This window comes from Falco rusticolus, chromosome 6 (genome assembly GCF_015220075.1).
Source record: "Falco rusticolus isolate bFalRus1 chromosome 6, bFalRus1.pri, whole genome shotgun sequence".
In the NCBI taxonomy this organism is placed as follows: domain Eukaryota; kingdom Metazoa; phylum Chordata; class Aves; order Falconiformes; family Falconidae; genus Falco; species Falco rusticolus.
The window spans coordinates 31,344,652-31,416,740 of NC_051192.1; positions in this window are offsets into that span (position 1 = coordinate 31,344,652).

Here is a 72,089-nt window from a genome sequence, read left to right on the forward strand (position 1 = left end):
TTTTTTTAATAGACTGATATTACCAAAGATTACTGCAATATCTAGGATATTTTTCTTGGACGTGATCACATTTCTTATATGTACATATCAAAGACAGCTTGAACCTCCCTGATTTAAGTTTCATACCAAAGTAACTCTTCTTGAACAGCAAAGTTATTTTCTACTATGGAACATATGAACTGTCTGTCCATTTTGGTAAAGAATTTGGCTGTTCCTGTTTCTGAGTCTTCCAGAAGTGCTTTTGGTCATTTGCTTAATTACATCCTCTAGAAAATACTCTGACTCGTACTTTCCGACATCCTTAATCAAATGTTCACAGCTTTCCCTCAGTTACAAACCCTTTGATGTACACAGATTTATTAACAACCAAAGAGTGAATTCTGAGCTTAGGACTGAAAAATCGTACAAACTTCAATTTACACTGCAGAATCCTACAACAGCAAAAGCTACTCCTAGAAAAAGTCAGAAATAACTTTTAACATTATTAAAACTGTCTGCTGTGCTCCCTTAACCATCTTCCCAGAATTGGCAAAACGAGTTTCCTAAGTTTCCAAAGAAATTTAGCCTGAAATGAAGAGCAAGCATGGAAAATTCCAGTTTCCATGATTATAGTGAGATTGTAAGCAACTAAATTCAGGCATTCAGAATATACTAACCTACCTTAGTTATAGCTATCATTACACTTAAAAAGTTTAGGAGGAGTGACAGAAATCCTTACCTCAAGTGCTATGTAAGCATGCAGGTATATCTGAGTAATGCAGGATTTGTAAATAAGGAACTTAATCACCATGAACACTCATGCTATCCCGCTGTAAAGGTTGTCCGATACACCGGGCTTGTGGGTCAGCGACCAAAGCTGTGTTCTCAATAAGATCTTCAACTTTCATTGTTATTCAAGCCAAACACATTCTTTTAAGGCGATTTTTAAAAAATCAAAGATATTTTAAAAAGTGTAGATACTATGGGTGGGTGGCATTTGTTTATAACAATTATAAAGGGGGTGGGGGGTGGGGTGTTAATCCAGAATCTATTAACGTTTACATAAAAGAAAACCCTGTTAATTTTGACAGGATTTAGTTCAGCCACTTCGAGTAAACTAGCAGGGTGTAATATTAGCTTATTCTGACACATCCTTGGAGCTACAACTGTACAAATAATAATTCATTCATTTCCCTGACACACAAAAACCACTTTGTGTCATTCTCCAGTACCAGACAAAGTGACGTTTAACAGTCCGTTTAAGTATAAGAATTCCATGGGGACACACAGCTAAAGAAACACAAGTATTAAACTAAACCAGTGGCTTTCTTAACACTTAAATCCATTTATATTTACTCTGGTGCAAGCGGATTCAAGACAACCATCAATTAATCAAAGTGTTAAGGGCCAATTTTAGGATCTTTAAATGTTTTGTACATTATAATGCCGTGACTGAGAGTTTAGAATTGTTCCAGATGCTGAAAGCATCATTTTATTAAAATGAAAAGAAGTTCAGAACTCTACTGTATCCCACTGGCCTTTATTCAGGCCAGCTTTTCTAGCACTGACTCTAAAAATCACTGATGTTTGGAGACATGCCAGGAAAACAAAGCAGTACCCTGTACTCTCCTCGTCTATACAAAATTAGATATTTACAACTCCAGAGTCTTCACGAATGACATCAAGGCACCATTTATAAACTGAAAAAGCAAAATAACTTTCAAATGAGCATTCAGGATCCAGATGAAGAGAATATATTAAAATAAATGTAAATTTAAAAAATATATGTGCATATGAATAAATGCATACACACACACACACACACACACATATATATATATATAAAAGAGACAGAAGCAGCTGAATCTAGTGGGCTACTGGGCCCAGGTGGATCCTTCCTGTCCCAGCCCCAAGAACACAAGACTGCTGCAGTCCCATGTCCCCAGGCGCAGGCAGGTTGGTTGCCCCTGTTCTCGCGATGGACACACCCCTGTGTGCACACCCCTGCACACAACACGTGCGCACACGGCCATGCCACCCAGCACAGAGTGCAGTGCCCTTGCTGGCCCCCGCAGAAACCCCAACAGCGCTCCCATAAACATGAACAGCGCAGACAGCTCCAGCTCACTCCACCTCTCCAGCTGCTCAGCCTGGAGGTCCACTGGTAGGTCCTACACACAGAGAGTGTGGGTCACACCATCAGCTGTCCCAGGGCTCTCAGAATCCAGGAGCTGCTCCTGGGCCCTAGTCTGCCACCTTTGCTGCTCCATACGCCTCTGGGCCCCTCAGTGGGCGTCCAGCTCCAGGGCTGGTGGTCAGATCGCCCACCCTGCTCATTGGCCATTCTGGCTTGCGCTTCATTAACAGTTAAGCATGTGTAAATGTAATACGGGACCGCAGTAGCTGGCCTGAGACTCGCAGCCTCTCCTGTTGCTGACCCCCAAACCTAAGGCCCCCTAAGACCCATGGTCCCCTTCTCTCTCCAGCTGCTGGTACTCAGACTTCTCGTCTGACCCACCACCCCATCCAATTTGACATTTGTTAGTCATTGTACAACACATAGAGAATATTTCTCAGACCAAAAAGCACACCCAAGCAAAATACAGTTAGAAATAGGACTTGAATAAAAAGATAGGCTAGATTGTTTCTCTAGATCCATTCTGATCCCTCTGTTTCCTTTGGTTCTTGCCCTAAACATCCCTTTTTGCACCTTCCCACAGTCCCATTGAAAGGTCTAATAGCAAGTTTTACCCAGTCCCACAATTCTCTGCCTCCTACACCCCACAATAAGCCACATGCCCCTGAAGGCAGTAACCCTCACCAGTTTGTACAGTCTTTTCGCTGACTCCCATCCGTGTGTTTCCTCCAGGAAACCATGGTCTGATCCTTTTTCAATAACCATGGGAGTGGCCAGGTCATGGCACTCTGTTTGCATTGAATGGGTTAAGGGGCTTCCTCCACCAATCGTTGTTTCTCTTATCTCCAACAGGTCTTTTCTTAATATGATTAGCCTTCAGTATCATAACCTAACATACAGGGCTTCCATATTTTTAATTTATTTGGTTCATTCTCTCCCAACATGCCTTTCTCTCTCTTTTCCACCTATGCTGTACTTACATCAGTGCTCTGCAGAAAAAGAAACAAAACAAACAAACAAAAAAGGTGTATTACAAAGATGAACTACATACATCTTGTATTAATAATGATCCAGCTGTGGCAGCATGGTATCCAGCACAAGGTAATTCATCTCCTTGTGGTAGGTTGCACACATTCCAGCAGGCTTTGACCTGTTCCTACTAAATGCACTGAAACAGCTCCATATTCTTCAGCTTTGAAAAACATTGTTTCTAGGTTTTTTCCCTTCTTCCACTGCACTTTCATCCTTCATTCAAATCAACTGACCACATGTTTTTAAGTGTCTGTCCTTTATGTGGTTATCCCTTCAGACAAACATCTGCATATTTCTCTTTTACATCCTCTGAGACACCTAATCTGAAATACAGTGCTGCAAAAACCAAACTCCTTGCCAAACGGTCTCCCCCTGTTTCATGGCAATGAATGCCAGCCTCCTCCCCTAGTCCTGGTCAGTTTAAAATTTTGGTGACATTTTTATATTCTGTCCCTGTTTCCTTTCCTCAGCATGTCTTTCCGCTTTGCACTTGTCCATGTCCATGTATTCCTCCTCCCTGCTTAAGCTCATGCTGGCTCTTATTATCTCTTTCTTTTAGCTGCAACAACCTCTTCTCCAGCAGCCTCCCAAGGATTTTGTTTCATTACTTGTACAACCTCCCCACTGCCTGAAAAATCATTCAAGTTTTCCAGAGTCACCCAATATCCGTGGCTTCCTTTGTCTTGCGCACAAAGCTGCATTTCTTTTAGCAACTACATAAGAAGTCAGTCACCATCAACGTCTGATGTAATTCATAGGACATTTATTAAGTCTCACCCTTTTGTGTGCTGCTCCAGTCTTACCCAGCTCCTATTTAAATATTTTCATTGGATCCTTCTCAGCCAAAAGTCAGGAGTTTTCTCATCTCTGAGATGAAAGGCAAACTTACATCCCTATTGAAAGCAAAAGCAAAAGTCTCATCAACAAGTTCCTGGGTCAAGAAATCACTCATGTCTTTGCTACTGAATAGTTTTGGCTTCACTCTCTTTTCATCTTCATTTATTCTTTCCCAGCCTTTCTGGTGCATCAAGATTACTTCAGCATCTATTCTCCTCTTTCTTCCATTTCTGCCTCTCTGCCTGTTATTGGGTTTACCCTGTCTCTTTGGGATATCCTAACCTTGCCAATAACCTAATCATCCCTGTATCCTTCTCCCCTTTAAGTAACACTTCTGCCCTGATGTTCATAAACCTAGCCATTCCTACAAAGACTTTAAAACCTTCCCAAAAATATCCTTCAAACTAGAAGCAAAAGTTGGTTTATAAATAGTGTAAGCACTTTTCCATCACTCCCCATTTTTTTTCAGCCCGTCCTCTCTCTGTAGGCACAGTCCTGACCATACCTACACCTCCTACCACACTGTCTCTCCACTTACAGCAAGGCAGAATTCAGGCAGGAACCTGCTGTCCTGTGGCAGGGCAAGAGATTAGACAAATGTGGACGGCAGTCAATTTTTAAATTTTCTTTTGAAAATTCTTTTCCTTGTGACTAGCTGTACCAGTGGAGAAGTCAGAAGGCAATGAGAATAGTATTAAGGCCATGAGAATAGTATTAATTCAGCGTTTTGCAAAAGATACTGGGACTCAAAGCATATGTGGGATGGAATATGCCCCATGTTAGCTGACGCATTCTGATACCTCTTAGCAAACGTTCACAGCCCACTGTGTGGTTTGTCCTCTGCTGATCTTTGGCAAAAAGCACATGTAGAGACTAAGATTCATAACTGGACTTGGCAGCTTTCTGTAGCTGAATGGATTAAGCCAGTGCGGTGAAGGAGGAGGTGGGCAAGCTGAAATTATTTCCATATGAGAGAAGAATTTCGATTTCCTAAGGGGATATTAAGCCTGGAGGCTAAGCCTTCAAAGCTTTCCAAAAGTATAAATGCACCTTTGCCCAAAAGTCCGAGAGTTATGGCTGGAGCCCCCTCAGAAGCCTGAAAACCAGTACAGTGCTGGCATCGTATATCTCTAGCTGTGCAATAACTGAGGTGATAAATCTAAAAAAGAATAATTAAGTATTTTAAAAAATGGTTTCATAAAGGGAGGGAGTAGCTAATGTTTTTTAGTCAATACTCTCTCTAATTAGTCAATACACTTTCAAACAATTAAATATAGCATACAGACTTCACAGTCAAATTGTGGTGGTCACAGATCAGTGCAGCTTTACTTTATCCCTTCTAAAACCTGGAAAGATTGGTTTTCCAGGCATGAACCCAGTGTTACAAGCTTACTTGTGTAAGAAGGCACGTCCTCAACTCTGTGTGGGGGGTGTTAGTAACAGGCGAATCTTCACATGGAAGAAAATGTGGAATCATTCTGTCATATTCAGCTCCAGCTGAGTCCTGAAAAGCTGAAAATCTAGCAGACAAGCAGTTTTAGAAATGGGGAATAATAGCATACAATGCTATTTTTTATAATAATAGCCACTCACCCAGATGTATTTGTAGCATTTGGGATCACTGTAATTCACACTGCAATTACACACCTTTTTATGTATGCTGAACATTTCAGCTTGTAGACAATGAATGCTTCTAAATCTTGATGATATAATTTAATGATGCTGATAGCTTTATCTTTCCTTCATCAGACTGAATATGTTTGTATATTCAGTCTTTGATTGTGAAAGCTTTACCACCTGCATTGTTTGATGTCAAAAGCTATTATTTCAATAGAAAATAAGGAAGAAAAATCCTGACTTCTGGACAAGTAAAAAGGTGCTTGAAAAATTCTGAAGGGAAAGAACAGTTTTGTCTGAAAAGTGTAAGTGTTTTATTTAAAGGTTTATTTTGCTTCACTTTTTCTTGTTTTACTTTGTCTTGCTTTGCTTTGGTTTCTGGGGAAAAGGGAGAAAGAAAGAAAATGAGGCTGCCTATCTCTTTTTATTGATAAAATACTAATGCAGAATGGGAGAACAATTTGTAATTATTGCCTCCTGAGTAAAATTCATTTCAAGCTGTTGAAAGAAGACAGAAATTGCAGAGGAAAATTTCAAGACAAAACCTGACAAATATGTAATTTAGCCTAGCAGTTATTTGTATAGAGTATCTTCTTGTCGATTTAATCTAGACTGACTGGGGTTACTTACTTTTCTGTGGACTCTGCTATATAGCCTTGCATATCTAGTGCTAATGATAGGTATATCTCTTACCATTCCTTTGGATATTAATTCCCTTTTATTTTTAGGATATTATCACTTCTGTTATCTCCATCAATCCATCAAGAGTGTTCAGCCTGCATCCGCTAGAGCTGTATACCATAGGGAAATGGTAGGTACGTAATGGGAAATCTGAAAAATATTCCCAGAATGACTCTAGTCCCTCATAGTTATATAGTGATTTTTGTGTTCTGCCAGTAAAGCTGAAACAGTCAGGTATATCACTGACTGCTTATTCTGATCATGTGGGAAGTGATTTAAATTAATTTGAACAAGCGAAAACACATGATGCAAGCTAGCTCTTGCTGTGGGCAAATGTACTGTTTGCACTTACCTTCCTATATTTGAAGCAAAGATAAGTTCATTATAGCCTAGATATGGAGCAGATGAAAATTTTCACATTACTCAAGGACTGGCAGAGACAGAATCCATACATTTCTAGCCAAACCGAAGACACCCTTTCATGTTTCTTACTGCATGTATATATCAAAACTACTCAGGGAAAGAACTGCATTCTATGAGCTGGAATGTAAATTCTGACCTATAGGATTGCCTTGGCTCACAGTAAATGTCCCACAGATGTGACTGAGATATTTGGATTGAGTAAAAGCAGACTGCATGACTTAAATGGCAGTTATTTATGATTTGTGCAACATCAGAGTTTCATAGTCACCACCTTACAATGGGGGACACAGTGTGCTGGAGTACAAGCAGTTTGCCTGGAGCATGCCTCTGTCTCCCTCTCCTCTTACCCTTATTCTGTTCTTTTCCCTGTTTTTCCTCCCTTTTTCCTCTGTGTCTTTTTCTTCCCTATCTTCCTTCTATGTTCTCCTCTATATCCAGTGCTGAAACTGGTTTCACATAAAAAAAGCTGTGACATTTAAAGCATTGCATACTAAGTGGTTGATATGGGACCAAGATTATCAAATCACTGTTTCAGGCTGATGAAGACTACTGCATTTTTTTAAGGTTTAATTTATGTATATGTTGTAGCTATGGAGTCTAGGAAAGCATTTTTTAAACTAAAAAAAAGGACATGAAAATGCAGAGTCTGAAAAATCTTTGTAGGTGAGATACAAAAAAACATTTTGTTAAACTGGGCAGTACACAGGATGCAGCTTGAATGCTTGATATCTGTGGGTTAGAACAGAAGGCAGTCTGGGAAGGTAGTCTTCAAACCACAGAAACTGCATCTCTCTGTATATCACATGCTGAGATCTAAATATATTTCCTTAGTCACCAAAATTTTCAAGTCTCATAGAGTCCAGCACTACTAAAGGATAGATTCCTAACATTTAGCAAATTCTAGCATATCTTTCTCCAGGAACTGATGTTATTACATTTAGTTAGTAACCTCGGGAGGATTCTTCGTTCATTCTCAGAAAAAAGGTTTATAAATAAATAAAATAATTTTTTTAAAATAAATTTTAAAAAAATAAAAAAGGTGCACTTACTAGCAAGGCCAGAGAATGACAAAAGAAGAGGAATAGTTTCAAGTAAGCTGAATCTACTAAAAAATGAAGAAAAGACTATTTCTCAGAAAAACCTATGTTACTTCAAGGGAAGTTAAGCCTTACCAGGATAAACTTTGTATGCTGCGTATTTCCCATGACCAAGATGGCACGAAGTGTACAGAACCCTTGGCAGCAGAGTTTCAAATACCAAGGCACCCTTCTTAGACCAGATAAACACTACCAATGCAAGCCTCCAATCAAAGCTGTTGGTGTCACCTGAGGAGACTTTGATAAGACTGACTTCCCCAGGTGCAAGCACACTGTTCACATATAAACCAAGGAAGTATTCTAAATGGAAGAGAACATAACATCTGCTTGAAAAATATAGCAGGAATATACTCATTAGCTTATCTCTCCATCTAGATTTTGGTTGAATTTATTCCTTTGTCCTACCAAGTTCACCAAAAGACATATACATAAAAATTACAAGTTCATGAAAATCTCTTATGGGTGACTAAGTGCACAACCTTAAATAGGCTTTTATTTGCTCTCTGACACGTTTTTTATGGCACTAGATGACATTTTATGATACTTCATCAGTTTTATGGTCACTGCCAGATTTTTTAATCTGTTATACATTTAAAGGTCAATAAACTCTCTCTGTTTGGGTCTTAGCAAGATTATAGAACAGGACAATTTGCAGTGGCTTTATCCATTGCGAAGCTCATATGTCAGAAAGAAGTGCCTATAAATCCTGTGGGTAAGTGCCAGAATAGCTGTGAGTTTTCTGTACGAGAAATGACACTGGCATTTCAGCAGCTCACAGTATCTGTGTGACAGAATACCAATCTTTGTTTACAAACACAAGCTTAACAATTATAAAAATAGCTTAGACTTCCCTTTCATGCCAGAAAGCTGCTTCTGAATAAACAGTGTTGATTTCCATGCCAAAAAACCACTTGAAGGTCAGTACAAACAGGTGCCAATTTTTTGTCAAAAATTCATAAAGTCCAGAGCTGTGGCCCACTACAAGACTAATATTGAGTGTTATGGCCAATCACTGAATATACACTGTTCCTGAGCCACATTAAGACCTAAATATTCAAATGCCATCACTGTTGTCATGAGGTAGGTGAGGTAGGTGAACCAAACAGGTGACTTACTGACGGGCACTGCTTATCATTAGTGCTGTCATAAGGCAATCCAGAAAACCATGTAGTTGCTGCCTCTCTTTTTTTCATTCTTCATTTAAAAAGGAAGATTTCAAGCAGATGTCTGAAAACTCTTTATGTCTTTGGTCTTTTACGCTTTGAAATAGATGAAGATAAAGAAGTGTTAAGAGTTTTCTGCCATGTGTGACCTTCCTAGACATCCCCTAAGCAGACAACAGAGCAACAGATGGAAAACCAGGCTTACTGTTATTACCTCATAGAAAATGTTTCCTAGAATCATGCTATGATAGCCTAAAAACCAAATATTATATTTAATTTCAATAAAATACATTAAATTTGAACTTAACTGTGAAATATTAAATGGATGAAACTACTTCCTGAAGTTGTACAGACCAGTCATTAAAAGGAACTTTGAGGAAGAAGTTAATTACATTTATTGTCACACTAAACATTATTATTCTAGAAAGAAATATCTTTTGAGTGTCATTGACTTCACTGTGCTAAGCCTCCAGATAGAGTTTCATTTAGCACATGTAATATGCATAAAATTAGTTAGGAAAGTGTTTCTGAGTACTGATTCTTTATGTCCCCATATACTCCTTCTGAGTCTTTGTAAAGAACTAACCCAGTTCCCACCCTGTCAGTGATGTGCAGCACTTGTTATCTATAGCTCTAGAAAAGACAGAAGAGAAAAGCTTGGCTCTGAATACTGTTTTAAGATATGAAAAATGCTAATGCAACTATAGAGTGAAGAAGTTTGTTAACATTAATCTCCAAGGAATTGGTAAAACTGCATGGCTGTGGCCAGCCATGCTCAACATAATAGAGGTCAGACATGATTCATAAAAGGCTCCTGGGATGCTCTGAAAGTTGGAGAGCCCATCTATGAAAAGACTCCAGACAAATTGTTCTTAGCCTAACAAAACAAGGTCAGAAAATGTCATCTTCTTGTCTATATTTATGCTCACATTGAGAAGAGTGTGAACATTAGGAAGACAAGAAAGTTGTTCATAATAACAGCCAGTAGTTAATTGAGCTGAAAAGGTTTTTTTTCTTTCAAAGTAAAAAAATGATTTTTTTTTGGAGCTGGAAATTAATTCAGGTTCATCAGAATAACTTAAGCCTACATTCTCTTTCATTATATGAGCCACCAGGAACACAGAATAATCTCTAGGATACATTTAGAAAAATCTAGGTAGTTTTAAATGGGTCTTAGGCAATTTAGGAACTGAATTCTTTCTGATAGCAGCTTCAGCTGGATGTACTGCCATTAGGGGAGCAACTCAGTTGCCCTACCATAGGGACCAAGCGCCATTGTAAACATGCTAGGCTATCTGACACATCTTTGTGAGACTAGCATACAAGACATACGACCTGCATGAAATCTTTTGGGATGGCAGGCAGAGACCAGGAAGGATGCTTAAGATGTCCAGGATAGCCTAAGACACCTCTGTCTAAGCACATAAACTGATCCCAAGAGATTCCCTCCAGTCTTGTGTTCCTGTTGAATGAATGTCCTGGACTAGATCTGGCTCTGCCTTCCCTCAGTGCTAGAAAATATAAAGATAAGTCAAGCATAGGTGTTTCCTCCAACTGTATTCCCCCCCATGCGTCAACCTTGACCAGGCTGCTTCACAACTGGCTAAATCAGCAGGCTAAGCATTCCTCTGGTCTGGGAATGGGAACAAAAAGTAATTTTATGTTTATGTTAACATAATTCTTACTGGATTACCACAGTCTAAATTTACATCAATATGATACCTAGACTCTTTTTTAAAATTATTGTAGTCAGTTATTTTATTGCTTTGTGGTATTTCACCATTTACAAAGCATTTGGCTCATGTAAGCACTTATTTAGGGCAGGACATTGTTTCTGTGAAAAGGGAAAAATGAAGAAAAAAAAGACCTGAGAAGGTTTTTTGTGGACAAAAACACACACAATTTACTGCAGGATGAAGATTCTGTCTCTTGTTCAACAATCCCTCCATGGGTTCATGATCTCAGAGAATTCAAGTTCATTGTTGCTAGTGATAATTTTACCTTATTTCTGTTTTAAATCCAAGTAAGGAAAAAATAAGTAAGGTCCCAGTAAGCAGGTTGAGGGTTAACAGAGAATGCATTGCTTTCCCAAAGCTGCCTTTGGAAGAATGCCGCATTATAAATACCACCTTGACTTCATACTTCACAGGTACAAAAAGTGCAAATCTTCATAGCAACAGAAAAAAAATATCTCTATTTTCTGCACATAATTGTCAAGATTACCACCACGTCTGACAAGAGAAGTCACACCAGTTGCCAGCCTGTGTTTTGAGCATACAGGACAGTGTAGGAAACACAAAGTGGGAACTTTCAGAAAATATGCTTTAGAAAACAGAAAATGTTTACTAGTAAAGAGGGATTTTTAAGGTCATTTTCACATCAAATTTTTGTACAAGCTTCTGTTCAAATAAACCAAGCATTTGTAACAGAGTCCTCTTATGTCCAGGGATTAAAATGTGCAATACAAAAGCTTTCTGACAGGCTATATTGGCTAAAAAAACCCCACACTTCAAAGTGTTTTTAAAACATAAATGCTTTCCACTGCTTATCAAAAATTAAAGAAGGTGTAGTCAATTTAGGCTAAGGAAGCCCTGAAAAGCCTGTTTTGTAGGCACAAAGTCAATGGAATTATTTTCTGTGGCTTCATCCACACTGCATATTAAGCCTCTTTAAACATGATAATGTCTTCTGCTACAGCTTCCTTTCATGTTTGCCTTTCCTCTGTGTCCTCCACTGACCCTTTTCAAGGAATGTCAGACTCATTGTTTCCATCTGGGATTGCCTAAGAGAAAAGACTAGAATCATACAGAGGTAAGGTAGGAAAACAGTCATGTTACCTTCCTGCCTTCCCAAAATTTCAACATGGAAATTTAGCTGATGGCCCAGCAGACTCACAGGTATGATGCTTTTAGAAACTTATTCCAAAGGCACTATTCCTACAGATTCGAGATAGTATGTGCAATGGAGCGTATACTGGAGATGCATTTTAGAGTGCAAAGGGCAGGGGATCAAGTGGAGGTAGCCATCCATGACGCTTGGAAACAACAGACCAACCCTTTCCTTGAAATCTGTACGTCTTCCATTATAAAGAATATTCATAAATTCAGTGGAATGTCATCCAAATGGTGGGGGAATGTGAAAATCCAAGAAGAGATTTTCAGGGACTACTCCTGTTTTCACCATCTCCTTTCATAATTTTGTCCATGACGACAATGTTCAGGGCAAAGCCCTGAAGTGGAGGAAAACAGTGAACGGAAGATGCTGTGTGTATTGTGGAAGGATGAAGGGATGTAACAGGGACTAATAGAGTTGTGAGATGTAGAAGTAAGCACTCCAAGTGCAGCGGGAGGATATAGCAAGGTGTCAGAAGAGGGAACAGAGGGAAGAAGGGACAGAGGTTTTACTAGTTCGGCTTATATAATTTGTTTTATTTTCTACCTATCCAAAACCTTTCAGAAGTACTAACCAAACGCTGTGAAGGATCACTGTGCTGTGTACCTGCAGTGAATCCCTCCAGAACAAGAGCTTTGTGAACTGTGGATCTTCCTTTTAACAGGAAATTGGTTTTGAAATACCAAGGAGCAGAAAGGAGAAAAAGATGCTCTCCTGCAGTAATAAATGGTTGTGGTTCTGTAACTTCTGCCTGCACTGTCCCTCGTGGCCCCTGCCCACCAGCAGTCACTAACAATGAGGCCTGAGGCAGAATAACAGTACAGTTTCTTTCAAGTGGCATGATCTATTTTCTCTTTATAAGTCACAGTTCGCATCTTTCAAACAGTGGCTAGTATGGTACGTTGGTTTTCTAGAAAGGTAATTTCCCCTTTTAAAAAAACACTAAGGAACATGAAAGGTGCTTAAGAAGTTACCTTGGACCTACCAGTGAGGAGGAAAGATTTGAGGAGCAATGCACCGATCCTGTGGGACAGCAACTGGTTGCACAACTAGTATTGGCATTCCAATTTTTATGACCATGGGACTCTCTTTGAAAGATGAAGACTGCTAAGAAGGGATAGGATCCAACTTGCCAAGTGGGGCAAAAGCATTTTTGCCGTGAAGCTGGCTACGCTGGTGAGGAGAGCTTTAAACTAGGGATGACAGGGGTTGAAGATGATGACCCACAATCTAGTGAGCAAATGCTGGATGGGGTGCAAGCAAAGGGTGTCAATTGATGTGGTCAGGAGACACTTCATAATCAACAAAATAGGTCCAAAGGGGGCCTGCTCCAAGTGTCAACACACAAATAAAGAAGTGCTGATAGAGTTGCGGAAACCCTCATTTTTTCTGCAAAATCAGCACTACTGGGTGCTTCTCTGAAGTCCCTGTACACTAACACAGGCAGCCAGGGGAACAAACAGCAGGAATTTGAGATCTGTGTACAGTCACAGGTCTGCAGTCCCATCAGGGAGATGTGGTGGGATAGCTCACATGGCAGGAGCACTGCCAGGGACACATACAGGTGCTCAGGGAAGGGCACACTGGGGTGGGGGATGCACAGAGCCAGAGTTGTACTTCACATGAGAGTGGGAGGAATGCCTATAGCTCTGCCTAGGGCCAGATGGTAAGCCAACTGACAGCTTGTGGGTCAGGATTAGCAGATAGGTGAAGGTTGTGAGGGGTGAGGTCATGGTGGGTATCTGCTACAACCTGAGCAGGAAGAAGAAGTAGATGAGGCCTTCTTCAGACGACTGGAAGAAGCCTCACATTCACAGGCCCAGAAAAGGGAGCCTGTTGCAACAATAACACAGTGGGCACAGGCAATCCAGGACAACTTCTTAACACAAGTGACTGAGGACATGGTGAGGGAACCTGTTCTGCTGGACCTCATACTAACAAACAAGGAAGAGCTTTTCAGGAATGCCAGGGTTGGGGTAGCCTTGGCTGCAGTGACCATGAGATGGCAGATTTCAGGATCCCAAGAAGAGAATACAAGGGACAAAGCAAGATCACCACCCTTGCACTCGGAAGAGCAGGTTTTAGGTTAGTCATGGATCTGCTTAGAAGAATCCCATGGGATTCAGCCCTGAAGAGAAGAGGGGTCCAGAAGAGTGGTTGAAAATTTCAAGGATCACCTCCTCTGTGCTCAGAGTGGTCCATTCCCATGAGCAGGAAATCAGGCAAGGGTGGCAGGAGGCCTGCACAGCAGTGCCTTACCACTTTGCATAGGTACATGATGGGTGAGTAAAGAAGTTGGAGCCAGGCCCTTCTCAGTGGTATGCACTGATAGGACAAGAGGCAATGGGCACAAATGGAAACACAGGAAATTCCATTTAAACATGAGAAATACCTTTTTTACGGTGAGGATGGTTGAACACTGGCACAGGCTATCCAGAGAGGTTGTGGAGCCTCTGTTCTCTGAGATGTTCAAAACCCAGCTGGACGCAATCTGGGGCAGCCTGCTCTGGGCATCCCTGCTCTTAGCAGGTATGTTGGACTGGATGAATACCAAGGGGCCTTCCCCTGTCAGCCATCCTGTGGTTCCGCGCACCTCCCCTGAGGCTAGCCTGGCCTTCACTGTCATAAAAGCCAGCAAGCAAAACAAAGCTATACTCCTCCCGGACTGTAAAATGCTATTTACGATGTTTTTTAATGAGATCAGTCTACTGAAGTACTCTTAACATTTGTCACAACAGATGTTATTCTTAGACAATGCATCCCTTTTTTGAAAGTTTAGCCATAATATTTGACTGGAACTATTTCCTGCAGAAATGGATTCCACAGGTGAAGTCCACACAATGCAGAGACATTTCCTTCACTTCTTTCTAAATACAGTGGTCAGTAAAGAAACTGACTCCATCTAATCTCATGTTGTTTCGGTCTCATGATACCCCCAAAATATATAGATGTTGATGCCAACAAGCCCTTTTAAGCCAGTTCATCTATTTCTTTTTTGGTTTTTGAATTTAAAAAAATGCTTAGACATATGAGAGGAAACAAATCAGAGTGCAATTATGAAATTCCAAGAAGCACAGTTGGCAAATGTTGCGTATCTTTTGACAAAACAGGCCGCATAGGAATGTAAACAACTGAGAGAAGAATTATTTGCTAATAAAACAAGTCTATGAACATATTCACTACATGACTCTTGCTTTTGATAAATAAAAAACAGATCAGAATTAAATGGATCGTACTCGGCTGAACAGATTCACGTTTGAAGCTCCTGAGCCGATATGTGGGAGCTACACCTGAGTTTTCATTTTGAAGCTTTCCAATGAGGAACAGAAGAGAAGTTCCTAGGGTTTTTTTAATTACTGCATAATTTCTTTTGCTTTGTACACATTTGGGCCACATATCTAGTTAGATCAGGGGGAAAGGAAAGCAAAATTAGAAGCAGTAAGTTTAAGTTAAATGACACACAAACTAAATCTAGCTCCAATGTCTATTTAGGATTCCTGGTATTTTCTGATCCTGAAAGGTACTCAACATCTTTTCCCCTGGAATGGGTTGCAGGTTTTTAGACTCTTAATCATCTACATATCCTGCTGCATAAAGTGTGTAAATTTAGCAGTCAAACTTTATACTTTAAAAAGAGAAGAAGGGAAGCAAATGAAGCTGTTCTAAAGGCTTTCAGCAAATCAACAAATAGTCAACATCTGTGAAGTAGCAAAGCTAGGTAATATGTCAATGGTGGAAGCAAACACCAACTGGTTCTTTCAAATGTGGCCAAGAGTGTCCAGGACTAATGGAGTCATGGGACCAGAAGAAGAGTAAACAAGAGGGAGCTTGGTGGTTAAAGCATGCTGCTGGGAATAGGGAATCCTAGTGCTCCGGTTAATTTCTGGGCTTTGTCCAGTGCCTGTCTAAGGTAATCTGCCTTAACAATTAACTTTCCTACTGTTTTAGTTGTACCAGAATGTGTAGCTGCAGCACTGCCACCAGTCTTTCCTCTTTGACTCTGCCTCTGTAAGAAGGGAATCACAACCACTGAATGCACTCTAGGCTGAGATCCTTACTCCATTCATAAATTCCAAAATGTGCCCAAGCAGAAAATATGCATCTAGACATTCAGCTTATGGGCAGATGCACTAGCACCCTCCAAGTATGTATAAAGCTTAATTGCTTAAATGGCATCTCAGACACCTGCATGGTTTAGACAGAGAAAGGGTTGCCACCTTGAATTCAAAGATGCAAATTTCATCTAATCTTTGGTTTTATTTCCTAAAAGCTATTTTGGAAGTTACTTTTCAACACATTTAAAAATGCTACCAGAATGTCCACAGTTAGAAAATGAAATCCACATTTAGGCATCCCAAAGAGTGACTTGATTTTCAGAGACGCTAAGCAAAGTCAAGTTTGCGGCTCCTGTTGAGAATAGAGACAGTAGGTATATATTTACATGTTAGGTAAAGGTTGGCATCAGCATTTAACTTGCACATATGCCACTGGGTTTCCAGTAATAAGTTTTTCAGGAGAATAAGGTGTATAGCATATGGTAACACTTTAAGAAGAAGGAGAAAGTGGTAAAAGAGAACATGAAAAATAATGGGAACCAGCTTTATGCTACTGGTAAGCAGCTGGATAATAAAACTATAATCTTTTTCTTATATAGAATGAATCACTAATCTTTTTTTTTTAAATGTGGCTTTTTATGGTTTACTCTTGATGTATTTCCCAAAAGAGCAGTATAGCTTCCCATTAAACAGCAGACAGGTACAGTATCAGATTTTTCCCAACAGTCCTATATTCTTCCCCTTAACTCTTGACTCTCCCTCCCACTTTTTCCTACCACAGTAGGCTATGACTCTGTTGCATCTTTAAAATGTCACCTTTAAATTGGCTTAGCTCATCAGCTTTAGCCTCATCTCTTTTTACTTTTCAGTTTCCATCTCAATGTCAGTGTCTGGAGTTCTTCTTCAATCCTAGATACTTCCCAATCTGGTAGTCTCTTAAGGTTTTGATGCCTAAAGTCACTAACACATCAAAGCTCAGAAGCACTAGTGCCTCTTCTCTCTTCCTGACCTACCAACCGTTGTTGTTAACATCAGCAGTGTTCCTTTTCTAGGTCCTTTTCTTCCTTGGATTTTGTGTTTCTTTTCTTTCTTAGCTGCCCTTCTTACTTGCAATTTTTCCTTAAGGTTCTTTGTGTTACTCCCCTTTTCCCTCTTCCTTTGAAGTCTATGTCTTCTCTTGTCCTTCATCACCTCCTCTTCTCCTGTGTGGTAATCTCCTCCACAAAACCAAATTCAGGTAGCATCTCAACTGATTATCTCACAAAACCAAATTTTTTACTTCAGCCTCATTTGTTTCCATACAAACCCAAATTAGCCTCTGCCTTTGACATTTTCTCAGGGATGTCTAGCTATTAGCTGCAATGTCTTCAATGTCACTTTTAAGGCAGAGCACATAATATTCCTCATGAAGTTCATTTTTTGAGTTGTCGTGGAAAATATCAACATTTAGCCTTTCATTTTGGCATGTCACCATGCACAACGTTCAATTGCAGCCATGATCAGAGCTTCACATATGGATAACGATAGTGAAAACTCCTATATGACCTCCTGGAAGCATCTTGAATCATGTTGTGCCTTGGTTAGCACACTCCCTTTTCTGGTTTTAATGAAGACAGGTTTTGCCTTATGTTTAATTCATCATTTCACTTGCCTGCTGTTTTGACCACATCTATGCTCTCCTTTATTATGATATCAAATAAACTTCCTCCTTTTCAAATCCCATTATGTCCCTGTCTTGCTGTTTCTGCTCCACACACATTTAACATCTATCTTGGAACTCACAGTTTCTCAAGTCTTTGAGGAAGATATCCATATAAAAATATCTGATCTCTTTTTTCCAGAGCTAACCTAAAATTTCATGTACAGAGTAATTACAAATTTTTACATGTACATTTCAGATATGCAACCTCCTGTGAACAACAGAATAACAAAGCTACAGATAATCATTTATATGCAGTAATTAACAATATACAGTTTTATGCCATGAATTATTATTTAAATGAGGGACTGTTAGTTTTGGCAAAAGAAAATCTTTAATTCTTTTTTTTTTTTTCTCATTCTGGAATCATTATTCTTTGTTCACAAATCATTTTTGCCAGTGTTTTAGATCCTGCTCTACAGACATGCTTCTCCATATGTTTTTTCTGGAATTCCAGGAGAGTCTTCATCCCACCTGGAAGTGAAGATCAAGGAAAATACAGGTATGTCCAAGGTGCACAGTGTGTTCAATAGCTCACAGTAATCTAAATTTCCTTCTCATTATATTCATCCTACCCAATATGCCATATGAACATAGAGCTTTAGTGTGACCTCTAGGGTCCAAAGAAACCATGTGATTAAAGTAGTTGCTTTTTTGGGGTTAGGATGATTCACAGTTTCTGATAGAACACTAGAGGGTTACAGAGTGACCAAAATAAATTGATGAATAGGGATAACTGTCACTGCTGTAGTTCTGCAACGTAAAAACATCTCTATCCCTTGTCTGTCGTAAGCTTCAAAAACTTACAAGAGAAATTTCCTATAAAGGACACATGGAAATACAAACTCACTCTTCAGGGATTTTTGTTGCTCTATGTTGATTTTCTCTTGGCTCTTTCCTGCTGAGGTTTTAAAACAGTTTTTGGACTTTGTATGCCCATATAAAGTGTCTTAGTATTGGACCTAGAAGAATGACGGTTCAGTGGTTGGTTTTGTCATAGCATTACCCCTGTAATTTCCCTAACAAGTTCAGCTTTGCAAAAATAACAACAATGTGCTTTTTCTAATTTGGCACAAGCCACTTCCATGACTATAAACCATTTACTGTGCTGCCGTTCAGACTGAAATTGGATTAAAGAAGTGATGTGGGGACATCACAATAAATTAAGTAAGAATTCCAGTAAAATAACAGAACAAGAATGTTACATCTTGCCTTAAGTGGATTAGTGAAAGATAAAAATATTATCATTAAAAACCAGCTGATGCTGCATGGAAAAGTTTGAAAAGCATTCTGTTTAGAAGCAGTCCTACACAAACATTTACCCCCAGTCCTTAGTGCCATCACTGTTTGTATAGAGTTGAGGTGGGACAAAAACACAAATTCTGACTTTGAGCCCTTTGGTGATGATTCTTAAGCTGTGCTAGAATAATGGTCTCAGCTGGACTGGACGTGATTGACCCATTTTCCTTCCAATACTGGGTTTTCAGTGCTGTTAGTATGATGCTTAAATTCACATGTCATGAGCAGTTTTCTTAGGTCATTTCAAGGCTGGAAGACAAAATATGTCTGTTGAAGTTCTGAACTGATCATACATGCATTCTACTAGCTGTGTAGCACTGGTAATCACTTCAAGTCACTTATAACCAATGAAAAAAATGCATATGGATGGATTATTTAATAAACAGCATTTTAAAGGAATTCCCATGAATTGCAGACTTTGAGCTGAAATGCACAATGTGCAGTACTGAATGTAAAACATACTTTCCAAAATAAAGATACGTAAGTGCACCCTGTATTCCTGGGACACACCTGTTTTATACAATCAACCATGCAGGCACTCAGCATATGATTACATGTTAGGAACATGTGGATGCATAAGATGAATGGGAACATACTGTAGACAACTTGTATGACAAGTGAACCTAAAAACATAGTGTACTAAGAATTGCACTGTGCTGTAAAGGGACTCAGTGGCTATAAAGAAAGATAAATTAACACAGGATTAAGTTACCTGCTGATCAGATTTGGTTTGTTAATTTCTCCTTATTATATCAAAGTTTTCATTCAACATGTAATACTCATTATAACAATCATTAACGGAGAACTTGCAAATCTTCTGTGTTCAATAAAGCCAAAAAAATTAATAATTTTATACCCATTGTAAGATAGATAACTGCAATTATTAAATCATTCTTCTAGCACAAAAGGGGTTGGTTTTAACTGACCAGAGCTGAGCCCAAAAAGAAATTAAAGTAGTTAGTTGTTACTTTAACATATGTGGTGTATATAAGTGCATACTATTCTGCAAATGTGAGTTAGTTACATGAAAGTGTTTGTATGAAAAAATAGTAGCTGTAGTGGAAAATATCTGACTGAAAGAAATTAATTCCATTTCCCTTCAGAATCTCAAAAGCTGTTTCCCACAAGATCCATAGGAAAATCACCAGGGGTGGGGGTTGGGGGGAGGGGGGACGGGCAAGAAACAGATGAGAAAACAAGCAAAATTATATCACAATGATACAAAAATCCAACAAACAAGGAATACTTGTTTTTTAAAGGATGTTATAGTATATATAAGTCTCATAAAAGGTACATCTGAGTAATACATTTTGAGCATGATTTGCCCTGGTCTCCAAAGACATTGCTTACAAACTAGTCCAGTCTCAGACTGACAACACTGAAAGCAGATCTGATACCTCTGTCTGCAGAAGCAGCCTAGTTAAGGGGGAAGTCATGCAAGCTTTCTTCCTAAAAACCTGCCAGTGTACCTCCACACAGTCACAGAGGAACCATTCCTAGGGATCAACAGGTAGTCTTTGTGCTCACTCAGCCCATGATTTTTTTGCTGACAGTGCCAGAATAAGTACATTTCCAAGAGCCTCTAACCTTTGAAGGGAGTTTTTGAAACAGAAAGTCATTTCTCAGAGTTGCAGTGTAAGTTAGAAAAGGAGGTAGAACAGCCTTGGAGAATCAGAGCTAAGAAAAATGCACCAGAGTATTACTTTGGCATACAGTTCCATATCACTGCAGCCAAACTAACTCATTAACTCACTGTTTACTGTGTTTTCTTTCAATACAGTGGCACTGGACTTAATTCCAGATTGCATCTTGTCCTACTTCTATATGTATCTAGGTATTTCTTGAAGGACTGATGCACAGGGACAGAGTCTTGTTCTACTTTTTATAATTTTGCATAAATGCTTTAAACTTCTGCAATATGTCTTACTTGCAGATCAGTTTCCTGATTCTTTTTTCCTTTCACCTTTCTTGTATGCCTCCCCAGCCAAGTTCAGCCTTCATCCCCTGCCAAAGCCTCTGTGCTAGGAGACTGTGCTCTCATGATCACACTGCTAACACTGTGACCAAAAGTTAACCATCAGCAAAAGCTGTAGTTCAGCTTTGAACCTCAGTCCTTTCCACTGAAGTGGAAGTTTTCTTTTGCTGTCCAAAAATGAAATCCTCATTTCCTTAAAGTGAAATTGCAACAGAGGAAATCATGCATTCAGTCACTCTATAGAAAAGTGACTGAAAAAAGCAATAGACATCCTGAATGTTGTGGCTTACCCTATAATAAGACAAGTAGAAGATGGACCTTTATTTGGCAGAGGTGAAGTTGCATATGTCATTCAAGCTGGTATATACATTACAGCATGCATATACTTAGGGCTTTCTCTTCTTGCTCATTTTGGGAAAAGCCATGCCACACCATATTTAGGATGCCATGAGGAACTAGTTTTATCCCTCAGTTCTTTCCCTCTCTCTGCCTCCTCTTCCTTTCATTTTGATTCATTGCTGAAGTGTCAGGGTTAATAAATCTTCTCTTCATTTCACTTAGTTGTCTTGTTGTCCAGTATCCAGGAAGTAGCACGAAGCATGATTTTGCCAAGTCACGGTATCCTCACATCATGTGAGTGGAAGAGTTTCCTGGGGAGAAGGATAAGCAATACTGCATTACTAGATCTCCCAAACTTTAAGCTTAGCAACAGCTTTGTCCCAGAGAAAGTTATTCAGCTTGAGCTTCCCTAATGAATAATGCAGAGGGACTTGAAGTACCAGAACAATCTTCTAGCCATTTATGGATGCTAAGTTACCCAAGACAAAAAGCAAGATGCTAGTTTTGTAAACAGCTATTCTCTGGTAAACATTTTGGAACACCTCCTTTTTCCACCCATAAGCAAAGAAATGTTCATTGTGCCTGTAAAAATAAAACAGTCTTAGCAATGGAAGTCTGTGTTAAGCGCCTTCATGGAAAGAGCCAGAAAAGCTTTGAGATGCACTTTGAATCACAAAATAAAAAAGGAGATTCTCAGATTTGGTCTCCAGGGAAATATTTTGCCAGCATCCAAAATCATTGCTACCCTGCTTACAACAGTTTTGCTGATCAATTGGAGATAATGCAAGGGGAGAGCATTGAATGGGAGAGCATAACATGAAGTTTGCTGGAATGCATCAGACTCTTGATACAAGGCCTTCCTTTCAGCAGGCTGAGATTTTCTTTCTGGAAGATGCCTTATGAAGAGACGTGTCTTGACGCTGTAAGACTTTACTTGCTGTTGTTGCTTTTGGTCTGCATGGTAACAGCACAGCCCAGTTGGCTTGACAAAAGGAGCACAAAGATAGGTACAGTGCATCACTGAGGAAAGGCACATTCACCCTTGCCTCAGAGAACTAAGGTCATTTCAAGATCATCTCAGAAAGGGATGACATCATGTAGGCCATGTTTTCTTGACCCAGACCTCTCTTTAACTGCAGTGTATTTCTGACCGTGGAGTAGAGCACACTGCAGGGGTGTCCCATGGCTTCGCATTCACCATTCTTAATCCTGAATCAAAAGCTTACTTTGAACAGCCCTCACACTAAAATTTCATGCACCACTTGCACAGCATTGGCAGAGCTACACTAGTTTTTAGGGAATTTGTGCCAGCATTCTTGTGTAGAAACATCCTGAGCCATAAGTTAACTAACAGATTCATATTGTTGCCTGTTTTAATACCTATTTCTTTTCTCTCCCAGTTTTGGCTGTGCTACCAAATTACTGGAATGTGCCGACAGGATGTCCAGTACATTGCAAGTGTTGCATACAATGCAGTGCAAGAAGAACTGGTCTCATGAGATGTTAGAGTAGCAGCAACACCCCATCGCTGTTCCGGTTTATAAGAAAACTTCTATCTGGCAAGTGGCAGAGCATTTTGAATGCACTCAGAAAGCACACTAAGCACTAAGCTGTAGGCAGTGGACAATGTGGCACATGTGCTTGACTTTTCATTGCTTTAAAACTTGTGACTTCAGTGGATGGAGTTAATCCTGATCTACAGCTTGATTCTGTACCCATGGTGTTCTTTTTCAGTGTTCGTTTTTTACAAGCTGGTCATTCATGTCAGATGAGAATAAGGGCCCAGTAACACCCTAGATAATCATTTCTGAAAGAGCCTGTTCTTTTGATGGTAGATTCTCTAGGCATGAAGTTGTTTTTCAGCTTTGCCAGAGCCACCTTCAATAAGGCTCACTCCAGGATTTTGAGTTTTTCTCAGGTGGCTGAATTCTTCAGGTTAGCTTGTAGGCAGCTCTGTGTAACTGTTATAGCCAGAAAATCCTGTTTTGATCTAATTTATATCACAGTTAATTCAAAGAGATTTTGAATAACTGGGAACAGCTCATTACTCATCTTAAAGAAGATATGGAAATTCCTGGGAGTAGGTTTTCTTAAGTTTTCCATTCCTTTTGGAAACTGTAAGGCTTCTTTAAAGCAATCCACCAAGAATTTCAATTTTCAATACTTCCTTTCTGGATACACCTTAAAGGAAACCTGTTCCTCAAATAGTGTTGAATATCTTTTCCCATTAATATAGATTCCTTTCAAGTATTTCAACCTACATGATTCCAAAAACGGCACACCAAAACCATGGCGCTGAAAAGTTCTGACTCACTTTATATTTAAATTGCTTCTTTAAAGTAAAAGACTTCTTTAAAATGACAGTCTGATATCTGTCGTTGGACAACTGCTAAATACATTGTTTGAACTGTCTTAGGAAAGAAAGTTCACTGTAGTTATTTGCACTTGCTGGAAATCTAGTTTGAATTTCTGATTTTATGTTTTTAATTGCTAGAATGTATTTTTACTTGCAATTGGATAGTTTGAGTTCCTGACATCTATTCAAAATGGTCAGGTTACCCTAATTATAGTATGTACTTTCCTATATTCATATACTATTGTCTGTATTAGTTGTACTTGTAACTCATGTTTACAGTTTATATTTATAACTTGTACATTTTCTAGAATAATCACATGATTTAAACTGGAGAAAAAGCAGGATACATGAGAAATGAACTGACTCCATGGTATATAAATTTAGCGCTGTTCCTTCAAAGTGGGCTGAAGGTGCTGTGCAAGCTAAACAACTGGGCCAGAACTGGTTTAACCTGTACTATCCCAGTAATCTCAGTGAACAAAGACAACTCTGCAAAACACATAAAAGAGGGAATTACGAGAAAATCTCCCCAAGTCACATACATGTGTTCAATTCTATGAGAAATAGTTACTTTTCTAGTCATGAGAGTAAATAATTTTCTATATCTAAGTTTTTTACTCTTTTGTAAAACTGACAGCAGCTGTGTCAATTAATTATCTGATGTGTTCTAGTTTGTGATATATCATGCAGTACCATGCGTAAGTGTCTCAATTTACACACAGAGGACTTTAATTAGATATGTTTCCATTCAAAGCTGTTACCTTGGCAAATACTTCTGGTTTACGGTATATAAGAAAGTCTCAGATGTATTTATGAAAAAAAATCAAATTTCTGTTTTCATACCATTAAAATATGTCTACTGAAGCCTGACCAAGGTACAGTAAAACACTATCCATGAGAGTATCAAAATACTCAAATAAGCAGGGATTTGGATGACTGGAAAAGAAAACAGCTAAGTAGGCCTTTTGGGCACAACCCCATTTTTTAGCATATTGGTTGCAGTTAAGTAGATTATGGTGTGTAACAGAGTTGATTTGCAGTCTTCGTCACTCAGATGTCTCCAGTGTTGTTCAAATTTTGCCTTTTGGCCACTTTCCTACTGAGCGAACTTCCACAAGAAATGTGCAGCACTCAGCATTATTGGTGGGTTTTTTTCCCCATTATCTCTGTTAAACGGAGAAGGACTACACATTTCATTTAATTTCTGAGAGTATCTGCCCACAGGCCAGAGATTTTTTATGTCCTCTGATATCTGTAAAATGAGCACCTCATGGCTCATGTACCAGGTTATCACAACAGTAAGCCTGCCTTTCCATCTTTTTGACTTGTCCTGATGCTATCTGAGGCTAGTTAATGAGTTTCCAGTGAATGAGTTCAGAAGTAGACCAAATTTTTCCAAATCCTCTAGCCCTATTTTCCTCTTCTCAGAAGAGAAGGCAGACCTCGGACATCTCCTGGCCTTTGCGGTTTCTAAAAATCATCTTTAGTTTTAGATAATTTTTATTTTTTGGCATAAGCTCTGTGAATGAAACTGGTTCCCAGGAACATAAAATCCAGATAGCTCAATTCAGTCTGACTGATACTGTCCAAAAAAATAAACAAATCAACATGAAAAGCCTTCTGGGGATACAGCTCAATTTTAGCACATCTGTTCAGCTTCTCAGAGCAGGCGCATCCCCTGGTATCTCTTAGCATTTATTAGATTCTGCAGATGCTGACTATTCCATCTGCTCTCCTCACTGAAAGTGAGAAAACCTAAATAGCGACAGAGTTAAATGACCCTGTCTCAGCTTGTGGGAAGCACTGCTGCTGAGCCCCAGTGGGACTCGAGGTGGGGTGCCACGTGGCAGCCTGGACTCCCATACCTAGTAATGGGGGGGCAATTACCAGGAGTAATGGGGCGGGGGGGGGGCAATAGAAGGGACAGTCTCTTCACACAGAGTGATGTGGCAACCCTAGCCCCAGCCAGCAAAGCACAGGAATCCCATGGGCCCCAGAGGTGCTTGGAGGGAAGCGCTGTGCCCCAGCACAGTCCTGGCACACCCCCGGGTTCTCAGCCAAAATTTATCCATTCCTGCGGGATAAGTGCAGCCTCAGCTGGTGCATGGTGCTGGGCTGCTGCCAGCTATCAGCCAGGCTGAGAAAGGGTGCTTCTGCTGGGAACTCGTTGGAGCTTGCCTCACGCCTTTGCCTTGGCTGTGCAACACGTTTGGGTTGCAAAGTCTGCAGGGAATTCACACACCCAGTAAGAGAAACACCAGCAGGCTTTCTGCCCAGACTTCGTTGTGACTTTTCCCTATATGTTTTGTTAGTTTGCATGTTGGCTCTCCTTGCCTAATAATTGTGCTTATAGAAGGTGTTTTCATTTCACCTGAGGCTGCCTACACTAAAATCTGCCTGAATCCCATGGTCATTAGATGGAGTCATTGCAGGACAGACTTGAGGGTTTTGGTAACCTGATTTTTTAATTACATTTTCTGAAAAAGGTTGGGGTTTTTTTAGTAATAACCTTACCTCTGATAGCTCTACTTAGTAGCAACAGCCACATAACTGTAGCATGGTTCATCTTCAATTCCTAATACCTATTCCTATTCCAGTTGCTGTGATTGTATTTCTTAGTTATTCTTGTATCTGTTTACCTGAGTATATGCTTCCAATTTAAAACTACCGCATTTGTAAGACAAATATTTCCAAACTAATTCTTGACAGTAAGACAATGGACAGGATCCAGTCAAACAGATTTCCAAGAGAGTTATCCTGCAATTAAAGTTCAAAGGACAGTGACTTAAAAAAGACACAGTTTACACTGGACTCCTCTGTTCACTGAAAAACCAAAAGATACAACTACATGTTGGATGTAAAAGCAGTCCCAGGAGCATGGTGAATACGATGTTGGGAAACAACACATTGCTTGCTTCATTTGCTTGTACCTTGTGAACCATGAATGAAACCCCACACTTACGAAGAGCTCTATAAATAATCCATATATATAGAAAAAAATACTATCAATTGATCATACATACCAGGGTGTGAGTAGATAACATGATACAGCCAGTAGAAACCACTGGGGTTAGTGGAATTGTGTCCTGCTAGAGGATATACTTACGCTATCAGTTTTGTGCAGTTCACATTTTGTTTGAGGTCTGCAGGCGAGAGGGGAATGCACAGATCCTTCCACAGAAGAAATCGGGATGCAGGTGAGAGGGTGGTTTGGTCACCCGGTGTACACCAACAGGTATCATGGATGTATGTTCAAAATACTGCCTTCCAACATATTCCCAGCAGACCACATGCTCTCCTGGGGTCATTATTGCCCTGAGCCCCCCATCAATGCCCCAAATCATCTCACAGTGGGACCGCCACTTTTATTGCTTACAATTTTGTCAGACTTCAGCCATTTCTTCATCTGAGCTCAGAGTCCTTCCTTCCACAGCAGACATCCCCCAGGCAATCCACTGCCATTTCTTTGCCAGTTCTCAAGTTGAACATTGCCTCTGTCCCCTCTGTCCACCTCTGTTCCCTCTGTCCACGCCTCACTTCTCACCCTAGACTCCTTGCTGAGCCAATTGTAAGCATTGGGCTTGCCTCGGTCTGTTATAAATTATATATTTTTTCATCAACAACACTTCAACCATTTCCAAAAATGAAATTGTTGGGGGAGAAAGAGTTTGTTCCAGTCCTTGACATCTTCACTTTGTATCCCTCTAACTCCTCCACGGTTTGAAGCTCTGACTTGAAAATCTTAGTGGGTGGCATGGTTCCTCTGATTGGAGTGATATAATCCCTGGTTTTGCAGAAAGCTACCTAAGTTCATTCAAGTCTCTCATGACTCCTTGTGCTGACTACACCAAAAAAGAAGGTATTAGCCCAGAAAAAACTAAAAGCTGAGCATGCTGCTGTTCATGGAGGGTTGTTAGTTCCCCTGGTGCAAGGTGGGAACAGGGTGCCAGACTCTTGAGCTTGCAGCAATTTTCTGCTGGCATCCAGCTTGAATCTAGGAAAGAGCTGGGTGATTTGGAAGGCTAGGGTTGCTCATAATGACGTTCTGAAGATGAAAGAAATGAGTCGATGAGCACACAAAGTCATAGTGGGACATGATAAAGCAAGAACCAGAAGATATAGTGGAGGGCAGAGATGGGAAGTGGGGATGTGGAAACTAGTTAACCCAGAGTTCAGATGAAGCACTATGATAGAAGAGGAGCCTGGGAAAATTAAGACCACAGGAGAAGACAGAGGAAGACTGTATTGGATTTACATGACAAGTTTTTGGTAGTGGGATGGCTTCTGTGACAAGACACCAGAAGCTGTCCCCATGTCAGACAGACCCAGTTCCAGATGACTCCAAGACAGACTCACTACTGACCAAAACTGAGCCCATCAGCAGTGCTGATAGTGCCTCTGTGATAGCAAGTTTAAGAAATGGTTAAAAAAGCTGTGCAGCACCAGCTGGGAGAGAACAGTAAGAATATGTGGAAGAAACAATTCTGTAGACACCACAGTCAGTGAAGAAGGATGGGGAGAAGGTACTCCAAGTGTCAGAACAGAGATTACCCTGTAGCCTGTGGTGAAGACCATGGTGACACAACTTGTCCTCCTGTAGCCCCTGGAGACACCACAGTGGGGGAGATATATACCTTGTAGCCCATGGAGGACCCCACACCAGAGCAGATGGATGAGTCCTGAAGGAATATGCAGGCTGTGGAGAGCCCATGCTGGAGCAGGCTCCTGCCAGGAACTGTGGCCCGTGGAGAGGAGCCCATGCTGGAGCAGGTTTTCTGGCATGAGCTGTGACCCTATGGGGGACTCACACTGCAACAGTCCATTCCTGAAGCACTGCATCTGTCAAAAGGACCCGTGCTGGAGAAGTTTGTGAAGGACTGCAAGCCATGGGAAGGACGCACACTGGAGAAGTTTGTTAGTGACTGTCTCCCCCCATGCTGGAGCATGAGAAGGGTGTAATGAGGAAGAAGCAGCATAAACAAAGTGTTATGAACTGACTACAACACCCATTCCCACTCCCTCTGCAGTACTCAGAGGAGGAGGTAGAAGAGCTGGGAGTAAAGTTGAGCCTGGGAAGAAGGGAGATGTGAGGGGACAATATTTTTAGATTTGTTCTTATTTATCATTATCCTACTCTGCTTAATTGGCAATAAATTAATTTCCCTGAGTCTGTTTTGCCCTTGACAGTAATTGCTCAGTGATCTCCCTGTCCTTATCTTGACCCACAAGTTTTTAATCATATTTTCTCCCGCTGTCCAGTTAAGGAGGTGGAGCAACAGAGTGGTTTGGTGGGCACCTGGCAGCCAGCCAAGGTCAACCCACCACAAAGACTAACATTGTGTTAGAAATCTGGGAACACTGTCAAACAAGAGGAACCCACATGAAAATCTGATTAGTGTGTTGTAAATCAGATTGTTAAAAATATAAAAATATATTAAGTAATGAGAATAGAATAAAAGTGAGAGTAGCCAGAGTAAATAAACAAGTATATACACTGAGTGAACCAAAGATGGTCTGAATAATTAGTGTCATTAAACATGCACATCTAGTGACTTGATTAAAGCCACACAAAACGTTGTTAAATCTGCCATTAACTCTTGGAAATTCAACTTTGTAAATTGTATTTGTATGTACTTTTTATTGTAGTTATATTATTATTACTTAAGAGTTTATGTGAATAAATATGTGCATATACACTGGTGTAGTAGCTGCATAGAAGTAAGAAAGAGTAAGAGTAAGGAGTAAGAGTAAGTGACAAGACAGGTCATAAAGTTTCACTATAGGCTCAGCTGTCTTCATTGTATAATTACATCCCAGATCAACATCAGGCTATCAGTTTTGCTGTCTTTACAGGGAGGTGAGGTTACTTGTGATTCACAATTAGGAGAATCCTAATGACCATTAAAACGCTTACACTGGCATGGTCTGTTGTTGAATCAGAAACAAAATCTGTATAGAAGCTTAAGGCCTTCTCCTTTCCCTGCCCTAACGTGGGGGTTTTAATATGAAATCTCAAACCTGATGACATCATACTTCAAGGATGAGAAGAAATTAGCTTTCTAAACAGCTATAAAAAGCATGATTCTTCCCTGATTTACATAGCACATTTCATCAATGGAGTTAGACAAAAAGTGAAATTAATTTAAATAATGGGCATTATGCATCTAGAATGACTTTTGATACTATTCGGCCTCATTCCACATCTTCTTCTCTTTTCTTCGTTCCTTGTGTTGCTAAAGACGTAAACAAGTGGTTCTGTGACACAAACAGTACCTAGTTTCCTATAGATTTATGCCTGATGTTTGATTGTCAGTTCAAATTAGATTTTTCAGTTTGGTTATATAAGAGCTTCTGTGTCTTCTCTATCTAATGATTTGATCTCACATTGTAGCTTTTCCTTCAGATGATGTTTTCTTTTCTCTTGCCCATCCTAGTGTCAAACAACTTGTAATATTTTGTTAAGTTTACCCCTTTGGTGTATTTATTTGATGCTGGACAACATGTTTTGAATTTGTTATGGGCAATTAGAGGGTCTGACACAGAGAAGTTCAGACAACATGAAGAGATGAAACCAAGTTGGAAAAAACTTCAATCTGCTTCCACACCAGACCTCTACATTGGCTTATTTATGATATTACCTTCAGAGGGCTATCAATACTTACTAGACTTTGTCCAGGAATGCTTTAAAATTGTGCTGAGAAAGCTGAAAGAGAGTAAGGGGAGGTTGCTGGAAAAGAAGCAAGATGACAACAGTGAAAGAGAAAAGCGAGAAACTAGGATGTGCCAGAAAGGAGAAGCCTAGTGGAAGGAAGCGGCAGGAGCAAGACAGAGATCTTACAGGGGAGTAGCTGTCTCTAAACTGGCTGCAGCCTTCTCATTTAAGCTGCTGTGTTTCCTTAAGTCACTTCTGTGTTTGCAGAGGCCTTTTCTGAGCTCAGGATGCAAAGCATTACATTCTGCCAAAACACAGAGCTGCAGGATCATGGCAAGCTCACACCAGAGGAGCACTGCTGCAGAAACTGCAGTAGTGCTCAGTACTTGGCCCGCAGAAACCTGTTAAGAGTGCAAATGCCTAGAACTCAATCTTACATCACCTAAGCCTTGCATGATGTTGGTACTTGTCATTAACAGTCTCCACAAAGGGACACACTCTGCCTGTTATTAGAAGCAAGCTCTGAAACAGCCGTGTAATAGATGGCAAAGATTATGCATGTTTTACCTCATCCCCCAGACAGATTTCACCAAATGATGAAACTACTCACATCCATTCCAGCAATTCAGAGAAACCACATGAAAGTGCCTTTCCCACAGGCTGCTCTGCTCTGACTTGTCCCAAGGAATGGACACTGCTTCAAGCAGCTAATTTTTCAGCAGCTAGATAGTGTGCTGCCGACAATCTAGCTGATTACTTATTAACAGTTACTCAGTTATTCCTGTCATTTTTATTTTACACATGCCACATTACATCATCTTCACTAATCCTTCTGTTTAGCCCCTGGCAATTCAAAATAAGCTGAACCCATGAGAATTACCTATCTTAAGAGCTGTGATAGCCAGGTATTGCAGACACAGTAGGCTTTTTATTTGGTTTAGAAATGACTCAGAAGAGTTCTCACTCAACATCAGGTACCACATGTCTAAGGAAACTAAGGAAACATTTTTAGCTGCTATTGTAGTGCCTTTCATGATTTCTTTTTCCTAAAATTTAAAACTCATTGTAAGAATGATAAGCATCAATTATGAGGTGTAACTTGTGTTTCTAGTTTAGAGTATCTTATCTAAGATCTTGAGATCCAAGTATTCAGCAGTTTTAAACGTGGACTGCCTCAAATGAGTGGTGCCAAGCTTCACAAAACAGTAGTTCTGGGTCTGCACTGTACTCAAGGTATCAAGCGCTGGGTCAATATGAAACTGCTTGGTGACCTTGAACACTGTGGTAATATCACTGCTCGGTTTACCACCAAGAAAAAAAAATGGAGATGGTGCTACTGACTTTGCTGGGAAGGTATGGTGAGGTCCGTAGATGCTGTATGAGCACCACTGAAGTCCAGATCTACAGGGTAGAAGACCGCACATGAGGTAATTGTTTGGACTCTCTCTGTAGTCGATGAAAAGAAATAGGAAACTCCAGAGGATGATTTATCTCACCCTAAAATAGTAACCTAAAATAGGACAGATTAATCCCGTCTTGGAAGTGTCTGTTTGTCTGCAATAACTATAAAAGGAGTCAAGGAAGCTAGCTCCAAGTAAATGTCAACACTACAAACACGTGAAGTTCATCAGAATTATTCCATCTGAAGGTCTCTACTGGTCACAACAGGGACCTCAAGATGCTGTTACTAGTCGCTGGCCTTCCCTGTGCAATAAGCCTTCAGACTGAGAGAACCCTTTAACTCTTGCAAAAGGGCAACCAGGAGGATGAAAGAAATTTTCTAACTCCTGTCAGTCTGCTCTGTACAGAGATGGTGAGGGGAAACCTCTGTCATAGCATTACTAGGGATCTTTAAAGCTCTGGATTCTGGCTATCTGGCTAAGAACATGTACATTGCTGTGACAAGAACAAGTGCATGCCATACTTTAGGGAAACACTATTTGGTCATAGCTCCACTGTACTAAGCGCTATGCTATCAGCTAGAGACAGTCTATACCACAAAAAGCCACACAGGCAAGACAATCAAAATATTGTGGTTCATCCCTTAAAGATGAGGAACTGAGGCAGAAAGAGATTAAAAAGTAACTTGCCCAAATTATATAGGAAGCCTGTGGTGGGACCTTGATTCTCCCAAAGCATTGTCTATAACTACATGCTTCGGCTGGCTTGAAGCAATATTGCTAGTTTTGGGACAGAGGGACTCTTCTCTATGAAGACTGCACTTAGAGATGCTATGTGATTTGCTTTTTCTGTAATTTGTCTTAATTTCTTGTAAGTGAAATGTTTTACAATCCAGTGCAAAACTGCACAGTCTCAAACCCTATCATCAAGTCAATACTCAGCTCTTTGGCCAGGAGGGGATGGAAGAAATCACTTGAGTGACTTTCAAGAAATTTCAAGACTCCATTCCTCAGCCAAAGGATGTAGAGACAATCAAGGCTACAATGAGAGCTTGAAAGCTAGCAGGTTGCTTGATTATATTCTCAGCATGCAGCTAAAAGATAAAGGTCCTACATATGTAGGACCAAGCATCAGCTGCTGCTAAAGTAACTGTTCAGATTCCAAGCACAGAAAATTTACACAAGCTTTATTTCCAAACTCATAAAATTTCCAAAATGATGGTTTGGGATTTACAATCATAATCCAAGGTTATAAACAATGATTGCTGGTCTCTGATGAAAAACACACAAGAAACATTTTTCAAGAGAGGTGGCATTTTTCCCTCAATAACAAAAAAGAAGAGAAGGAAACATCTCAGTTGTCAAACACAAATGAAAAAAAGTTCAAGGGTAAATTGTGTTTTGTTGAGAAATGCTTAGTAATGGCATAATTCAATATTATTATGCCATTGTGATCATGTACAGTGACCGTAAAAACCCACAAAAGTGAATCTCTGCTTCCAGTACAGAGGATTAATCTTGCCCTTTGGATAGAAACTACATTAACCAGATCCCTGGCTTTCATGCATTTTAATTATTTTTAAGGATGAGCGAAGGAATCAGCTGGTTTACCCTAATGAATAAGTGACTTCCAATGGCTGCTGGGTTTCCTGTGACTACGTGATATTCATTCTGCAAGTTGTGGTTCCTGGTACTGAAAGCTCTTCATACACAGCAGGTTGTCTGCCTCAAGCTAAAGGTGTCATAAGTAGCTATAATTAAAATTATTTAAATAAAATATATGCATCTCCAAAAGAAAACACAATTTTGCCAAAACAAAAAGTTAATGGAGTTATATGCTTTCAATTACAGGTTTTGGTTGGGGTTTTTTTCTGTGAGTTTTATCAGTACTGTGGTAAAACTTTTGACTGAAATACAGAGTAAAAAAGTACCAGGAACACAGGAGATGTTATGCCCTTAGCTTGCATCCTGTCTAGCCTCAGCTTACTGGGCCCATGAATTCCTGGTCACCTCTCAATCTGTCCAGCAGATAAATCCTTCAATTTGTATGGAGTCAATGGAGGTCTCACGTAGATTTTGCCACAGAAATATTTAACAGTCCTTCCTGTGATTATTAAATCCATTTTACCCTTTTCAAAGGCAGTAAAATCATTTCAAGGAAACCTCATGCCACTTCCATATATGGATTTAAAAAATCATCCTTCGCTGCTGCCAGTGCTGGCGGTGGTTGCTGGTCTGAACTCCTTTTGTGATCAGCCACAGGTGCCTCCAGTCTTCTGAGCTCTGGGAGCAAAAATCCAGATTTTCCCCATGCCTGCTGGATTCTCATTCTCACAGCAAATCTCTCAAAGGATGGCTTCATGCCCTGCCCCATGGCATGCTCTTTGAAGATACAGTGCTCCACACCCTTTCCCCCAGTCATTCCCTCTCCTTCAACAGAGACCTCCACCTCACAAAAGCAGTTTCCCTTGTACTTGCAGACCACGGAAGGCAATGCCTTAAAAAGACAGGGATGTAGGCTTTCTAATTACTGAAACATTGCCTCTGGGAAGTTAGCCTGCAGCATTCACATACAGCTTTTCTGGACAAGCGTTTTCATGCCCCTCTCCTGTGCTCCCTCTCCCTATGCTAACAAGAGGCAGCCACAGAATTACCTCACTGACTCACTGACTGAGATCCTAAAAAGATAAATCCTGTGCAGTTGCAGGCAGCCAAGTGTTTCACATTCAATGCAGAGTCTAGAGAGCTCTACACTACATGATCCCATATACCAGAAACCACAAAAAAAAAAACACTTAAATCTTTGGAGCATAATTAGAAACGTTCATACAAGAAAGACCGCCTAAACTAGCCTGTCCCAAAGGAAGGGGCCAGGCAAAAGTGGAGGAAATGCAGTATCTGAGGTGCCTGCCATAGGCAGAGGGTTTCTTAGATGAAAATAGAAAAGAAGAAGGCAATTCTCCCACCAAAATCCAAAGCCCAATCCATTAGTGGTTTACTAGAAAATACAGTACCAATCCTGAAATATAATGACTGGTTTTAGCCTTGAGGACATGATTAAGGAACATGAGCCAAAATGATCTAAGTACCTCAAGGACTTCCCACAGATAGCTGATATATGAGAAGAAAGTAAAACCCCATTCTTTCCCAGAAGCCACGTTTTGCATTGAGGGGGGGAAAGAGGACGTTCTTCCTTGTTCCTGCACTTACCTGGCAGAGGCCCTGAAGCACAGAGCTAATTAGCTACAATGTGAATGGAGTACAAACAGATAGGGTCATAGGGTCGACAAACGGCGATCAAGTCTTCCTCCAGCCCCTACTGCAGATATCAGCAAGATGAACAGCCAGAGTCTCATAAGCCAAGTTGTAGTTCCTAATTCCAGGATCCTCCCTATCCTGCTATAAATATCTTATGCTCCATCTTGAAGTGATTTCATTTCTTTCCTCTTACTTGCCATGTTGGAAGGCCATTCCTGTTCTTCCAAGAGATACAAATCTTCTAGCTAACTTGTTTTTGGCTGAAACGGTGTGCATTCTGCTTTGAACTATCCTTAAATTTCAACAGTTCTTCTCTTCCTCTGATATTTACCTATCTCCAAAACATATCTATGACTAGTACACTCAGCCATGACTTTGTTAGGTAAAACAAGCCAGGTCCTTCCGATCTCCTCTCACAAGACAGGTTCCCCTATTTCTCTTTTGACATTGCAAACCCCCTGATTACTAGTTACCTTGTGTTCTGCTCTGTCTGGTTTTATATGTATGGTCTCTGATTTTCCATTCAGATTGTAAGCTCCTTAGGTCACAAAATATTTTTCTGTTTTGTCTCTTTGAGCCTCACAGTGTGCTCTGAACTGTGACTGAAATTCCTAGGTAGTTTACTGCATGAATATAAATTTTCATAATCAAATGCAGCAAATGTATCTGAAATCCCCCTAGGAAATGAAAGAATAATGGTATTGTAAACCTGATTTTCCCAAGTTTCCAAAAGTGTCCATTCTGATTCTATTTGAGGAATGGGAAATGCTTCATCCAGAGTTTTCCTTTTTAACCAACAGTTGCTCTCCTTTTTGTTTGTTTGTTTGTTTTTTAATCCAACAGACAGCCTGGAAAAGAGATCAAATAAATTCATCAGGTTCTTACTTTCTCTAGTATATTCTGAGTGCCCTGACATGCTTGCTTTCTTAAAGGAAAGATGAGTCACATGGATGAAAGAATACAAGATAGGGAGGTGGCTGAGAACAGTAGAGAAAGCATCAGATAAAATACAATACATTTATTTTTTTACACTAAGCGAGTCATTTGGGAGAGGCACCGGATATGGAAATGGAACAGGGAATGATCTGAAATCATATGTATAAGTTTCATTCCTCCTCCCAGGGAGCAAGTGCTAACCATTGTTCTCAGCACAGGGACCTTAGTGCACCGTTTCTAAGCCCTGTTTCCCTCCCCCATAGACTTCTGCCACACATGTTGGTTTGATCCCTGGCTGGCATAGCTATGCTGACAGAAACTCCTAATCTTCAGACAGTTATACCAGTAAACTGTGTGTCTCTTTGTTTCATGGAAAGGTGTGTTTCTATAGCAGAACAATGCCAGGCTAACCACCCACATGAGGAATGCCTTACCTATCAGTCAATTTATAAGTGATCCAAGAATAAACTTGGCCTTAGTTACCACACCCCTGGGGAGGGGTGTATAGTCAAAATAAATATCCAATTAAGGTAGTGATAAGCATTCAAATTTCTATCTACGTGCCTGATCTGAAGCTCATTAACGTTAAATGCTTTATGTAATCCTGGTTGTGCAAACAGCTCTTTAGGTGGCTATAAATTGTATCAACCACTACATTCACATTTTCTTTTAAGCCTTTTCCCCACACCAGAATGGTGGAAAACCCCCACAGTTTTAATGAGAAGTCTGTCATGCTTTGAGTTTGTTGCAAGAGAAGATAATTGCAGAATGTGGGGGTATTTGCACATACAAAAAAAATTCTCACAGTCTGAAGAAAATCTTCAGGTCAATAGCTAAGAGAGAAAATTAATTTTACTTGGGGAATTCATAGTTTTACTAATAAAAACTGTATCATGTGCTTTCTCCTTTGCATTGTCTAGAAAGAAATGGAGCCATTACCTATAAGTGCTTTTTCATGTAACCTGCAAAGAAATATCCTTTCCAAGTACAAAATTCTCCTGCCTTACAACCTGTAAACGGTTTGATGGAGAAAGTTCCAAACAATAAACGTATATAAGAAAACGAAAATAAATATTTAGTTTCACTTAGTTTTATAAAGCATGTATCCCTGACCAATCTTTCTGTACTTACGTGACAAAGGCTATATAACAAATACTCAGTAATGACATGCTCCATGGCTTATGAGGTGATTGATTATATCCAAATCCATCGAATTGTTCAAAGCCTGATTACAGTCCAACTCATAATTCTTAGGTCATAAGGATTCAGTTTCAAAGTTGAAGTATTCCATTAATTATCTTCTTGTTTATGGTCAGTAGATGAACTAGATTTGCACCATTTAGGAGAGCTGATGCTTTAAAGGAAACTGGTTAAAAACTGTGCTGTGAGCCTATTATTTGTTCCCAAGATGGCAGAACAACCCTATGTCTCAGTTCCTTTCTGATTACATCCAGGATCTGCTGCTTTGGGATGGGTAGGAACCAAATAGAAGTACAAAGATGAAGAAACCTCTAAATACTTACACAATTATAGTCCATATAGTAGTAGGTCTTACCATAAAAGGGGGAAAAGACAACACTGGGTTTGTGCAACTTATGAAGTGGTGCTTCCCTCAAGCACTGAGATACTATGATTATCTTCATGACTTTGTTTGTGTTACTGGCATTTGCAGAGTCTCATGCTTTTTATTCCCACAGTGATGTCTGGCACAGGGATAGTGTCCACTAAAGAGCCCCAGTTCAAGCAAGGGGATGGTTGAAAAGATAAGAAAGTAAGATTTTGGTGACAGAATAAACAGACTTGAAACATTTATCAGGTATAAATGAATCAGCTACAAATGTGAAAAAATCATAGTCCTACATGTTATAACTGTGTCTGCAAAAAAAACCAGTAAACCCTGGTTACCATTGCAGCAAGATGTCTTTCTGCTAGTATAGATAATTGTCTTTGAGGATGCCAATAAAAGAGCTCCTCCAGGCCTAAGGAATGTCCCCTCTAAGGACATTTTTTGGCACAGTTATTGTATTACAGCTTTCCCAACCAGTCCTTCTCAAGTACAGAGAAATCCCCAGACAGCTTCTTATGGCCAAGCTGTCACAATGATGGGATGTCAGGAGATAGCAGGAAGCAAGCTTACTAACTGTGTATAATCACTAACATAGATTGATATGGATAGGAAAGTCCCTGAATATATGCATATAAGTTCACCTTCTGTACCATAGGTTGCTAGACAGCTGAAACGCCTATGAAACAGCTTCTGAACCATCACAGTTACAGTAAAACCAACACTAATTTTGAGTTGCCTTTATATGGTAGAGTATAAACTAATGGAAGACTAAACACTAAAACTGAGGAACTGGTACGATTCCTGTTATTCTCACGTACCACCTTTCTTTTGAGGACATGGGCTTTGACTCTTGCCATTATACCTGATAGGAAAGCTCTTGATGTAAGATCTCTTCAAAAAGATACTCTACTCATCCAGAATTAGAATCTCTGGCTGATGAGACCAACCATCCCAGACTTGTTTAGTGAAAAAATAGCCATGGCACTAACTCATACAGTACCAGAAGAAACCTGAATCAAGTGGGAATGAGCCATTGATTATCAGCCATTCACCCATTTCTTACCTTATTTCAAAGACTGACAGTAATGTCAGCCAATTTTTATGTTAGACTAGCCAGCTTGTTTTTAGTAGACTGGATAGTTGCCAAAAACTAGAGCTTAATTTGAGCAAAATATTTTTTAGTTTTAATTGATTTTTAGCTTTATTGTTTTATGTTTTCCAGTGCAAAATGTAAATAACACAATACACAGAATTCAGAAACAACAGAAAGACTGTAACTTTCCTGCTACTGGTTAACTTCTTCAATCACCTCAATGATTATGTTATGAAGTCACTTGACTGCTTTTGGAAATGTTGCCTACTGATATTAAAAATCCACTCAAGTCTTCATCTTCAGAGGGCTTTCCCTCAGGTTTTTTTACAACTTTTGATGTCTCTACTTTCCTGTAGTGTTGGGAAATTACCTAGGCCTGGCCAGGGCTAGTTTTGACAAGTGCCCTCCCATTGACAAGATGGAGTAAGGTACTATTGTTTCCAGTGCTGATGCTGCAGTATTCCCAGACCACACTAAAGCAGAAGTAGACTTGAAAGCTTGGTTTTCAGAACAGCTCAGTTCTGAAAACTCAACGCATTTTGGTAGTTTAGTGCTCATCTGACTCTAAGACCCTACCCCCACCCAAGGTAGCATACTTTGACATATGCCATGAAGGAGTAGCTAAATGGGAAACTATTCAAAACATACTATGCATGCCGTCTTCATTTCATAATAGTAATGTTCTAAAATTAAGGCTCCACCAGTACAGAAATGTGACATCGTTTCCCAGATTTTTGTTTTAAACCCTGAATTCAGTATAAAGAATGTGCATGGGTGTGATATCAAAACCGCATGAAGACATTAAAACCCTAGATCTGTGGAAGATTAGTGAAGCTAAACCAGTGAAAGAAGTTGAAGCTAAAACTCAATGAACAAGGGCAGAAACAAGTCCTCCTTTACAGTAGCAGAAAGTGCAATTGCCCACTTCTGGACTAAGAAAAATTGGCCATTGTAACCTTTTGAAGGAAGTATAAAGCAAATACACAGACTAAACTGTGGAATAATTCCATTATGTCCATCAGCCTTGCCTCCATTGAGCCTGACACGCAGCCTCCAAGGACTGCTGAATTTAAAGCAGAAAGGATTCAGCTGAATCTTTTGCTTTTTTTTTACTTACGGATTAACATGTCTTAGCAAACTGTTTTCTCCATTTGTAGTATTTTCAGGTATGTGTTTCAACTAGGAAAATCCTGCTGGAGCCAGAAAAGATCTTTGCCATGCAGCACAGTGAACCAGAAAGGTGGGAGGCCTTAACAAGTGTAAACACTTCCCCGTGATACAAAAGCCCTGAGTAATCCTGATCTCCAGTATAATGTTCTCTGCTGCTAGAAATCACTTTAGCGGTTTTAATGGTCAATAAGAAGTAAACCTTAAATGGACCCAAACTCTTCTATATCCACGTCATAAATCTGATCTGATAGCAGAGATCAGGAAGCAATGGGCCTCAGGGGAAGTACTCGTCACGGCAGCCGTACATCCTGCTACATTGCACAAGGAGCTCAGTCTGGAAGGATTCACTAACTGCTCAAACATGTAAAAAAAGCCCCCCCCAAAAAAACAAAACCAAAAAACTAATCCTGCTAAGTAGCATTTACATTCTGCACTAACTCCACAAATGCTGTGGAAATTCAGTTTTAATTCCATCTTCTCTTGCCCACAGTGCTTGGGGTAGACAACAGAGCACAGTGTTTGGAAGTTGCATAGCAAAAAAGCTTTCAAAAACATCCAAGATTTATCAGCTAGATTAAGACTTTAATGTTAATCCTTATTTTACCTGATTTTCAGGATACAAAAAGGGAAAGAGTTAGATCTGCTGGGAATATATTTGCAGCTGTTGTGACTGTAAACTCTAGACATCATAAAAATTATGCTGAACTGGCTTTCTGTGTGGACTTGCTGATCTGCCTAAGGGCTCTTTGTGGATCTCCTCCTGGTGAACTAGTGGCTTTAATACAATTTATCTTCATTTATTTTGGAAGTGACTTCAGTTAAACTGAATGGAAGACATTTTAATTACCAGATCATGTATCCACACAAGCATGTAATATGGTTTGAGTTCACATATTTAACTTGCTTAAGTTAGTTTTTCCAAATGTCCCTTAGAAGAGGATCTGTACCACAATTTTCAATTATCAAAAATTCTAGTAGATGTTTAAACAGTGAGAGGTATGCTGCATGCACTGAAAAAACCCCATGAAAGTCACAACAGCCAATAAAGTATTCTGCAACACAGCATAGGACTTAAACAGATCATCTCAATCATTAGTCAATCTTTTTTGTCTCAAAAGAAAGAATGTCACAGCTCCATATGTAGTTAGTTAGTTACTTGGGCCACATTAAGATTAAAACATTATGCCGTCAGAAGCCCTGCCTAAGACTGAGGCTTCATAGTCCTTTGCACACACAAACATGCAGGCACCTGCATACATACACGGAGGTGGAGAGAATTGTGGCTTGGGTAACTCTTAACCATTCCTCGCTGCACGCAGTTTCTTCTGTTCATCTCTGACCTGGTCAGAGTTCCATCAGTAAACACTCAGATTAATTCCCATGTTCACAGCTGAGACCCAGATCTCCTTTTGGCCAAATTCATCTCTGATATAGCTCTGCTCACCAAGAAGAATTAGATCTTCAGTTTGCTTTTTCTTAATGTTTTGCAGAATGGAGATGAACAGTTATAGACGTTTTAGATTATGCTTTTTTGTAACTACCATCCTCAGCTTAAAAATGAAATCGATTATGTTGTGACACTTGTTATTTTGGAGCATTCATGCACATTCATTCACTGAACAGTTGTTCACAATTTTTCACAAAATATGGGCATTCACTGGAGAGCACTTACCCTGCAGAATATAAAAAGTAAAAGAAATTAATCTAAGATCAGAACTTAAAAAAATCACAATTTATGTGTCAATGCTTCAGATAATTTGCTGCTTCTTTGGTTTTCATCAAGGAAAGCAAACATATGGGGAACATTAAAAAACTGTATGGGAGCATATGGTACTGCACTGAAATGGTAAGATAAGTGACACAGGGAAATCCATGATCCATTGGGTAGGAATATTTGGGGCCTCCTGGCACTCAGCAGTCAGCTTTTCTTTTCTAGCATGGCAGAATGTTTTGAGTTAAATAAATGACCGGATATTTGGCAGCAGTTTTATAGTGGCTTGATCAAGCCCCTGAGAGGTACATCATCCTGACTACATAGATCTTCTCTGTACCACCAGGAAGGCAAAGAGAAACATAAAACAAAAATTGTGTTCTGAAAGTTTTATAGCTAAAGTTTATTTTCTTCAGTATAGAGATATTTGAGGGATCAGGGAAATCTGTTGCTCAGTAGGGAGATTCCACATTTAAGAAAACATTCAGGATAAGTTTGATCATATTTATAAGCACAATGTCTAAATACAATGGAATGATGTTATTGTCCATCTGCCACTGTTTCTGTTTGCATGCACCTAAACTGAAAGAAGAGGGCAAATCCTTATTTGTCCTGTGAGGTTTATACTTCAAAGAGACTAAAAGCTATGCAAGCTTTCTTTCCTTCCCATCAGGTGGGGAAGCCAGTGTTTTCATCTAAGAAGCAAAGGTCTTTACAATGAAATTTGGCAGAATTCTCTTAATTTAGAAACTTCGTCTTTTTCAGATGTATGTTAAAGGTATACATTGATATCAAGGGGTTTCAGCCCCTGGAGGACAAATTTAGGAAATATTACGTATTGAATACGAGCGTAATTCCTATAAGGTAGACAATCAAAACAAACCCCCTGAATATTCCAGAGAGCAGAAATAAGTCTTCAGTTCTGCTGTTTCTGTTCACCTCTTCATGTTTATAGAGATAGTCATTGCACTGTGCTCTGAGATTTTGTTCTCATACAAATAATCTGTTTACTTGTACTTATAGGTATTTTTTTAGCTACCACCTAATAACAGAGAAAATACATATTTACCCAATGCTTTGAAGCCTTCTGCAGTATCCCAGACTTTAAAATTGTGTTACTACCTTCCCAAGCTGCCTAGGGTTAAACTAGAACATTTGGTTAGACAGGGACAAAACACAAACTGCACATCTAAACAGACCTTCACTCCAGGATTGGGAAAGTTATGAGATATATTCTCAACCTCATTAAAACTTAGGGACAGAACAGATTCAGGCCTGAGAAATGGGTAGACAAATTCCAGACTTTGAAGCATTTTTTAAATACAGACCTTTGGAATACTCTACAGCACTCATTACACACAAAAAACCCCACACCTCTATTTCCCCATATAAATCCCCAAAATTAAGCTGCTCTACTGTTCTGGTTGCCCTGCTTTCTCTCTCTTAAGGGCAGTAAAAAATTCCCACCTCTCAGCATACATTTCCTGACACTGAGGGACTGGAGGGAAGCAGATGAGAACCGATGAGATGCTGGAGTGAGTAGGGAAGAGGAAGGAGATTATGGGGTACAAGAAAAAAGGAGCTCAAAGTAGTAAGTGAACTGTTACCATTAACAGGACAGCTGGTGGTGGTGCTGCTTATACTTCCTGAAAAGGTTCATGTCCAGCATCTTCCCCAACTTTTGGCAGGGGCTCTCCATCATGGGGAGAGAGATGGGAACAGAGCATGGTTAGTAGTGGAGTGGGATCAAGCTGTTGGAGATCAGAGGGATGGAGCCTGTTGAGGGAATGAGTCTGGGGAAAACTCATCATGAAAGACTGAACCAACATATATTACACGACTGACTCACCCATGGTTTGTTTAGCATGTAACTGATATCTGAAAATACAGTCTCAAAAAAAGATGTCTTTGGGGTTACAGTCTGGCATTCACAAATTAGGGAATTCCAAAGTACAAGCTGAAGATGCATTTTAATTTAGATTCATCCTGGTTAAGGCATGCAACAACACAGAGTTTTCATATAACTGACAGAGACACAAAGGCACCTCTAGAAATCAAGACACTTCACCTAAAATTAACCTTTAAAAGTGTCTTTCATGCTTCACTATACAGAGAGACTAAACAGTGAACTACAGCCCCAACAAGAAGCCCATAAAGTTAGGTATGGTGAATACCAACCCTTTGGGTGTGTAGTCTGGCGCAGTATTTAACTGTGTGCTTAAATTTGAATCATTTTGAAGTATGCCATTATTCTACTAATACTAGCAATGCTATAGTGTTACAAAGATAATGCATTCTTTAAAACAGATTATTTTATCCAGAGATCTTGTGTCACCAGCAGAAGGAGAAAGATGAAAAGATGTATGAACCTGAACCAGGAGAGAAACTTCTGTGCCCTGGGTCTGTATGCATGCAGTTTGCCAAGTGGCTTGGCATGATTAAGAAAAAAGCATTGCTGGAACCTTATCCAAGAGCAGATCCAGTTCAGCAGCAGATACTAGCTTAGCTTAAAGCCACTGGATTAGAACTTGGATGGAAATTTAAACATGTACCTTGGTCTGAAATAAGATGTGATTTAGTAGCTTAGTGGAAACAGACACTGGGTGCTTGAAAGTTCTTTTTGTCTCCCCCTTTCTTAAAGTCTCTTATGTCTCAGATATGCTATTATTACAGTACTATAGTGCCAGATGAAATAGCAACCTTTTGCCTAAGTGATTGCTTTTATGACTGTTTAGTTTTGTACAGTAGATTATCATGACACAAAAACTATATGGCATTTGAGTGATCTACAATGATTTTCATTTGAAGGGCATTGTCTGTGTAGTGTAACAAAAGTTTCAATATTTCTTTTAGATTGTTAAGCATATAAAGGTCTCCTACCAGTAGCCACTTTTCTGTAAAAAATTAACCTCCCTCCTGTGATTTTTTTCCAAGAAGCAATTCCAATAAAAAGTAGAGAAAAAAGACATCTTTGTTAGCCGCCTACAAAATTGGTGTTTTGAAACCAAATCCTTTCATGTACTAGAAAGTTTTCGTGAAAAATACTCAAAGCTGATAAAGAAATCAACTTTCCCATGTTCAGCATTTGAGTTAGGCGGAAGGGGAAAAAAAACATTACAAAAGACCCCTGAAGAAATGGAGAAATTACTGCTTGTTGCTGAATAGAAGCATTACATGCTGGGGTGGGGGGTTGTTTTTGTTTTCCCTGTGTCCTTAGAAAAGAAATAAACTACATGTCTAACAAGTTTGGAGAAATCAGACATTTCCAAACATTAGGTTGGTTCCTTCTGTTCATGTTACAAGAAAACACTGTGAGTCACCGGAACTGAGCCAGCCTGGCATCAGTCAAATAAAATTAAGTTTGGACCTGGTGTGAATCTTCTCACTAGGACTAGTCCATTTCATACTTGGTCACCTCCAGAATACTTCAGCCATCTAGTGTCAAATCACTTTAACTCCCTGGGGCAAGGACTGTCCTCTTCTTATTTGCAGCTATAATGCCAAGATGCACAAGGCCCTGAACATTAGTTCTTGATGGTCTGGACGTGTATTTAAGCCTCTCTCTGTAGCTCACAAGCACTGTATAAGCATGAATAAGAGCAGTGATATTCCCTTTTGTGTGTTCTTGATTTCTGTTGGGAAAAAGGCAGCTTAAGGTTAATTATACTGAATAAGGAGAATGAAAGCATAAGATGAGCCCTGCTGTCTAGCCAGGCTGAAGAAGACTTGAGGAGAATATCACGCTCTTTGTGTTCACAGCTCCTATAGCCATGTCTGTAAATATTGCATGTCAAGCATTGGCTACATGCAGTAATACCTTCAGATGGGAATGTTGTCTAAAAATTATTTAGAAGGATTCACCTTACCCAACTTCTGCAACTGAAAAGTTACAGTATTCATCTAAGCTAGTCATCTAGACTCCTTAACAACAGGGAGAGGTGTGTGCCTACCAAAAATGATTCACCGTACACACAGGTCAGAACAGGTTGTTCTCTGGAGATGGTCATCCCTCTCCAGTGACTATTAGTTAACTAGTTCAACTTGCTGCTTAACTATTAAATAGCTAAAATTAGGTGAGATGAATCCCACACAGTGATGTTGTCTGGAGTAAATTAAATTTCCTTAGGACAGGTCTGAGCAACAAAATGCCTCCGTTTTGCCATACTTGGCAACTCTAGCTTGAAGAGACCAAAACCAGTGAAAACTTAGCTCACAGAAGTAATGATAGCAATGAAGATATACTAGGATAGATGTTAGCACTGACTGCAAAACCCTTGGTGCCCAGAGGGCTTATGCTCTAGTTCATGCTGCAATCACATCTTTGTTTTGCCATGTAAACAAACAGTAGGTATACAAAGCGATTACAAATTAGCATTTCTCTACTGAGCCAATCAAAACCTGTGGGGCATCAAAACAGAATTAAAGTGGCAAAGTTTCAACTGAGTTCAGCATGTTGCCCTGAGTTTACTTGTGCTCCCACACAAGGCAGGTATCAGTTTATCTTGGGATAATTACTGTTTCCCAACTGTAATGGTCTGCCCACCTCTGCTTCACTCACATCTCAAGTAGCAGCTGCTGAACTGCAATGAATTTTAGCCTGGCAAACTGAATTCCGTGCTGGGTGGGATTTTTTTTTGATAAATTGCACCATGCCCTGTCTTCCCAGGTAGCTGGGATCATGGGATGACAGAATAGACAGTGTCAAGAAAACCCCCCTCAGGGCCAAATTAAGCCAGCTGCTGGTTCTGGATCAGAATTCTTAATGAAGGGGGAGGGAGGAAAAAAAAAAAAAGACTTCTTGTGGAGCCATGCCCATGTGTAATTGCAATACATTTTTTGGAATGCAGTTTCATAGCAATTAATAGAGTTTGGAGAGGTTAGGTTACACCAAGAGTTGGTTTCATTCAGCCACCAGAAATCTGTCGGATGTGTTTTAGGGAGGATTTCCTGCTTCTACTGTTCAATATGTGCAAGACCTTGACCTGAACTTTTGTGTCAGACTAGTAAGTACTGTTGCTGTTCAGGCATGTCTGGTACTTTGCCGATTTCTCCATTTCATGAATCAAAACAAACCAAATCCACAGCAGTCTGCTTCAAGCTAAAAAGCTCATTATTCAAGGAGTTTCTGAAAAGTAAACGCCATTTAACTGACTAGGTAGAAAGTACCCTCTTCCTGCAGCAGACGAGGGTAGCTTTGTGGAAGATAGGTACATAATTTTTGCAGCTCAGGAGAATTTTACACACTGCAGCAGTTTAAGATGATAAAGCCTCTAGCAGTTTGCTCTGCCACTCTACCGAAGTTTATCATCCTACTGTCAGGCAAGGAATTAGGAAAAAACCAAAGTTATGTCTACCACTTCAGCCAAAAAAAGAGCATCATTTAATAGTTTCTGGCATAAACATGAAGTGGACAGCTGGAGGCAGAAACACTATAATAAACCTCTGTAGCAAGGTTACCCAAGTTGATCTGTTAGTTTCCCAAATGAAGGGCTTTCAAAATATATTTTTATAAATGTATTAAGCATAGCAATGGAGACAGACTCCTTTTAAAGTACTATTTAAAGTACTATTACGTTCTGTGATGATAAACCTGAGCTTTAAGTTTATCCTTATAAAAAAACACAACTGAGTAAAACAGAGGATGCACAGAAAGCCTTCAGTTCAGTCCCTCCCTAGACTATGAACGCTGTACTCAGAAATATTTGATGATTAAAGCGGTCTAATCATTTACAGTGAGGGATGATAATTTACAGTGAGGGATGACCTCAATATCTCACCAAGTCCTACTGTTCATGTTACAGGGGTCTCTGTGGCAACATATCACAAAATAAGAAGCCAGATTTAGTCTATTTTATGGTGAAGATGTGGTAGAGAACTGCATTTTACGGCATCTACCAAAGAGCACAAAATTGCCAAACCAGATACAAATCTTTCAGCGACCCTTCAGATACAAGTTGGAGCTATTTATTCTTGAGTAAGCACATAGGTCTTTGGCTCTAAAGTGATTATGAAGCAAAACTAAAGAACTAAAAGAAATCCAGAATTTTTAGAATGTAAGCCAAGTCCACAGAGCTGACTGGGGCCAAGACTCTTACAAGAACATTTTCTTTTTTATGTTTAATGGATATTTAATAAAGCTTTCTTGACAGTCATGTCACTTCACTACAATTCCTAAAGATTTTCAAGAAAAGATTCCATTTGGTTTTTCTTTTTTTAAGGTGCTTGTGTGTAGATCATGTGGCAAGCAGTCTGAGTGAGAAAAGACTAGATGTCCATGGACAAGCTCAAAGACTCTTTAATTGCAGGCCAGCTGTTATTCACATTTCCAGGCTACTCAAACCCACTTGCAACTCAGGTCTTGCTTCAGCTTATTGTTCATCTGCAAAATCAACTGAAGGGTAAGCAGCAAAAGAGGAAAAACTGGTAGGACTCATCAGATCTGACTGCAAACAATACACTAACCCCTGGAAATGAAAACAAAAATATCAAGACAATCTGCACTGAGCACAAGACTATGATGATGAATGGAGATATATAAATGTGTAGACTGACATCAGTGGAGAATCTGGCCATCTGCAGCATTTGTACAAGTCGAATGTTATGAGTAGATTGCCAAACTGCCATATAATCTTCTGCTAGCTGTGGATCCACTGTGCCTGGGCAAACCAGCAGCTTCCATTCACTTCACAGATTTTCACAAGAACAATTCAGAGAAAAAGTTTCTGCACTTTCTCCAGGGAGACCTGGGAAACAGCTCGTCTCATATGCCAGGGAAGCTGGACCACCAAGTCACAAGGGAAACTCTGTACCAACTTCCTACCCAGGGAGAAATGCCTTTAGGAGTTGTGCTTTGAGAAGTAAAATCTTGCAGATGCTTCTTTTTAGGTGATGTAATTCTGCCCTGCCCCGTATTCAGGGCTATGTTGTTAAAGCAATAACTTATCCTTAATTGTCTTGGGTGAACTTGTCAACACCAGCCTTTTTAGCTTCTTCTGTGCTTAGCAGATGCTCCCCTCCATCTGTAACAGCATGAAAATATCAACAGGAACATGCATAGATATATACTCAGAAGCTATCTATAGTTCCTTATATTTTCCACTCATCTCAGACTTTTGAACTTTCAGTTGTTCAGCCAGCTATGCTGAATTCCTAGGAACAATTTCATATATATTGCAAACAGCTCTTTAATGCCAAGACATTCTTTTCCTCAGCCGATTATTTTGTCACAAATGGCAGCATGAGTAGCTTCTGGTATAATCACACTCCTTTTAATTACTGAATCATCCATACCCTTCCAACTGCATTCCAAATTGTCATCCTCCTTGTCAGAGACAAGAACAATTTCTTGAACACAAGAGCACTGATATTTACTGCTGCCAATTTTTTTTTTCACAACAATATATTTCCTCTTTCTATGAACAGAACTGTTTGAAAAAGACAGAAGCCAGAGAGTAAGAATATTATATTTTTTAGATTAACTTCTGCCTAAGGGAAAAACTGCTCTAAAACATAAGTTGGTGTAGCAGGTTTGATTTCAATACTGGAAGGGTGGGTTTAATGAGATTTCCCCAAATAACTCTAACCAAGGCCTTAAAGAGGTCTTAATTTTTATGAGCCTAAATTAATTGGCCAGTGTTGTGGCCAGGCTACCATATTAAAATTAAAGACAAAAATTCCTCTAAGCACTCCCATAAGCCTTATGGTCACAGGCAATAAGGTCTCACAAACAGCACTTGATACTTATGTTTCAAGCATTCACTACAGACAGCTGTTAATTGCCATTTAAACTTACTCTAATTGCATACTAACACATGAGCTAAACAAACCAAAGGGGATGGGACATTTAACAACTGAAAACCAATTAGCGACCAGGACTAATTTTTCACTTTTTAGTATTGTCAATCTGTTGAATCCTGAGGAAGATACTTTCTAAAATCAGATGTTTTAAATACCCAAAGTGTTTTACTGTGTTTATTTTTCTTTTGAAGTTTAAACATTTTCTAATACCTATAGGAAATAGCAGAGCTGGGGTTTTTTTTATTTGGTTTGGTTTTGTCTTTATAACTATTGTCTTATTGTGTTAGGAAATAAGAATTTTATTTGGCTGGCTTCGGTATGGTTTTCCCTCTCAGAGCATCACTGAAAGGGACACACATAGCCCCCTCATTTTTTGTGATCAGCACTGTCCCAACTCCAGCTGGAGCAGCTAAGACAATGTGTTAGGCACAAATGTTAGAGAGATAATTTATTACTTTAAGGATGTGCTTGTGACATTGATTCATTAGTCAGAGACTCATTAATTTGGATAAAGCTACAGTGATTTACTGGACAAGACATTTGCATTTCTTTCATGTCCCCATAAAACACAGACATTTGTACTGAGTTGTCTAACTCCATAGCTGGAGACACAAAAACAGAGATGCAAAAAATGACATTTGCATCGTCTTACCAAGTATGTCAGTTGCAACCTACTTAATCGTAAGGGCCTGGATATATGTTTGGATATGTCTTCCTTTCATCCCTGTTCTTGATGTTTTGTTTCCATCTTTACTTTTCATCTTCTATTAAAACACAACATAGGAAATTAGATTAAAAGAGGGGAAATTATATTAAACAAAAGGAAATTAAATTAAGCAAAATTGTTACAAGGTTGTGAAAGGTTTGACTGAAACCAGCCTTTGGAAATGAATGTCTTTAGACATCTTCTGGCATAGTGATAGCTCTCAAGTGGCCACCAAGATGTTCAGAAAAGGCTCTTCTGTCCCTGGTAATCAGAGGTTCCCCTGGATTCTGATCTGCATTTCTGTCCTGGCTCCCTGCTTCAAACTTGATGCCAGTAAAATACTGGATGTCGCCATGACTTAAGTCTTCTTGGTCTTTATGGAGCTGGTTATTCTGGCCATGGGCTCACAGGCAGGAGACTGGTCTGTTGTGCCTGACAACAATTTACTTCTCGCCATCATGAAAGTCAGGTCAAGAAAGAAATAAAACAAGGATTTTAAAAAAGCCAGTAGGGATTCTGATGGTGGTTTGTGAGTTGGAAGTTGTGGGGCAAAAGCCTGGTTTACACATATAATTTTTCGTAATCTTTCCCTTGGTGTCCACTACTAGTCCTTCACTCTATTAGGTATTCCCAGGAGAAGGAGGGAATAGACCCCTTCTGGCACTAGAAACCCTCTCCATGCTTGAGGGCAGGAAGAAAAGGACACAGATGTAGGAATCCAAACGAGTCATGGCAGGACAGTGTCTCTACAGATGTTGCCAGCTGCTGGGTTTAGAGGAAAGAGCACACAAGGAAGACAATACAGAGCTGATGGTCATTAGAAGTCACTCTCCTCCCCTCACTTCTCCCCAAGCTTCTATGGCATACTTTCCCAACTGCTAATGAAATCTAATTTTAATTTCTCTGCAGATGGAAAAGACTAGTTATTTGTTTACTGTTTGTAATCAGACCTTTTAAAAGGAATTTTTAAAAAAAGAAAGAAAAGAAGCCCAGCAGGGTTGGGAAAACCAACAAGAATTTCAAAAGATACCATCTGTCAGAAATGTTAGGACTGCAGAGCATGAATGTCATGAAATCTACTTCCTGTGTAACAGAATTGGTAGAAATTCATAGAATGTCAGACAGAATTAGCTCATTCTCACAATTGGGTTGGAACATTTTTATATTTTTTTCTGAGACGCTTCCAGTTTAATTTAAACACTCGTGTACAAGAATAGCCTTGTAGCTTCTGTGGTATGCAGACATGGTCACAAAAGAATTGAGGCAGTTTGGAGTACAAAGCGCTGCTCTATCCCAACCTGTAGAAAAGAGAGACCTGATGCTGCCAGGGGCATTTCATTTACGTACCAATGTGTTATAGTGGGTGGATGGAAGGAAGGAGGGAGAGAGTGAGGAAGAAAGGGAGGGAGGGAGGGAGGGAGGAAGGAAAGAAGTAGGAAAAAGAGGAAGAAAGGAAAAGAAGTTAGGAGTAAAAAAGAAAAAATACAACCAAGGTGCTACCGAAGATGGATTCAGCATTTTTGTGTATAAAAATCAGTGTGTGACAAGGGGTTACAAGATATGAAAAAGATACAGAGAACTTGCAAATTCCATTCAGGCAAGGTACAGTTTTTGTCCTTCTCAACCTTTCAGTCATACGGAGTCCTAACTTGTGCAGCTGAGTACAACGACATTTTTAAACCTATGACTTTAAAAATAAAAAAGTTTATGATTGGTATATTTTACTCTCCATAACACTAAGTTAAAGATTTTGTTAATATTTCAATGGAAAACACCATTATTCTTTCGTAAACTAGCTTGAAAACAGGCAAGCCTGGACTTTCATAAATCACATGCTCCAAAGCTTCACATTGCAAATGAATGTTAAACCACAAAAAATTGCAGTGCATTTTCTGGACTGTCATCTACCTGCTTCATTTACCTACAAGATAGGATACAGGGGGTGATGTTCCATTTTAGTGGTTAAAGAGAATTACTATGATCAGATAGTCTAATACCTAAAAAATTATGTAATAGCATCATTAATTGCTTATAACATGATAAATATGGTATCAATCAGAAGAACTTTCTGAACCTTACCTTCGTGATTTCAGTTAAAGAAAGGGAAAAACACAAAAATAAAACAAAAATATCTTTTGAATAATAAATTTTTTCTCCAAATGATTTTTCCACATTTGCTGCCAAAATAAACGCATGGTACATGTTAGTCTGTCAGGTCCACATTAATTTGTCAGCTGTAGGAACTGCAGTGATTCATTTGCCAAAACTTGTTGCACTAAATCCCACTGTTTTTAAATTGTAACTCCAAACATCCTTTCAGGCTTGCAAAGTGTTTAAGTGCAACTTACGTATATAGCATTTCTAAAATTACTCTCCACACATCTTTAGTCTTGGCAAGGAGTGGTATAACAATGCTGTCACAAGCTGGCTTTCAATTCCTTTTCTACCTAATTGCACAGGGTTTAAAATAGTGTCACTGTCATGTGGGACACAGAAGGCAAGGATGTGCTAAACCGGTTTGCTTCACTTCTGATAAGGGAGCTGTGCAAGCAGTCCAGGGACCAGCTGTGCCTTGGCATTGCTGTGTTCTGAAATTTCACTGCTTTCTATGGAAAAAGAGACCTTGTCATAGTCTCCGAACATATGCAAGTGGACTTTCTGACATTCTTTAAACATACCTCAATTTTTTTAAGGGTCCTTGATGGTGTCATCCAACTCATATTTTCTCTACTAGGTAATGTTATGATGGGAACCCTCAGTGTGACGCTCTAAAACACTCCACAGGAAATTAAAGAGGAACTCACAGGCTGTCCACAGATGCAAAAGTTTTAGTCTTTGCACATATTATGTTGCAAGAATGGCTTGTGTCAAATACCTGGGAAAAATGGTTCCTTTTTAATATAATAAACATCTTAGTCTGATCATTAGTAAACTGAACATTAAAGCATTTTCCCTCTGCTCTGTGGCAGATGAAGACTACACAGAGCATTGTTTTTCTGTCGTAACTGGGTAGCTTGATGGGCTGGTATGCCCAAGTTCAAGTTAAAAAAAAAAAAGAAGAGCAGGAAAAGTGGGCACACAACCTTGAGACCAGCTGGAGAGGAGCAAATTTAAGACATGACAGACAGAAGCCAGGAAAAAAGCAGCAGAGCCTGAGGTGGGGAGCTTTGATGGTGCAGGAGGAGGGGCAGGAAGGGAAGAAGGTATAACTGCACTTCTGCAGCTGCTGCATCCCCCCATCTCCCACTTAGGAGCTGCTGCCTGCACGTTGGCACCAGTACTGTACTCTGGCACCCCCCTACATGCACACTGGCACCAGGAACCACCACTGCTTTTCCTCACTTACCAGCCATTGCTAGAGGAAGCTGGGGGAAAAAAGTGTGAGAATCCCTGCAAACAAAGGGATTACTGGCCAGTCTGGAGGTTTTTTGGTAGGAGAAGGGAAACTGGCACATGTATTTTATATTATTATATAATTGCAACAGAATAAGTCATTGCTATTACTATTTCTCTCATTAAATAAGTGCTTAGAATTAAAAATTCTCAAATGCTCCAAGATTTTTTCAAACTTTTTGCGTTCTTTTTCCTAAAGCAAAAGAGCAATCAATTAATGTATTGCAGAGGCATGTGTCGACCTATAGGCTAACGGTAACTTTCTTCAGGGTGCTTTATACAATCATCAATTCTACAAAATCCAGGGTGCAATAAAGGCAACAGAAAGGTAAGTGGCTGAGGGATCCAATTGTCCCTATAGTTCTTGGTCATTGCAGCAAGTGGGATGGATGAGAAGACAGCAAGGAACTTGCAGTGCTCTTAAGGAAGATTATTTTCATTCAGGCTATTCAGCCAACACACTTCAGTATTTCCTAGTCTTAACCTTTCCCCCCTATTCCCTTCACTCTGAAAATTCATTTTCAGTTAGGACTATTCTAATAAATATGCATATAAAGAGCACTGAGACACATTTTATTACTTTAGTAAAGCTATTTTGAATATCTTTCAAATATGATTTTACCTTTGAGTAATGCACTGAAATTATTAACAAGCATTTCTAAACTGTATCTGCATGTAATTAATTTACTCAGATTCCTTCTGAATAACAGATTACATTAACTTACTCTATTTTCCCCTGGAAGTCTTTGGTCTCACACAATGAAAAATACAAGTATATGGGAGCCTTGATGGTTTAGAAGACTGATATTAGTATGACATGGTCTATTACCTGTAGCAGTTTTTCCATAGTCTTTTGAGACAGGGGAAATGGGCCAACTCAGGCAAGAAGGCTGCAATAGGCTACTTTTTTCCTCGATTTGATTGCCATTATGACTGTGAAATTAGGGCAGGAGAAAGGCATTGAACATCCCTTGCGTCCAATTAAATAAACAATAGGAAACAAACAGCCCTGTCTCCTTGCATCTACTAGTTTCAATAGAGATCAATGAGATGTGTGCAGTTACAGACATGTTCTCAGGCACTTCTGCATAATGTGCTTCAGATGCTGCCTCTGGCAAGAGTGTGAATAGGTCTTTGCACTTCATCCATTTATAGGTGGCCGCATGCCATATATTCATGTATATATTTGTGATATAAATATTTGATATATATACTGTTTTATATATATATAAAAGATACAGAAATATATAAAAATGATCACAACTTTCTGGAGAGTAAAATCAGACTTTATTCACCTGAGCTGGCACTCTGCAAGCAATTTTGATCCCTGGAAAGTTTGCTGTGTCTTGGGGAAGCTCCCCTCCCTTCAGCAAAACAATTATTTCTCATAGGCAATCTCAGAGAGATCCCTCTCGTGACATATAATAATTTGCAGCAAATTAATAATAAGAAGAAAAAAAAAAACATTGCTCACTGGCTTCTCAATAGGGCAGACCATGTTTGAGGAAAAAAGGGCTTGCTTTCTTGCTACTTCTTTTTTTCCCTTTTTAACTGTCACCTGTTTGGGAAAAAAAACCCTGCCCAATGCCTGCATTTCAGTCCAACTCATCTATGTAGCTTCCACCTGCAGCAGAAGTTTGAGACTCTGTACCTGATGAATAAGGAATTCCTTCTAGATTTATTTTTTTTCATTCATGTTGGGTGGTCTTCTCAGAATGAATGATCTTAAGATGAACCACAACCAAAAACAAAAATATCCTTCAAAAGGATATTTTATCCTCGGTTTCCTAAAGTATCTTTTATCTTGTTTGCAATTCTTATATTTATTTACAACATCCTTTTCAGTAAGTGACAGAGTGGACTATGAAAGCACGCATACAAATACACACACAGATACAGAGACAAAATGGTGCAATGTTAGTAAATTTTAAAAGCCACAGAAAAATGCAGATTGGGAAGATGTGCTGAGAATGGAGCAAGACAAAAGCATTACATTGAATTCCGGGTAATAAAATGGAAAGACTTTTCAGCGCATCTCCAATTTTGGATGGCATACAGTCACAGAGGGTAAAATCCTGGCTACATCTCAGCCAGTGGCATGACTCCCATTAACGTCAATGGGATCATGATTTCATCTGCAATGCACGAAAGAGCCTGCCAGCTCTTCTGTGCTCCTGGGGAGAAGAGAGGAGCTGCACCACATTATACCTTCTGCCTCTAAGTGACACTCAGCTCTGACATACAAGATCGGTCCAACCTTTGAAACTTTTCTCAGGACATTGCATTTGGTTTTGATTCATGTGGAAATCTGTGCTGTTATACAGAGTTTCCAAAGCCTGTATGTGTCGCCAGCTAACCACAGAAGAAGCAGCTTCCAGCACTCCCTGTGACATTTAGGAGGAGAGTCAGGCCAGCTCTGCATGGTTTTCAAAATCCCAGTCTTCACATAAAAGTTGTTTTTGGGGAAGAAGAAGAACACTTGAGTGCTGCAAGCACAACCAGTTTCTCAAGAAGTTGTTCTGCTCCCTGCACTCAGCCAAGTCAGAAAACTGTTAAATTGCTATCTCCACCACAGGCACACAAAAACTTTACTGGTTCACAGAAAATAGCAAACCATGCCTGTGCTTCAGAGATTAAGCCAGGCTTTTTGTCCTGTCTCTAAATAGAATGTAATTTTATTTCATAGCCCCATTTTTACACTTTTATGTTTTCCTCCTGGAACTTACGCTTCTCTGTGAATTGAGCGGTCTGCTCCTGCATAAGGCCAAGTGCGCTTTACGACTCATTGTTTCTCTTCAGTTTTTCATCTTCATCTTTGGGATGGTAACATTTGGTTCAGGGACCAGAGGCACTTCCTGAGATTGTAAAGGACCAGTAATGTTCCGGGTGGTCTCAGGGAAAAGAGGCGATCTGGGCTTGGGGACAAAGCTTGGGGGTGAGATCTTGCCCTGGGCAGCCCTGGGCTCCTCATATATTTTTGCAGCACTTGGGGCAGTAAGGATGCTTATCTGGGCCCAGTGGCAACACACACAGAAGGGGCTATTATTCCACCGAGCAACACAGAGACAAAAAATGTGGTGGCATTCTACAGAGGTGAGACTTTGATTCAAATGCAGTGGTTTATCTCCTTCCCTTGGAAAGGTGATGTTGCAGAAACACATCTTAACAAGGCTGACAGATGCATCCTTTACAGATCTACAGGTTTTCCTTGTCTTTAAACCATTCTTTCTAGCTCAGAGTGCCTCAAAATCATACTGCAAACTTGTATAGGTACCAGTCAAACACAACACAACATGAGACCATGTGCTGAGCTCCAGCAGAGCCAGCCATCTTTATGCTTTTCAGCTAATGCTAAATGTTTCCTACTTGCCAGCTTCTGCAATATCCTCGTCACTTTCTGTTGGCAAGCAGGGACTCACTTACTCATGTAGCATTTAGAATATGCTATAGCTCCACTTAATGGTATTTGATAAGGCTTGAAAGTCATAGGAACGCTGTTCCTCCATGCCATGGATTCTACGTATGATTACTGCAAAGAATCCAAGAAAAGTAACTTTGAAAGTCTGTCCTGTGCTGCTGGCAGAACACAGAACCATGATTAAAGTATAAAATTTTCTTTTAGATGGTACTGGGTGAAGGAAGCAACGCCTGCTCTTAAAAAGGTCTGGGCCAGGACTGTCCTGTCAGCTAGTATTTAGCTGCTATGTGGAAGCATTGTAGCTAGTCACAACTTCCCATTCAAGACTTCTTACAGTTGTATTTTTCCCTTCTACAGGTGAGAATTGAAGGCTGCCTGCTCTTGCCTTGTGAAGGAAGAGGAGAAGAAGGAACAGACATGAATGGGTAGCTGGAAATATAGGCTGAAAGAGTCAAGCTCGTTGCTGCCATTGCTGCCATATGTAATGGGAAGGACAGAAGTAGCAGCTACTGGTTTGGGGGTTTTGTTCTGTGTTTGTGTGTTCTCTAAGGCAAGTAGAGAACTCCACAGCTGAGATCCCACTGGAGTCCTCCACCACCTCAAGGGCTAGTAGCAGGATGGAGCCACACATCAACACACATTCAGAGCTGGGATTGATTGTCCCTTTCCTTCCCACCTGAACCACAGCTGTGAGCCATCCTCAGTTGGTAAATGGCTTGTGAGGAACGAAACACAAGGAGGACAGCTAATAAGCAATGTCAGGGTTGAAGGCTCAGACATGGGTCCAAGAGGCGCAGAGGGGACAATCAAGCACTGCACCCTGAACTGCATCTGTTGCTCCCGGAAAAGAACTGGGGGTGAGAGAAGGGACACACAACTGCTGGGAACCCTGCCAGTGGTGGGGATGACTGACAGGTGCTGGCCAGGAGAAGGTCCTAGGAAGAACTGGAAGGAGGAGGCCCAGGCCAGTGCCCATCGGGTGTACATACGCCCTGGTATGGTCTCACCCTGCCCACAGACAGGGCATGGGCCCAGAGAGCCTGTGGCATGCCTGTGCCCACTGCTCCATGGAGGGTTTTCCAGCTGAGGGGTACATAGGGGTTGGCATACCCGGGCTCTTCACTGCCTGTGTGTGGTAAGAAATCTCAAAACAAGGACAAGGCATGGTACAAGAAATTCCTGTGAGCAAGACTGAAGATGCAGGTTTGAGCTGCGGCTTTTGCTGGGTACACGGAATGTATAGCATCCATGACCACTGCTGCTGCTAGGCAAAAGAGGATACCACCATTTTAGAAGGAATCAGCATGTTATGACCTGAAGTGAACTTCTAAGGGGTAGGTAGTAGGTCTGTCTGCCCCAGAGCATAGAAAAAGTAGGAAGATGATCATGGCTATTTTAGCTTCCTTGCCCCAGGAAACCTTGCCTCCGTCTGTGCCCTGAGGAGATTCACTATTTTGCTTCACTCTAGAGACCAAGTCTATCTATGATTTGCTTCACTTTTCTCACCTAGGAACACAGAAGTAGCCCAAGAAATGCCTCAGGACTCTTCCACACAAAGAAAATGGCATGGATGCACTGAGAAAAAACTAGCTGAGCAAATTTCTTTAAAAACAAAGATGTAATACATCAAGATCCTTGCTTCAATCAGAAAATGAACAGGTGTGCTCATCACTTAGTCATTATAAGCTAAAAAGATATTGGATTTATTCTGTTCAGGTTTCATATCTGTGACCTTTCAAACCCAGCTGATTAGCATAGCCCACTTGTCCCATAACCTACTTAGAAGCCTTTCAAGGAAAGGATCAAGGTACAAATGCACAATCTCATATGGCTTGCTGAAGGATTTACTACTATTCTCAGTGCACCCTTCTCAAAGGCAGGTCTCCTTGTTTAAAATATATAGAGGCTTACCAGTTGAATTATAGGATCAGGTACTGGTTTGAGTTAACATGCATTTGGCAACAGTACGATTCCATTCACTTCCATAAAATAAATATGGCTGGAGAAACATACTGATATGAGGTGATGCTGTATATATAGCTTTAATAAGAGTAGATGTAAAGAACATTTTCACAGGTGTATGTTGTTAGATACCTTCCCTGAAAATATGGAAATGGGTAAGATCAGTTGTACTTGACTGAACTAAGTTATCTATAGCCAGAATAGCTATGTTTGGAATTATTATTGGTATAAATTCAGTACACTATCATGAGGAGAAAACACATCTTACGGTTCAAATAGATCTAGTCTGTAAATCAGATTGGAGCTTTTTTCCCAGTCTTGTAACAAAACCACTGCATCACCATGAATTGTGACTTACGGATCTTCCAGATAGATTCAAATGGCTTCCATTCCATTATTGTCTCTTTCTGTCATGTTTATAATTTGTTATTGATATTTAAAATACCACAGTTTATACTAATCAGCACCATAGCCAAGTCTATCAAAAATTCTGTATTTTATATAACTCTGCTGAATATAACTGAAGATTCCTATGTTCCCAAATACAACAAAGATCTGTTCCTTATAAAGCAGATTAAGATTCCACTAAAACGGTAAATTGCTTAATTTCTAACTCAGATTAATTCTGAGAAGTCCTATCAAACAAAAGAAATCTTTAAAGCACAAGTTTCTAAATCATGGTGCAAGAACTGGTACAACATGAAACATTTGTTGTGGTCTGCAAAGAGCTGGCCATTTACCTAAAACCTGATTAAAATCTTTCGCTTTAATTACCACAGGTTCACACCAGTGGTCCTCTTTCCTGCCTTTCAATTTCACAAAAAGCAGAGGATGCAAAAACACAAAACACACAACCTCTTTCATAGCATTACTTTCAGAGGCAAAGGTACACAACCATGATCATGAAGGAAAAGGACGCAGGACTTTTCCCTTGGTTAAATTGAGAACAACATGGCATCAGAGACTACTAGTAGAGGCTGCCCAGACCTCACCAGCTGAAAGATCATATAGTCTGAATAAAAAATACAGATTGAACTTTATTAAATGAATGAAATTGCTTTTACTGAAGGTAGTTGACAAACGTACCTTCAAGGAAAAACAATGTTAGGTCTGGAATATGAGCTCTTAACACAAAATGTCTGTATGCTTAACTGAGCATTATTATAGGAGTATTAGTCACATTATGTTAGTTCAGTTTTTCCAATTTTTATGTGTGTTACTTGCCCACAACTTCTATGAATCAGTTATCTGCTTGATAGAATTTTTTTAAATGTCTTATCCTTCTGTTTCAGCCTGATTTGTAAACACTGAGGTGACTGCTTTCCATTCAAACTGTGTAACATTAAATTCAGGGTCATGTATTATGTTTTGCATATTTTATCAGCAATGCTTTCAACAACCGAAGAGCTGTGGGTAAGTTGGAACAGAATAATATCAAAATTTGCATTAATCAGGAACAACTGTTTTCAAAATAGTCAAATGTTCTACTGCATATGGTTGTTACAAACTGAAGCTGATGTAGGAGAACGATTTAAATGAACATATTAAAACATCATTTTGTCTTTCATTTGTTAATTTCCAGAATTGAAAATGATCTTTGTGAAAGATGCCATTTTTTTAATTGCTGTCAGTGACAACTCTTTCTTATACAAGGAATTGAGCTCAGACCACCAGCTCATTTCATACAATAAACCACAAAGAAATGACCCCATATTTCACTCACAGTGCTATACATTTCTAGTATTTTTTTAGAAAGAGCAACTCTAAAGCAATTGAAAGTAGTCAGAATGAACACAAATAACATCAGATCTCATTTCTCACGCTAAGTGTTTGTGGTAGGAAAATTTTGGAAAAAAACCAGAAAGCAGATAAGCTTTGCTGTTCGGTGCAGAGAAGCAATGCTGCAAGAGATGCTTCCTTTAAATTCTTCTTTAGCTGCATATTTCTGAGATAAATATTTAGTAAAATAAAGTCTCTTTTGCAAAATCTGGAGGCTTATTGTTAAAATCAGCTATGACTTTGGGTCTTGCTTCTTGACAGAGGCAGAATTATGTTCTTTTCTGCAAGACAGGAATTTTACTGCCTTGAACTGTCAAAACTTTTCTTCCACAATAATAGATAAATACCTTGTTAATGCTTTAAAAACACATTTTTGGTTATCAGGCAGAGTAATCACACTGAACAATAACACTTTGCTACTAGAAGGATATAAATGATTGAAGACCAAGTCCAGTGAATGTGTGTTTTACACGTACAGTTAAAATATACACTCTACAGGCATATATTCCCAAGGAAGTCTTGCATTTCTCTGAAGAAGGCATTTATTTGAACCTCTATGCTTTTAAAACTAGGCATGCTATCCCTTTACAATGGTTTAATACATCCTGTGGGCCTGATCAAAAATGGGACATTGGAGTCTAGAATTTAAATTAGCAAAGAAAGTGGTGCCTTGGTCCATGCTGGCAATCCATAGCCCCCTCTTCCCCACCTAGGTCTGCAGAGGTATGGGAAGCTCCAGCCAGGGATGTGCCTTGGCAGAGTTCAGCAGAGTCTGCACCCGAGTGCTTCATGTGGCTTGGGACTCACAAGCAAAAATGCTTCACATCAGAGTTGGACCTAGAGGAAAATGGTCCTTCTCCACTGACTGTGCTTATCAGCATTATGAGATCATGCTTAAATTTTTCCTGCCAGAGACTGACGAAATGAGGGACAACACTTTTACAACCAAGATGTACAGTTCTGTGACCAGAAAGGTCTCCTATTCCAAGGTTACTATATTTTCACGTTAAGTATTTAGCCTAAATGTCTGATGTCCTAGCCCAAGTACCCTGACCACTGGAGTACCATCTAAAAGGGGGTAGCAACATCAAGTCTCCCCTTTTCTTCTGAGTGAAGTCTCCATCTCCAAACAGATTAAGTCAGCCGGAACAACTGCCCCAGGGACTTGTTGGATCCTCACCTCTGCAGGTTTCCAAGATCCAGCTGGACAGGGTGCTAGATAATCTTATCTAGTCTTCCTTTCCCACAAAAGGTGAGACCAGATAATCTTCTGAGGTCCCTTCCAAACTGGGCTGTGCTATAATTCTATGAACTGTCTCATTTCCACTAGGTGTCTGACTCTGGATTATAAATCATTACCTAAGTACACCAAAAAGTACAGCCCTATTAATTAGCTTAAGCAATTTGCTGCCTGTAATGAATCCCATTGTTAGGGCGTATCCAGGGGATACAATGCAGTTCTGTCTCAGCTGTAGTCCAGCTTCCAAGAAGATCCTTAGTCTTCCACATGTCACTGCTGTTGAGGGACAACCTGCTCTGTATATGTACAAAGATAAATGGTCATAAGATGTACACCTTATTTTTAATAACCTAAGCTTAATAGCATTACCTGCTTTTCTTTTGCCACATTTTGTGCTGTCACCATGTCCTCAGCCCCCCACCTGCAGGGCCTTCTCTCTGCTTTGGCATCCAGATTCCTACAACTACCTGCATACAAATGTATTGTTCAAATTAGGCCATGTCAGCCAGACAACTCTGCAGAAAAATCTTCACCTACAGCCTATAGCCAAGCACAATATTTCATCAGGAATTGCATCACGTGTTTTTGAAAGCCCAGAGAGCTTTGTGGGGAGGGGAGAGGGGCTGTGGGCAGAACTGAGAGGAATTGCTTCTGTTTACTGTTATTCGTTCTTTTCCCATCCTTTCAGCTTTTACTGGAAGGATCCTAGCCCAGTTTAGTTAGCAAAACAAGCATGTTAACTTAAGGCCATCTTAAAGGCAGGCATTTTGCTTGTCCATTTAGCTAAGCTGAGGCCTGTCTTTCATAAGACTTTTTCATGTGTTTAAAAGATCAGTTAGGTTACAAATGAAGAAGTGTTTGTAACTCAAATGCCCAAGGCTGGACCTGATTTAAATGAACTTTAAGCTGCAATGAAAACCATTCAGAGTTCTGATTTCAGCTGATAAAATGAGGCTTTGACTTCTCATTTCCATCTTAGATACTGAGATGCAAATATGGATTCAGGGTGACTCTTATGACTGATCTTAAATAGCCATCTGGGAAGCCAGCTCCCCAGAAAGTCCAGCATACTAAAAGGGAGGAATTGCTCAAGACTTTCAGAACAAAACCTTGGAAACATCAACCAAGCGCAAATTTATTCCATGTCCTGAACTCCTGGAATCTAAGAGCAGACAAAAATGAGCATAACATTTCTGAGGTGAGCCCTCTGTTAAACACTTCCCAGACTTTTCTCCACTGGAAAACTTTTGCAGTAAGCAGAAGCAAATGGAGAAAAGCAAATGGGATTTGAACATGCAAGTCCTTTAGGCCTCTTTGGATATCTTAACTGTGATGAAAACAATTTTTACAACAAATAGGTTCTAGAAAATAAATGCAATATATATTTGTACATATAAAATGTAATGAAGTGGACCAATGCTAATTGCACTACTTCACTTTTCCTGATTAGATTTTGTTCTGGTTAAAGGAAACACAGATCAGGTGTACTATGATACATAGCCTTCAACTAAATAAAATGCATTGAACTAAAATATATTAGGGTTTTTGCATGAGTGTGATGGGCTTTTAAATAAAATTATTAACAAACAGATCATTATGTTACATCAAGATATAATTTTAGGAAAAGAAATACCAAGCGGCATCCAGTAGAGATGCACATCAACTTCCAAAACCAGGGGCTTTGAAGAAAATTTTAAACAGAAGGCCCTCCAGTGCAGGCAGCACTTAGAGAACTTTAACCTTTTGTGTGTGTAGTAATTATCTACTGTATCATCAGGTTATATAAAATGACTTGCGATATCCAGGAATGGTAACTCAGTTCTTCCAATCTTCCTGCTCTCTCCTTTGACTACCCATAAAACATGAATATTTTGAACTTTAAGGCAGTAAGTGAAACCAGACGATTATTTATTAACAACATCCAGCTGGGGAGCACTTTGATGGCAGAATGCAAACCTTTTTCAATATACATATGGCCAGATTCTTTTCACATTAATTGAGATTGACTGCTCTTCTCTAAGGCTCGCCTACAGCACAGCAGTAAAACACATTTTTCATTTAACAGCTCTGCATGCCAGCATGTCTCGAAGCACACTTCAACAAATTCACAACACACCGGGCAGTTCTCATCTAAGTCACGCAAGTCCGACTCAACTTTAAAATGACAACCTTTTGTTGTTGGGGCATGTGAAGAGCACATCTGGCACAGGAATCCATTCCTCCATGGGTCTGTATCGCTGGGGACACCCAGAAACCCCAAATGCTCTCCACTGCTGAGTTTTGTAAGGTGTCACACAACTGCCATGCTCCTGAGGACTGCAGGTAGGTTGGGCAACCTGCAACTTGTGATATGGCCATAGCCCCCATATATTACTGATAAATGTACTGTGGGAATAGTTAGTGAATTGTGAAGGATGATAAAAAACATGCAAACAGATCCTGGGTTTTATATCAGGACGAATTCTATCACCAGCTTGCTGACAGTGGTTTAGTTCCGGCCCAGAATGAGAACTGGTTTGTCCTCAATGTAAAGGAAGAATTTTTATTTTTTTTTCATTGGAATCTATTGCTATGTTAGCAGTAGTGAATCAAATGTTCCTTGGACCTTTCTCTGCCATCCAGGCAAACCAGCACAGGAAAGCTCATCCACATTAACAAACCCTCCTACCCCAACAGCAAAGCTAATTTCAGTAAACAGAAATCCTCCGTGGTACTGTGCAACTTACCAGTATAAACGTAGTCTATGTAAGACAGATTGCATCCTTTCATTGAACATGCATTGTAAGAAACCTTACTAACACCCTAGACATCAATCGGGACAGAATTTAGCCAAACAGAGCTTATTCAGTTTCAGCAACAAACATAGTTACCTTTCTATGAGATGGTTGGAAGATTTGATTCTAACTGCTTTGTGGACCCTGAGTATTCAGGGAAACTCCAAACAAGAAAGAACCCTTTCCGGCAGCTTGCATACAGCTACTAAGCTCATCTAGAAAGAGAAATATCCCTTTGGATTCAGTAACTGCTCTCAGACTTCATTATTGCTGACTTGTTTGCACTTGGAACTCAAAGGCTTTTTTGCCCGTTGCTGGGCTTAGAGAAATGTCTTTGCTTCATCTGTACAACCTGACAGGCATCCCATTGCACAGATGGTTTGCAGTCACCATGTTTTTCAACATACGTGTGCGTACACCAAACCCCAGTCTCAGTTGTTCAGCCTTCCTGCCCCACAGACCTTTGTGCCCTTGCCAAGATATTGGACATTCCTAGGAGAACACAGATCCTATTCAGCTAAATAAAAAACAACCTCAACACATCGAAATCAACTACAAATGTTCAGGATAGCAAAACAAGCCAAAATGTGCTTTTCTAATTTATTTTCCATATTTTAAAAATGCACTGAACATTTGCAGTCGATTTGTAATATTATGACTTCCTTTACTGTATAGTTTTAATTTGTTTGTCTTATAGTTAACCATTGTTGTCCGTTGTTGTCTCCTGCTGCTCATTCTTTTATCCAGATTTGGAGCAGACCTTGAAGACTGCCTCACTGGTTTAAGATAGAGTTTATTATGATAGCTGCCATGGATATGCTCTGCTAGATGTTGATCTGTTTTAAGGAGAGATCAAGATTTGGCAAAATAAATGAGATAATTCCTGTCTTTGTTTAAAAGGATCTAACCCTCAAAGCACATTCCTGTTACAAGTACACACATTTACACATTTTTATGCTCGACCTCAGAGTAATTGTGTGGAGGAGTGCAGCCTTTCAGTCAGATAATGGATGTAACACATGATAGAGCACCGTAGTACAATGTTTTTTCTGGCATGAGCTTAGGTTGACTGCACTCATTAAGAGTGAAGCCCTAGTATTAAAGGACACACTCCCACATTAAGTAGAAGAAACCAAAATAAGCAATCTAGTTCATAACTATAAAGATACTGAAGTTAATTTAAAGGTTAGCAATTATATACATGTATAATGCATATTCTTTGTATATAAAAAGAATATGTAGGATATACATAAGGTATATATATATGGGATAGGCTACATTTATAGGTAATATAAAGTCTATAAAGAAGCTCCATGGACCTGATTCTGTTCTAGTCATCACAACATGTTAAATTTCACCCGTATGTTATAATTTTGACCTTGACCCCCTGCACTGCATTGCATCTTGCATGTGACCAGCTCTGTCCCACCAGGAATGGAAGGTTTGAAATATCTGGAGTCAGATTTTCTTTTTAGGGCTGTAATATTTTCAGCACCATTGATTACAACCCAATGCAATTGCAACTGACTACCCAACTTCAGCCCAAAGATGCATGATGAAAACCGTAACATTACTTGGTAAAAGTAACAACCTGAGGGGTCAGGGATGAGGGCAGCAGACAAAAATACGTGTGAGAATTGACAGTGAGGCAGCAAATGAATGAAAAGAAGCCAGAAAACACTCAAAGGCTATGTTGACACTGTCTTAAAGAGGAGAGTTACAAAAATAAGCATTTTTCTGCATCTAGTTTGCCAGCAAGAGAGCATCTGTCCTCCACCTGCCCACCCTTCAACATTTCAGACCTTACTAGGAAGGAGCCTGGCCAAGCTAATTGCCAGATGTTGACTCACCACGTCATGAGATGTTTGACAGAAGACTTGGGGAGACAAGCAAGGCCTCCTGCAGATTTGGGTGTGCAGCAGCCTCCATGAAGTGTCAGTTCCAGTGCACAAGGTTTGTCCAGTATTGATGCCTGATAGCAATGGGGCTCAATCACAGACCTGGGTTTACACTTTAAGACAGTATAGGTAGATTTTTAGAGACTAGCTGAAGTAGAGTCATAAACATAATTCTTAAGAATTGATTCTCAGGCCAGTAAAGTCAACAGGGGCTTTTCCCATAGGAAGCTGTATCCCATATAGCTTATCCATGTCAGATCTTCTAATAAACTCAAAAGCAAGCCTCTGTTGACTACGTGCAGCCATAAAAGAGTCAATTGAGGTAGATTATACTGATAATTTAGTAACAGATTGCAAATATCAATGTTTGCACTATTCTTGGGTGAGGGAGGAGTATTTTAATTTTTACTTTTTTTGTCTTGATCTCAATGGTAATTAGTTTCCATGCAGAGGAGGCTGCTTTCCAGTACTACATTATATACATAAACTTCTTATTCATGTTTATATGCAGGTGTGCAAAGCTGCAGATACCCCTGTGCTACATACTCCCTATCCAGTAGTTGACACTGAGACCCACAAACTACTGAAGTGCAGAAATATGTGAAAATCCCGTCTGATTTCATCAAGACTCCTCAGAAGGTACAATAGTCCTCGCACATAAATCCAATTAATAGCTCCGCCCTTCATCATGCAGAGACCTTTAGTACCTTTGCAGATGAAAAATATTTGCTGCAAGCCATCATCAGTTATGTTCCGGGGGGGGGGAACTTGCTCAGCCATTCCTCAGGGGAAACAAAACCAAAAATTTACTTTAAAGCTGAACAAACAATCTTTTCTCAAGGATAGCTTTCCTCTGTAGTTATTTCTACTCAGAAGTGTTTTCTGGATTTCTTCTAGGATTAGAGAAGGTCTAAAGGGGAATCTAAAAGCAATCTCTTTCCTGAAATTACTAACAGCAAGGAGTATACCTTCAAGTTTATCTCCCTGTGATGTTAGTAGAGATGGTCTTCTTTTGTCTTTCCACCATGTTCCATGACAGGCTGAGAGACAGCAATCTTCCCTGAAATTCTAGTCCTGAGTACTAAACAAATATTAGTCCACTATCATAAAACAGCTCCTAAGCAGGTTAATGCTCTGAAACTTGATTTTCAGAACCCTGGGTCTTGAATACCCTTATGGCAACCTGAAAAGAAACATAGAGTCCACCATTTGACAGTTTTGTGGGCATAGCTTAATTTCTTCCATGTATTTCACTATGTACATCTACTTTTAGCTAGACGGACCAGTCAGGTTTTTATATCAGTTGTTGGCTAATGAATATTCCACTTGCTTTAGCAAGAGTCTTCATGAAAATACATGGAAGCCACCAGAGCAGGTGAACAGGCCCAGCAAAGCACTGAGAAGCTCGGAAGGGAAAAAAACAAGAAAGGTTATTCCAATATTGCAAAATGTAAATGTAAAATTTAGAAAACTCAGAACTGGAGGTGTTGGGGATGTGAAAATACACTACAGTGATTTTCTTTGCCTAACAGTCACTTTTCAAAATTCACTACTGCCTAACTGGGTATTTTTAGAGCGGTTCTGAGCTCCCTTTTCTCCTGAAGCTGAAGCACACTTCTGCAGAACTCTGCCCTGGTCCTGAGTGTGTTGGACATACCCATGGAAATGGCTGACCCAGAAAACCTCTCCATTGATTTTATGAACCACAGTTCTGTCCTATTTTACTTCTAAATTTGGGAAATTTAATCTAAATATCTTTTATGTTACCACAAACTTCTAATTTCTTTGTACTTTCTCATCATTGGAGATCAGGAAAGTATTTCTGCTTTTAAAATGTCAGTGAGGCCTCTTGCTATTTTTGACAACCCTGTTAATCATGGGAACAGATCACCACAGACATTCACAAGACTATCTCTTTTCAATCTGGGAATATCATAAGGTAGCAAACAATAGCCTTGCCCTCATTCCTGAATTTAAGTCTTCCTACCATCATATGCCAAACCTAAAGCTTGGGCTTACTGCAGTATCTAAAGACAACAAAAGCAAAAACTTTGCAAAGTTGGCTCTAGAAATCACTGATGAAACTAAAAAGGTAGAATTGTAGAGTCATAAGACATCAGAAGTGAGGTCTGGAGGTCATCTGATCAAAGTAGGGCCAACTTCAAGGTTACTGTAGTTGGCTCAGTGCCATCTCCAGTCAAGTTTTGAATATCTACAAAGGTGAAGATTCCACAGTTTTGGTGGGCAGCCTGTCCCCATGTTCCAGCAAGCTTTTCACAGACATCCAGGAATTTAGCTTTAATTTCAGTGCAGACTTCTCAGATTTCTGCTAGTATGAAGAACTTCTAATGGAGGAACCTATGAAAAGCTCTTCCTCAGAAAGATCCTGGGAATGAAGTCAGTGGCAAAACTTTGTCTAATTGCAACTGAATAGGGATTTCATTCCTGAATTCCACTTGCCAGTGATCTACACCAAGAGCCTAAACATGCCACTTGATCCTTATTTTCTTCCACACCAGGAGGTATGAAATAAAGAACTAAAAAGAGTTAAAAAATTAATTAATATTAGGCATCAAAAAACTTAATGGAACAGGAAGCAATAACAATTTCTCTGAAGAGCTAGTAGTCACCACACAGAGAAAGAGATACCAAGTGAGCTTGAAACCTGATTCAACAACAGTCTGCTCTGATATGGCAACTCCATGGGTTTAAGTTTCTTCAAGGATTTGCATCTCCCTGGCACCGTTACAGCTCAGAGGAATTAGTCCAGTAATAGGAGTAGGAAGACAGAAATAAGCTATTTAAAATAATTCAGAAGAGCAAGTAGTATGGGTATAGGTTGTAAAGATTTACACATCAAAAAATCTGTAATTCAAATATGACAAGTATAGTGGCTAATTTGTTTGGTTTTGCATAAAGCAAAAAAGGATTTGAAAGAAAAGAGAAAAAAAATACACATCTGCTACTAGTGTACAATGTAGCTAGGAAGTGAAACCAAACATACATTTTAAAGAATAATAATAAACTGGAACATTTTACCAAAGGTAGCAGTTGAGTCTCTGTCACTTGCAAACAGTGGCCAAAACAGAAATTAATTCAAAAAGTCCTATGGTCTATATTATGGCAAAAATCCAAATAAAAGATCACAATGGTAATTTCTGCTCAATTCCAATTGATTTTACCAAACATGATCACACTGTCAAGTAAGGTCAGTAGAAAACTAGGGAAACTAATAAACAGAATAAGGTAATAGTAACCATAACTGTTAACTCCTAGTGAAGCCAGTATGTTCCTCTAAGAGAGAAACCTTCAGCATGACAGAGCCACACGTGTCCAGCAGCTGTGGGAGGAATGACTGCTCGGCTCTGGTGTGACTCTCCTCCCCCAGGTCTCAACAATTCTGGTTTTCAGTACAGGACACTCCCCCGAGCTTCACCATAATCAGGGCAGATCGAAAAGCATGTGTAGAAGGCAATACATCTCATATGTCTTCAATATCTGTTTTAGGATGGTAGTCCACTGGTTATAGAATGAGCCTAGAAATTTGGCTTGGATCAAACATTTAAGTTTTAAGTGGCTTAAATCTGCTGACTAGTTGGAAAACATAGAACTAAAATCAGGGGGAAACACTGTTGCTAAACTGGGGAATAGTCTCCCAAGACGCATACAAGAAGCCTTTTCGTTTGGCTATTAAAAACAGAATTGAATTACGACAATGGATATACTAAAGACATATCCTGTCTTTCGCAGGCTTTGGTGGGTGGAACAAGTCCCTTCCAGTTTGAATGTTAAGGTACAAAGTCATTAGGGCCATCTTCCAGCAGTCCGTTGAGTAAGTTGCTAATCAACTTTTGCTGCAGGAAAGGGGGTGCAGGGAGGGAGGAGTAAGGCTGGACATTTCTTATCTCTAAAAGCTGTGTTCTGGTTGAAGCTTGAACATAATACGATGCTTCTGAGCTTCACAGGCAAAATACATTGCTTTCACAGCGCTGTCAGGAAACAGCACCGATGGAATAAAGCCACTGGAGACAGGAGGAAAACAAAATGGAAATTTTGTTTTCATTCCAGAGGTTTTGATGTTGCAACCATGATCTATGGCTTCTAACAACCTTCTGGGCAATAGCTATTAAATAATGCCACGTAAATTCATTTATACTCTTGGCAGATCAGCATTCGCAAAAGGCTCCTGTTCTGTGTTTCTTCTTTCCAGGACAGGACAGCATTTTAAGAATGTTATTTCTAGGGCATTTTAAATCACAAATATGAAAGTGGAATAAATATTTGTTTTGCAAGAAAACCTTGATCTCTGCAGAAGAGACATGCCTTCCAGTTCTAATGTTTTTTTAAGTCAGAAACTAATTGGAGGCAACCAATCCAAAACCAAGATACAGTGATGGAGTATAAGCCTCTATGATCTGCACACTATCTTGCCCTCCATTTCTTTAATCCCCAGCTCATGTAATATTCATTGCTGCTTCCAAAGGAACAAGTTCCCAGCAGAGTGGTGTGTGGCCACTTGCCCACCAAATGAGACAAGAAAATCATCACTTGCTGCATTGATTTGGGTCAGACAGTGGGTGCTCAGAAGAAAGATGATGTCCACTGACTGACCCTCTGCTTGGATGGGACGTAATTATTTATTCATATTACTCCATAAAGTATTATTCACTTAGCATCAACGTTTGAGCATTGGCACCTGAAGCTGGAGTCCGGCAGATATTATATAGCTCTCCACCCTCCCAACAAGCCCCCGCATTCTGTGGGAACTCTACCCAAGGGCAGATGGATGCTCATAGCCATGGAGCCGTGACAACAGCTGTGCTGCAGGAACACGTATTATTACACTGGTATTAACAGGAGGCCTGAAGTGCTATTAGCCCTCAACACCTGTTCTCTTATTCTTCTACCTTGAAGATTTTTACACGAATTACATATCATGAATGCAAATACCTACCAGGTAATAATAAAATAAATAAATAAATAAATAAAAAGACAGTAGAACAAAATAATAGTAAAGTGTCCAAATAAGCACTGGAAGGAGTTACTTCCTAGAAGCTTTACTTGTGTCTGTTCCATCAAAAGGTTTTGGCAAAGCTGAATTGTGGATGTTGTCACATACAAAATCTGGTACCAGCTTTTCTGCACAGATCAGTACTTTTTTGTGCCCACAGAAATATGGATAAAGCCCACAGCGGTATTCTGGTTAGTGGGCCAATGCCACGCTGAAGGGGTAGGAACCTTTCTAAGATGACCCCAAATTGATTTCCTGCTGCAGCAGAAAAATCAAGATGAAGCAGAGAGGAGATAAAATGTCCAGATATGGGCAATGTTGTTTTGTTTTTGTTTTCACAGGAATTCTTATTTTTTCTTTCCCCTGACATATAAACTTTAAAGTATTTCAAGAATTTCTTGATTATATTTAAATGCAACTGGATGAACCAGATGCCTAAATAAAATGCTAAGTATTTAAAGCTGGTTTATATCCGCTGCTCTGAGAGTCATTCTTTTATCATGGCTCTTGCAAGGTACAGTAAAAGGAAAAAATAATTGACCATGGTCAAGTAACACGTCCAAAAAGTTTCAAAGCCTGAATATCAGTCTTTGAACCATAAAAGCAGACATATTTTTAAGCACAACTCGTTTTCTTTGCCTATAAAAAGGTATAAGCTTGTTGCATAGGAAATGGAATATAATTTACAAGCAAAAAAGGACAAATGCCATTTAATGAACACCACTGTCTTCTAACATGGGTTT